General features: G+C 36.2%; 3 pseudogenes; 1 reads left to right on the top strand and 2 right to left on the bottom strand.

Annotated features, from left to right (window-relative positions):
- Nucleotides 1-20,608: 20,608 nt before the first annotated feature.
- On the bottom strand, nt 20,609-21,558 carry Cavporv1r-ps770 (vomeronasal 1 receptor cavPorV1R-ps770 pseudogene; annotated as a pseudogene).
- Nucleotides 21,559-30,501: 8,943 nt separating this feature from the next.
- Cavporv1r-ps771 (vomeronasal 1 receptor cavPorV1R-ps771 pseudogene) lies at nt 30,502-31,431 on the top strand (annotated as a pseudogene).
- Nucleotides 31,432-36,585: 5,154 nt separating this feature from the next.
- Nucleotides 36,586-37,509, bottom strand: Cavporv1r-ps772 (vomeronasal 1 receptor cavPorV1R-ps772 pseudogene; annotated as a pseudogene).
- Nucleotides 37,510-61,459: the final 23,950 nt, after the last annotated feature.

Genomic DNA, 61,459 nt, shown 5'->3' with positions numbered 1-61,459 from the left:
CTATTTCCTTTCTTGAAACATAACTCATAGGTGAGAAAATTCCAGGAGATAAGTAGTGAGACTGGTGAAATGTAAGCTGTGCCCTGTTTTCCTCAATGAAAAAGACAAATGCTTTTGCACTGAGAGCTCAGCACCACAGCCTGGGTCTCCACAGCAGTTCAGGGGATCTGGGGCTCCATGGCAACCGTGGTGTGCGGAGCCGAAAGCTGTGCAGTGTCAGTGCTTTCCACTCTCCGAGAACCATCCCTGGTATGCTGCTTTGGAGATAGCTGTTTTCCCACACAGGAGCCACTGCTTCTTCTGGAGCCCCGGAGTCCTGGGGTGAGGAGGGAGGGCTCACAGGGGAACTTAACAACCAGAATCCTCTCCCAGAGACATTCGTCCCATGCTGTGATGTCTCTGAAGCAACATGTCCACTTGTAGTTGCTGTAGAAAGATGTTCCTGTACCCCAGAGCAGGCCAGGGGGGAAGGCAGATTGTTCCCCTCCTTCCTCTCTCTCCAGGGGAGCTGCCATCCTTGGAAAGTGAACTTTACTGGGAGGAAAATCCTCTCTCCACCTTGAGGAACGTGCTCAGATCTGGGCTATATAAATATTTGGCTATTTAAGTTCATCTATCTTGGGCACTATAAGACAATTCTGGGAAATTAGCATTTGTTATTTTCATTACTGTTGTTACTAAAACCCTTTTTATTTAAAAAATGACTACATTAGAAATTTTATTTTTAACTGACATATAATATTTGCTGTGTTCTCCTAAATGAGGCCCATTTCCTGAATCCTAGGTCCTGCGTTCTGCTTCCTGACTTCTATTTCCTGAATCTTACTTCCTGTATTCTCTTTCCGGAGTTCTATTTCCAGAATCCTACTTCTTGAGTTCTACTTCCAGAAATTTATTTCCTGAGTTCTACTTCCTCTGTTCTACAATCAGAATTCAATTTCCTGAATCCTACTTCCTGTGTTCTTCCTGAGTTCTGTTTTCTGAATCCTATTTCTTGTGTTCTCCTTTCAGAGTTCTATTTCCTGAATCCTACTACCTGTGTTCTACTTTGGGAATACTATTTCCTGAATCCTACACCATGCGTTCTACTTCCGGAATTCTATTTCCTGAATCCTACGTACTGGGTTCTACTTCAGGAATTCTATTTCATGAATCTTACTTCTTGTGTTCTCCTTCCTAAGTTCTATTTCCTGAATCCTACTTCCTGTGTTCTACTTCCATAATTCTATTTCCTGAATCCTACTTCCTGTGTTCTACTTCCAGAATTCTATTTGCTGAGTCCTACTTCCTGTGTTCTACTTCTGGAATTCGATTTCCTGAATCCTGCTTCCTGTGTTCTACTTCCGGAAATCTATTTCCTGAATCCTACTTCATTTGTTATACTTCTGGAATTGTATTCCTTAAATCTTACTTCCTGTGTTCTCCTAATTCAGTTCTATTTCCTGAATCCTACTTCCTGTGTTCTCCTTTCTGAGTTCTATTTCCTGAATGCAACTTCCTGTGTTCTACTTCCGGAATTCAATTTCCTGAATCCTGCTTCCTGTGTTCTACTTCCAGAATTCTATTTCCTGAATTCTACTTAAACTATTCTATGTCCAGAATTCTATTTCCTGAATCGTACTTCCTGTGTTTTACATCCAGAATTCTATTTCCTGCATCCTACTTCTTGTGTTCTACTTCCGGAATTCTATTTCCTGAATTCTCCTTCCTGTGCTCTCCTTTCTAAGTTGTATTTCCTGTTTCTTAATTTCTTTGTTCTCCTTCTGGAATTCTATTTCCTGAAACCCAGTTCTAGTGTTCTAAGTCTGGAAATCTATTTAGGAAATATAACCCAGGAAGTAGAACACAGGAAGTAAGATTCAGAAAATGGAATTCCAGAAGGAGAACACAGGAAGTAGGATTTAGAAAATAGAATTTCAGAAATGGAACACAGGAAGTAGAATTGAGGAAATAGAAATCCATTAGTAGAATACAGGAAGTAGTATTCAGGAAACAGAACTCAGGAAGGAGAACACAGGAAATTATATTCAGGAAATAGAACAAAGGCAGTAGAACACAGGAAGTAGCATTCAGGAAATAGGCCTCATGAAGGAGAACACGGGGAGTAAGTTTCAGGAAATACAATTCAGGAAGTAGAACACAGGAAGTAACACTCATGGAATAGAATTCAGGAAGTAGAACACAGGAAGTAGGATTCAGGAAATAGAATTCCAGAAGTAGAGCACAGAAAGTGGGATTCAGGTAAAAGAATTCCCTAAGTAGGACACTGGAAGTAAGATTCAGGAAATAGAATTCCGGACATTGAACACAGGAAGTAGGTTCCCGGAAATAGAATTTAGGGAGTAGAACACAGGAAGTAGGATTCAGGAAGTAGAATTCCGGAAGGAGAACACTGGATGGAGGATTCAGGAAATAAAATTTGGGAAGTAGAACACAGGAAGTAGGATTCAGTAAACATAACTCAGGAAGGAGAACACAGGGTGTAAGATTGAGGAAATAGGCCTCATGTAGGAGACCACAGGACGTAAGATTCAGGAAATAGATTTCTGGAAGTAGAACTCAGCAAGCAGATATGAGGAAATCAAATACCAGAAGTAAGACACAGGAAGTACGATTCAGGAAATAGAATTCTAGAAGTAGAACACAGAAAGTGGGATTCAGGAAATAGAACTCAGGAAAGAGAACACTGGCAGTAGGATTCAGGAAATAAGCCTCATGTAGGAGACCACAGGACATAAGATTCAGGAAATAGATTTCTGGAAGTAGAACTCAGGAAGCAGGTATGAGAAAATCAAATACTGAAAGTAAGACACAGGAAGTAGGATTCAGGAAATAGAATTCTATAAGTATAACACAGAAAGTGGGATTCAGGAACCAGAATTCCAGAAGTAGAAAACAGGAAGTAGGATTTAGGAAATAGAATTCCGTAAGTAGAAAACAGGAAATAGGATTCAGGAAGTAGAACTCAGGAATGAGAACACACGAAGTATGATTCAGGAAACAGAACTCAGGACGTAGAACATAGGAAGTAGGATTCAGGGAATAGGCCGCTTGTAGCAGAACACAGGAAATAAGATTCAGGAAATACAATACCGGAAGTAGAACACAACATAGATTTCGGGAAATCGAATAACAACAGTAGAACACAGGAAGTAGGATTCAGGAAATAGAATTCCAAAAGTAGATCACAGGGAGTTGGAATCAGGAAATGGAAATCCATAAGTAGATCACAGGAAGAAGGATACAGGAAATAAAATTCAGGAAGGAGATCACACGAAGTACAATTCAGGAAACAGAATTCCAGAAGTATAACACACGAAGTAGGATTCAAGAAATAGAACTCAACATGGGGAACACAGGAAGTAAGGTTCAGGAAATGGAACTCAGGAAGTAGAAGACAGGAAGTAGGATTCAAGAAATCAAACTCTGGAAGGAGAAGATAGGAATTAGGATTCAGGAAACAGAATTCTGGTACTGGAACACAAGAAGTGGGATTCATTAAATAGAATTGCATCACTAGAACACAGGAAGCATGATTGAGGAAATAGAATTCCAAAAGTAGAAGACAGGATGTAGGATTCTGGAAATAGGACTCAGGAAGGACAACACAGGAAATAGCATTCAGGAAATAGAATTGCAGAAGTCAAGCACAGGAAATAGCATTCAGGAAATAAAATTCCAGAAGTAGAACACAGGAAGTAAGATTCAGGAAATAGAACTCAGCAAGGAGAACACAGCAAGTTGGATTCAGGAAATAGAATTCCAGAGGTACATAACAAGAAGTAGGACTCAGGAAATAAAATTCCGGAAGTAGAACACAGGAAGTAGGATTCAGGAAATAGAACTCAGGATGGAGAACACAGGATGTAGGATTCAGGAAAAAGAATTCTGGAAGTAGAACACAGGATGTAGAATTCAGGAAACAGAATTCTGGGAGTAGAACACAGAAAGTAGGATTCAGGAAATAGAACTCAGGAAGTAGAACACAGGAAGTATGATTCAGGAAGTAGAACTCAGGAAGCAGAACAGAGGAAGTAGGATTCAGGAAATAATTCTCATGTAGGTGAACACTGGAGGTAAGATACGGAAAATTGACGTGCGGAAGTAGCACACAGGAAGTACGATTCAGGAAATAGAATTCCGGAGGTAGAACACAGGAAGTAGGATTCAGGAAGTAGAATTAGAGAAGTAGAACACAGAAAGTAGGACTCAGGAAATAGAACTCAGGAGGAAGAACACAAGAAGTAGGTTTCGGGACATAGAATTCCAGAAGTAGAACACAGAAAGTAGGACTCAGGAAATAGAATTCCAGATGTAGAACACAGGAAGTAGGATTCAGAAAGTAAAATTTGGGAACTCAAACACAGGATGTAAAATTCAGGAAATAAAAGTCAGGAAGTAGAACACAGTAAGTAGGATGAAGGAAATAGACCTCATGCAGGAGAACACAGGCAGTAAGATACAGGAAATAGGTTTCCGAGAGTAGAACACAGGATGTAAGATACAGGATAGAATATTCAGCAAGTAGAACATAGGAAGTAGGATTCAGGAAATTCAATTCTGGAAGTAGAACACAGAAAGTGGGATTCAGAAAATAGAATTATGGAATTAGAACACAGGAAGTAGGATTCAGGAAATAGAACTCAGGAAGTGGAACACAGGAATGAGGATTCAGAAAATAGAATTCCGGAAGTGGAACACAGGAAAAAGGATTCTGGAAATAGTACTCAGGAAGGAGAACACAGGATGGAGGATTCTAGAAATAGAATTCTGGAAGAACACAGCAAGTAGAATTCAGGAAATACAATTCTGGTAGAAGAACACAGGAAGTAGGATCCAAGAAATAGAATTCCAGAAGGACATGAAAGGAAGGAGCATTTAGTAAATAGGACTCAGGCAGGATAACACAGGAAGTGCATTCAGAAAATAGAACTTAGGACGGAGAACACAGAAAGTAGGATTCTGGAAATAGAACTCAGGTAGGGGAACACAGGAAGTAAGATTCAGGAAATAGAACTCATGAAGTAGAACACAGGAAGTAGGATTCAGGATATAGGCCTCATGAATGAGAGCACAAGAAGTAAGATTCAGGAAGTAGAACTCAGAAAGGAGAACACAGGTATTAGGATTCACGAAATAGGGTTTCAGAAGTAGAACACAGGAAGTAGGATTCACGAATTAGAATTCAGGGATTAGAACACAGGATATAGGATTTAGGAAATAGAATTCAAGAAACAGAACACAGGATGTAGGATCCAGGAAGTAGAACTCAAGAAGGAGAACACACGAAGTATGATTCAGCAAATAGAACTCAGGACGTAGAACACAGGAAGTAGGATTCAGGGAATAGGCCTCTTGTAGCAGAACACAGGAAGTAACATTCAGGAAATACAATACCGGAAGTAGAACGTGAATTAGATTTCAGGAAATCGATTAACGACCGTAGAACACAGGAAGTAGGATGCAGGAAACAGAATTCGAAAGTAGTTCACAGGGAGTTGGATTCAGGAAAGAGAACTCCAGAAGTGGATCACAGGAAGAAGGATAAAGGAAATAAAATTCAGGAAGGAGATCACATGAAGTAGGATTCAGGAAATAGAATTCTGGAAGTAGAACACTGGAAGTAGGGTTCAGGAAATAGAAAACAGGAAGTAGGATTCAGAAAATAAAATTACGGAAGTAAAACACAAGAAATAGAATACAAGAAGTAGAATTCAGGAAACAGAACACAGGAAGTATGATTCAGGAAATAGCATCCCAGAAGTAGAACACAAGATGTAGTATCCAGGAAATAGAACTTCTGATGTAAAACACAGGAAGTAGCAGTCAGGAAATAGCACTAAAGAAGGGGAACTCAGGAAATCGGTTTCATGAAATAGGCCACATGAAGGAGAACACAAGAAGTATGATTCATGAAATAGAACTCAGGAAAAAGAATACAGAGTAAAATTCATTAAATAGAATTCCAGAAGGATAACACGGGAAGTAACATTAAGGAAATAGAATTCCGGAACTAGAACAACGGAAGTAAATTCAGGAAATAGAATTCTAGAAGTAGAACCCAGGAAGTAAGCTTAGGGAAATAGAACTCAGCAAGGAGAACACAGCAAGTAGGATTCCGGAAATAGAAATCAGGTAGTTGAACACATGAAGTAGGATTCAGGAAATAGGCCTCATGTAGTAGAACATAGGAAGTAAGATACAGGAAATAGAATTCCGGAAGTAGGACACAGGAAGTAGGATTCAGGAAATAGAATTCCGGAAGTAGAACTCAGGTACTAGGATTCAGGAAATAGGCCTCATGAAGGAGAACAGAGATAGTAAGAGATAGTAAGAAAACAGGAAGTAGGACTCAGGAAATAAAATTCTGTAAGTAGAACACAGGAATTAGGTTTAAGGAAATATTCCTCAGGTAGGAGAACACAGGAAATAGGATTCAGGAAATAGAATTCCGGAGGTACATAACAGGAAGTAGGACTCAGGAAATAAAATTCTGGAAGTAGAACACAGGAAGTAGGATTTGGGAAATAGAACTCATGAAGTAGAACTGAGGAAGTAGGATTCAGGAAATAATTCTCATGTAGGTGAACACTGGAAGTAAGATACAGGAAATTGAATTGCGGAAGTAGCACACATGAAGTACGATTCAGGAAATAGTATCCCGGAGGTAGAACACAGGAAGTAGGATTCAGGAAATTGAATTCCGGAAGTAGATCACAGGAATTAGGTTTAAGGAAATAGCCCTCAGGAAGGACAACACAGGAAATAGGGTTCAGGAAATAGAATTCCAGAGGTACATAACAGGAAGTAGGACTCAGGAAATAAAATTCCAGAAGTAGAACACAGGAAGTAGGATTTAGGAAATAGAATTCTGGAGGTAGAACACAGGAAGTAGGACTCAGGAAATAGAATTCCGGAAGTAGATCACAGGAAGTAGCATTACGGAAATAGTACACAGGAAGTAGGATTAAGGAAATAGAATTCCGGAAGTAGAAAACAGGATTTAGGACTCAGGAAATAAAATTCTGTAATTAGAACACAGGTATTAGGATTCTGGAAATAGGCGTCAGAATGGAGAACACAGGAAGTAGGATTTAGGAAATAGCATTCTGCAAGTAGAACACAGGAAGTAAGATTCACAATACACAATTCCAGAAGTAGGACCAGGAAGTAAGATTCCGGAAATAGAACTCTGGAAGCAGAACTCAGGAAGTAGGATTCAGGAAATAAAATTCCGTAAGTAGAACACAGGAAGTAGGATTCAGGAAATAGAACTTTGGAAGTAGAACACAGGAAGTAGGATTCAGGAAACAGTATTCCAGAAGTAGATCACTGGAAGTAGGATTCAGGAAATAGAACTCAGGAAGTATCACACAGGAATTAGGATTCAGCAAGTAGAATTCCAGAAGCAGAACACATGAAGTTGGATTCAGGAAATAGAACTCCATAAGTCAAAACAGCACGTGGGACTCACGAAATACAATTTCGGAAATAGAACAAAGGAAGTAAGATTCTGCACATGAAATTCCGGATGTAGAACTCAGAAAGTAGTATTCAGGAAATAGAATTCCGGAAGTAGATCACAGGAATTAGGCTTAACTAAATAGTCCTCAGGAAGGAGAAAACAGGAAGTAGGATTCAGGAGACATAATTCCAGATGAAGAACACAGCAATTAGGATTCAGGAAATAAAATTCCAGAAGTAGAACACAGGAAGTAGGATTGAAGAAATAGAATTCCAGAAGTAGAACACAGGAAGTAGGATTCAGGAAATAGAATTCCGGAAGTAGAACACTGGAATTAGAATTCAGGAAATAGAATACCAGAAATAGGACACAGGAAGTAGGAATAATGAAATACAATTCCGAAAGAAGAAAACAGGATGTAGCTTTCAGGAAACATAATTCTGGAAGTAGAAGACAGGAAGTAGGATTCAGGAAATACAATTCAGGAGGGAGAACACAGGAAGTATGTTTCAGGAAATAGAATTCCAGAAGTACAAAACAGGAAGTAGGACTCAAGAAATAAAATTCCAGAAGTCGAACACAGAAAGTAGGAATCAGGAAATAGAACTCATGATTTAGAACACAGGATGTAGGATTCACGAAATAGAATTCTGGTAGTAGAACACAGGTAGTAGAATTCAGGAAACAGAATTCTGGGAGTAGAACACAGAAAGTAGGATTCAGGAAGTAGAACTCAGGAAGTAGAACAGAGGAATTAGTATTCAGGAAATAATTCTCATGTAGGTGAACACTGGAAGTAAGATACGGAAAATTGAAGTGATGAAGTAGGATTCAGGAAATAGAATTCCGGAGGTAGAACACAGGAAGTAGGATTCAGGAAATAGGATTCTGGAAGTAGATCACAGGAATTAATTTTAAGGAAAGAGTACTCAAGAAGGAGAACACAGGAAGTAGGATTCAGGAAATAGAACTCAGGAAGGAGAACACAAGACATAGGTTTCGGGACATAGAATTCCAGAAGTAGAACACAGAAAGTAGGACTCAGGAAATAGAATTCCAGATGTAGAACACAGGAAGTAGGATTCAGAAAGTAAAAATTGGGAAGTTGAACACAGGAGGTAAAATTCAGGAAATAAAAGTCAGGAAGTAGAACACAGTAAGCAGGATGTAGGAAATAGAGCTCATGCAGGAGAACACAGGCACTAAGACACAGGAAATAGGATTCTGAGAGTAGAACACATGGTGTAAGATACAGGATAGAATATTCTGCAAGTAGAACATAGGAAGTAGGATTCAGGAAATTGAAGTCTGGAAGTAGAACACAGAAAGTGGGATTCAGAAAATAGAATTACGGAAGTAGAACACAGGAAGTAGGATTCAGGAAATAGAACTCAGGAAGTGGAACACAGGAATGAGGAGTCAGAAAATAGAATTCTGGAAGTGGAACACACGAAAAACGATTCCGGAAATAGTACTCAGGAAGGAGAACACAGGATGGAGGATTCTGGAAATAGAATTCCAGAAGAAGAACACATCAAGTACAATTCAGGAAATACAATTCTGGTAGTAGAACACAGGAAGTAGGATCCAAGAAATAGAATTCCAGAAAGAGATGACAGGAAGGAGCATTTGTAAATAGGACTCAGACAGGATAACACAGGAAGTGCATTCAGAAAATAGAACTTAGGAAGGAGAACACAGAAAGTAGGATTCAGGAAATAGAACTCAGGTAGGGCAACCCAGGAAGTAAGATTTGGGAAATAGATCTCATGAAGTAGAACACAGGAAGTACGATTCAGAATATAGGCCTCATGGATGAGAACACTTGAAGTAAGATTCAGGAAATAGAACTCAGAAAGGAGAACACAGGTATTAGGATTCACGAAATAGCATTTCAGAAGTAGAACACAGGAAGTAAGATTCATGAATTAGAATTCTGGGATTAGAACACATGTATAGGATTCAGGAAATAGCATTCAGGAAGTAGAACACAGGAAGTAGGATCCAGGAAGTAGAACTCAGGAAGGAGAACACACGAAGTATGATTCAGCAAATAGAACTCAGGACGTAGAACACAGGAAGTAGGATTCAGGGAATAGGCCTCTTGTAGCAGAACACAGGAAGTAACATTCAGGAAATACAATACCGGAAGTAGAATGCGAATTAGATTTCAGGAGATCGATTAACAAAGGTTGAACACAGGAAGTAGGATGCAGGAAACAGAATTCGAAAGTAGTTCACAAGGAGTTGGATTCAGGAAATAGAACTCCAGAAGTGGATCACAGGGAGAAGGATAAAGGAAATAAAATTCAGGAAGGAGATCACATGAAGTAGGATTCAGGAAATAGAATTCCGGAAGTAGAACACTGGAAGTAGGGTTCAGGAAATATAATTCAGGAAATAGAAAACAGGAAGTAGGATTCAGGAAATAAAATTAGCGAAGTAAAACACAAGAAGTACGATACAAGAAGTAGAATTCAGGAAATAGAACACAGGAAGTATAATTCAGGAAATAGCATTCCAGAAGGAGAACACAGGATTTAGAATCCAGGAAATAGAATTCCAGATGTAGAACACAGGAAGTAGCAATCAGGAAATAGCACTCAATATGGAGAACACAGGAAGTAGGATTCATGAAATAGGCACATGAAGGAGAACACAAGAAGAATGATTCATGAAATAGAACTCAGGAAAGAGAATACAGGTAGTAAGATTCAGGAAATAGAATTCCGGAAGTAGAATGTAGGAAGTAGGATTCAGGAAACTGAACTCAGCAAGCAGAACACAGCAAGTAGGATTCAGGAAATAGAAATCAGGTAATTGAACACAGGAAGTAGGATTCAGGAAATAGGCCTCATGTAGTAGAACATAGGAAGTAAGATACAGGAAATAGAATTCCAGAAGTAGGACACAGGATGTAGGATTCAGGAAATAGAATTCTGGAAGTAGAACTCAGGTCCTAGGATTCAGGAAATAGGCCTCATGTAGGAGAACAGAGACAGTAAGATTCAGGACATAGAATTCCTGAAGTAGAATACCCGAAGTAGGATTCAGGAAACAGTATTCTGCAAGTAGAACACAGGAAGTAGGATTCAGAAAATAGATTTCCGGAATCAGAACACAAGAGGTAGGATCCAGGAAATAGAATTCTAGAAATAGAACAAAGGATGTAGGAATAAGGAAATAGAGCTCAAGAAGAAGAACACAGGAAGTAGGATTCCAGAAATAGGTCACATGAAGGGGACACAAGAATTAGGATTCAGGAAATAGAGCTCAGGAAGGAGAACACAGGAAGAAAGATTCAGGAAATAGAATTATGGAAGGAGAACACAGGAAGCAACATTCAAGAAATAGAATTCTGGAAATAGAACACTGAAAGTAGGATTCAGGAAAGAAAAATGCGGAAGTAAAACACAGGAATTTGGATTAAGGTTATAGGCCTCATGTACGAGAACACAGGAAGTAAGATACCGGAAAGAGCATTCTGGAAGGAGAACACAGGAAGAAGGATTCAGGAAATAGAATTCCGGAAGTAGAACTCAGGAATTTGGATTCAGGAAATAGGCCTCATGAAGGAGAAAAGAGGAGGTAAGATTCAGGAAATAGCTTTCCGGAAGTAGAACACAGCAAGTAGGATTCAGCAAATAGAATTCCGGAATTAGAACACAGGAATAGGATTCACGTAATACATCTCAGGAAGTAGAACACAGAAAGTAAAATTCAGGAACTGGAATTCTGAAATAGAACCCAGGAAGTAGGATTCAGGAAATAGAATTCCAGAAGTAGAACACAGTAAGTAGGATTCAGGAAATAGAACTAAGGAAGTAGAACAGAGGAAGTAGGATTCAGCAAATAGGTCTCATGTAGGAGAACACTAGAATTAAGATACAGGAAATAGAATTCCGAAAATAGAACACAGGAAGTAAGATACAGGATACACTACTCCGGAAGTAGGACCAGGAAGTAAGATTCCGGAAATGGAACTCCGGAAGTAGAACTCAGGAAGTAGGATTCAGGAAACAGTATTCCAGAAGTAGATCACTGGAAGTAGGATTCAGGTAATAGAACTCACGAAGTATCACATAGGAATTAGGATTCAGCAAGTAGAATTCCGGAAGCAGAACACGTGAAGTCGGATTCAGGAAAGAGAACTCCATAAGTCATTACAGCACGTGGGACTCATGAAATACAATTTCGGAAATAGAACAATGGAAGTAGAATTCAGGACATGAAATTCCGAAAGTAGAACTCAGAAAGTAGGATTCAGGAAATAGAATTCCAGAAGAAGTACAAAGGAAGTAGAATTCAGGAAATAGAACTCAGGAAGGTGAACATAGGAAGTGATATTTAGGAAATAGAACTCAGGAAGTAGAACACAGAAAGTAGGATTCAGAAAATGGAATTCCAGAAGTAGAACACAGGAAGTAGGATTCAGGAAATAGAATTCCGAAAGCAGAACACAGGAAGTCGGTTTTGGGAAATAGAACTCTGTAAGTCGAAACAGCACGTGGGACTCAGGAAGTAGAATTACGGAAGTAGAACAGAGGAAGTAGGATTCAGTACAGAGAATTCAGCAAGTAGAACACAGGAAGTAGAAGTCAGGAAATAAAATTCCGCAAGTAGAACATAGGAAGAAGGATTCAGGTAATAGAATTACAGAAGAAGAACACAGGAAGTAGGATTCAGGAAATAGAACTCAGGACGGAGAACACAGGAGGTAGTATTCAGGAAATAGAACTCAGCAAGGAGAACACAGGAAGTAGGATTCAGGAAAAAGAATTCCAGAAGCAGAACACAGAACGTAGGATTCAGCAAACAGAATTCCGTAAGTTGAACACAGGATGTAGGATTCATGAAATACAACTCAGGAAGTAGAACACAGGAAGTAGGTTTCAGGAAATAGTATTCCCGAAGTAGAACATATGAAATAAGAATTAGATAATAGAACGGGTGAAGTAGAGCACAGGAAGTATGATTCTACACATAGTCCTATTGATGGAGAATACAGGAATTAAGATTCAGGAAATATAATTCCAGAAGTAGAACACAGCAATTAGGATTCAGGAAATAAAATTCCGGAAGTAGAAAACAGGAAGTAGGATTGAAGAAATAGAATTACAGAAGTAGGATTCAGAAAATAGAAATCCGGGAGTAGAACACACAAGTAGGATTCAGGAAATAGAATTCCAGAAGAAGAACACAGGAAGTAGGATTCAGGAATTAAACCTCAGGAAGGCTAAGACAGGAAGTAAGATTCAGGAAATACAAGTCAGGAAGTAGAACACAGGATGTAGGATTCAGGAAATAGCCTCATGAAGGGGAACACAGGCAGTAAGATTCAGAAAATTGATTTTGGAATTAGAACACAAGATGTAGGATTCAGGAAACAATATTCTACAATTACAATACAGGAAGTATGATTCAGTAAATAGAATTCCGGGAGTAGAACACAGGAAGTAGAATTCAGGAAATAGAACTCAGGAAGTAGAACAGAGGAAGTAGGATTCAGGAAATAATTCTCATGTAGGTGAACACTGGAAGTAAGATACAGGAAATTGAATTGCGGAAGTAGCACACATGAAGTACGATTCAGGAAATAGTATTCTGGATGTAGAACACAGGAAGTAGTATTCAGGATATAGAATTCCAGAAGTAGATCACAGGAATTAGTTTTAAGGAAACAGTACTCAAGAAGGAGAACACAGGAAGTAGGATTCAGGAAGTAGAACTCAGGAAGTAGAACAGAGGAAGTAGGATTCAGGAAATAAAATTCTGGAAGTAGAACACAGGAAGTAGGATTCAGGAAATAGAACGCAGAATGGAGAACACAGGATGTAGGATTCAGGAAATAGAATTCTGGAAGTAGAACACAGGAAGTAGGATTCAGGAAATAGAACGCAGAATGGAGAACACAGGATGTAGGATTCAGGAAATAGAATTCTGGAAGTAGAACACAGGAAGTAGAATTCAGAAAACAAAATTCCGGGAGTAGAACACAGAAAGTAGGATTCAGGAAATACAACTCAGGAAGTAGAACACAGGAAGTAGGATTCAGGAAGTAGAATTCCAGAAGTAGATCACAGGAATTAGTTTGAAGGAAACAGTACTCAAGAAGGAGAGCCCAGGAAGTAGGATTCAGGAAATAGAATTCCGGGAGTAGAAAACAGGAAGTAAGACTCAGGAAATAGAACTCAGGATGGAGAACACAGGATGTAGGATTCAGAAAATAGAATTCTGGAAGTAGAACACAGGAAGTAGAATTCAGGAAACAGAATTCCGGGAGTAGAACACAGAAAGTAGGTTCAGGAAAAAGAACTCAGGAAGTAGAACACAGAAAGTAGGATTCAGGAAGTACAACTCAGGAAGTAGAACAGAGGAAATAGGATTCAGGAAATAATTCTCGTGTAGGTGAACACTGGAAGTAAGATATGGAAAATTGAAGTGCGGAAGTAGCACACAGGAAGTAGGATTCAGGAAGTAGAATTCCGGAGGTAGAACACAGGAAGTAGGATTCAGGAAGTAGAATTCCAGAAGTAGATCACAGGAATTAGTTTTAAGGAAACAGTACTCAACAAGGACAACACAGGAAGTAGGATTCAGGAAATAGAATTCCGCAAGTAGAAAACAGGAAGTAGGACTCAGGAAATAGAACTCAGAAGGAAGAACACAAGAAGTAGGTTTCTGGACTTTGGATTCCAGAAGTAGAACACAGAAAGTAGGACTCAGGAAATAGAATTCCAGATGTAGAAAACAGGAAGTAGGATTCAGAATGTAAAATTCAGGACATCGAACACAGGAGGTAAAATTCAGGAAATAAAAGTCAGGAAGTAGAACACAGTAAGTAGGATGAAGGAAATAGACCTCATGCAGGAGAACACAGGCACTAAGACACAGGAAATAGGTTTCCAAGAGTAGAACATAGGATGTAAGATACAGGATAGAATATTCAGCAAGTAGAACATAGGAAGTAGGATTTAGGAAATTGAAGTCCGCAAGTAGAACACAGAAAGTGGGATTCAGAAAATAGAATTATGGAAGTAGAGCTCTGGAAGTAGGATTCAGGAAATAGAACTCAGGAAGTGGAACACAGGAATGAGGATTCAGAAAATAGAATTCTGGAAGTGGAACACAGGAAAAAGGATTCTGGAAATAGTACTCAGAAAGGAGAACACAGGATGGAGGATTCTGGAAATAGAATTCCGGAAGAAGAACACAGCAAGTAGAATTCAGGAAATACAATTCTGGTAGAAGAACACAGGAAGTAGGATCCAAGAAATAGAATTCCAGAAGGAGATGACAGGAAGGAGCATTTAGTAAATAGGACTCAGGCAGGATAACACAGGAAGTGCATTTAGAAAATAGAACTTAGGACGGAGAACACAGAAAGTAAGATTCAGGAAATAGAACTCAGGTAGAGGAACACAGGAAGTAAGATTCAGGAAATAGAACTCATGAAGTAGAACGCAGGAAGTAGGATTCAGGATATAGGCCTCATGAATAAGAACACAAGAGGTAAGATTCAGGAAATAGAACTCAGAAAGGAGAACACAGGTATTAGGATTCACGAAATAGGGTTTCAGAAGTAGAACACAGGAAGTAGGATTCACGAATTAGAATTCAGGGATTAGAACACAGGATATAGGATTTAGGAAATAGAATTCAGGAAATAGAACACAGGATGTAGGATCCAGGAAGTAGAACTCAGGAAGGAGAACACACGAAGTATAATTCAGCAAATAGAACTCAGGACGTAGAACACAGGAAGTAGGATTCAGGGAATAGGCCTCTTGTAGCAGAACACAGGAAGTAACATTCAGGAAATACAATACCGGAAGTAGAACGCGAATTAGATTTCAGGAAATCGATTAACAACGGTTGAACACAGGAAGTAGGATGCAGGAAACAGAATTCGAAAGTAGTTCACAGGGAGTTGGATTCAGGAAATAGAACTCCAGAAGTGGATCACAGGAAGAAGGATAAAGGAAATAAAATTCAGGAAGGAGATCACATGAAGTAGGATTCAGGAAATAGAATTCCGGAAGTAGAACACTGGAAGTAGGGTTCAGGAAATATAATTCAGGAAATAGAAAACAGGAAGTAGGATTCAGGAAATAAAATTAGTGAAGTAAAACACAAGAAGTACGATACAAGAAGTAGAATTCAGGAAATAGAACACAGGAAGTATGATTCAGGAAATAGCATTCCAGAAGTAGAACACAAGATGTAATATCCAGCAAATAGAACTCCAGATGTAAAACACAGGAAGTAGCAGTCAGGAAATAGCACTAAATAAGGAGAACTCAGGAAATAGGATTCATGAAATAGGCCACATGAAGGAGAACACAAGAAGTATGATACATGAAATAGAACTCTGGAAAGAGAACACAGGTTGTAAGATTCAGGAAATAGAATTCCGGAAGGATAACACGGGAAGTAACATTAAGGAAATAGAATTCTGGAACTCCAACAATGGAAGTAAATTCAGGAAATAGAATTCCAGAAGTAGAACCCAGGGAAGTAAGCTTCAGGAAATAGAACTCAGCAAGGAGAACACAGCAAGTAGGATTCAGGAAATAGAAATCAGGTAGTTGAACACATGAAGTAGGATTCAGGAAATAGGCCTCATGTAGTAGAACATAGGAAGTAAGATACAGGAAATAGAATTCTGGAAGTAGGACACAGGAAGTAGGATTCAGGAAATAGAATTCCGGAAGTAGAACTCAGGTACTAGGATTCAGGAAATAGGCCTCATGAAGGAGAACAGAGATAGTAAGAGATAGTAAGAAAACAGGAAGTAGAACTCAGGAAATAAAATTCTGTAAGTAGAACACAGGAATTAGGATTTAGGAAATAGGCGTCAGAATGGAGAACACAAGAAGTAGGATTTAGGAAATAGCATTCTGCAAATAGAACACAGGTAGTAAGCTTCAGGATACACAATTCCGGAAGTAGGAGCAGGAAGTAAGATTCCGGAAATGGAACTCCGGATGTAGAACTCAGGAAGTAGGATTCAGGAAATAAAATTCCGCAAGTAGAACACAGGAAATAGGATTCAGGAAATAGAACTTCGGAAGTAGAACACAGGAAGTAGTATTCAGGAAACAGTATTCCGGAATTAGATCACTGGAAGTAGGATTCAGGAAATAGAACTCAGGAAGTATCACATAGGAATTAGGAATCAGCAAGTAGAATTCCAGAAGCAGAACACGTGAAGTCAGATTCAGGAAATAGCACTCCGTAAGTCAAAACAGCACGTGGGACTCACAAAATACAATTTCAGAAATAGAACAGAGGAAGTAGGATTCAGGACATGAAATTCCGGAAGTAGAAATCAGAAAGTAGGATTCAGGAAATAGAATTCCAGAAGAAGTACAAAGGAAGTAGAATTCAGGAAATAGAACTCAGGAAGGTGAACATAGGAAGTGATATTTAGGAAATAGAACTCAGGAAGTAGAACACAGGAAGTAGCATTCAGAAAATGGAATTCCAGAAGTAGAACACAGGAAGTAGGATTCAGGAAATAGAATTCCGGAAGCAGAACACGGATGTCGGCTTTGGGAAATAGAACTCTGTAAGTCGAAACAGCACGTGGGACTCAGGAAGTAGAATTCCGGAAGTAGAACAGAGGAAGTAGGATTCAGTACAGAGAATTCAGCAAGTAGAACACAGGAAGTAGAAGTCAGGAAATAAAATTCTGCAAGTAGAACACAGGAAGAAGAATTCAGGCAATAGAATTCCAGAAGAAGAACACAGGATGTAGGATTCAGGAAATAGAACTCAGGAAGGAGAACACAGGAAGTAGGATTCAGGAAAAAGAATTCCGGAAGCAGAACACAGAAAGTAGGATTCAGCAAACAGAATTCCGTAAGTTGAACACAGGATGTAGGATTCATGAAATACAACTCAGGAAGTAGAACACAGGAAGTAGGTTTCAGGAAATAGCATTCCAGAAGTAGAACATATGAAATAGGAATCAGAAAATAGAACGGGGGAAGTAGAGCACAGGTAGTAGGATTCTACACATAGGCCTAATAAAGGAGAATACAGGAATTAAGATTTAGGAAATATAATTCCAGAAGTAGAACAAAGCAATTAGGACTCAGGAAATAAAATTCCGGAAGAAGAACACAGGAAGTAGGATTCAGGAAATAGAACTCAGGATGGAGAACACAGGATGTAGGATTCAGGAAATAGAATTCTGGAAGTAGAACACAGGAAGTAGAATTCTGGAAACAGAATTCCGGGAGTAGAACACAGAAAGTAAGATTCAGGAAATAGAACTCAGGAAGTAGAACACAGGAAGTAGGATTCAAGAAGTAGAACTCAGGAAGTAGAATAGAGGAAGTAGGATTCAGGAAATAATTCTTATGTAGGTGAACACTGGAAGTAAGATACAGAAAATTGAATTGCAGAAGTAGCACACAGGAAGTAGGATTCAGGAAGTAGAATTCCAGAGGTAGAACACAGGAAGTAGGATTCAGGAAGTAGAATTCCAGAAGTAGATCACAGGAATTAGTTGTAAGGAAACAGTACTCAAGAAGGAGAACATAGGAAGTAGGATTCAGGAAATAGAATTCCTTAAGTAGAAAACAGGAAGTAGGGCTCAGGAAATAGAACTCAGGAAGGAGAACACAAGAAGTAGGTTTTGGGACATAGAATTCCAGAAGTAGAACACGGAATGTAGGACTCAGGAAATAGAATTCCAGATGTAGAACACAGGAAGTAGGATTCAGAAAGTAAAATTTGGGAACTCAAACACAGGATGTAAAATTCAGGAAATAAAAGTCAGGAAGTAGAACACAGTAAGTAGGATGAAGGAAATAGACCTCATGCAGGAGAACACAGGCAGTAAGATACAGGAAATAGGTTTCTGAGAGTAGAACACAGGATGTAAGATACAGAATAGAATATTCTGCAAGTAGAACATAGGAAGTAGGACTCAGGAAATTGAATTCCGGAAGTAGAACACAGAAAGTGGAATTCAGAAAATAGAATTATGGAAGTAGAACACAGGAAGTATGAATCAGGAAATAGAACTCAGGAAGTGGAACACAGAATGAGGATTCAGAAAATAGAATTCCGGAAGTGGAACACAGGAAAAAGGATTCCGGAAATAGTTCTCAGGAAGGAGAACACAGGATTGAGGATTCTGGAAATAGAATTCCGGAAGAAGAACACAGCAAGTAGAATTCAGGAAATACAATTCTGGTAGTAGAACACAGGAAGTACGATCCAAGAAATAGAATTCCAGAATGCAGGTCAAGAAGGATCTCTTAGAGGTGATGTTTAATTTTGAAATAGATTTTGGTGTTTCAAAATGATTTGATAGCAATCATGTGAAGATTCACACTTCAATGACCTCCTCATATAAATCATGGAGAAGGGAGCACACATGGAAGGAGGAGAGGATTTGCAAGTTCTGAAGTGTCTGAATACAGCAATGATTTGTAAAATAAAACACTTCACAAAAAATGTGAGGTTTTAATGAATGGAAATATGAACTAAAATATAATACATGCACTCTTTGGGAAACATTTGTTACCAATGGAAGGATTTATTGCATTCCTTGTTTTCTGGAGTTTTAAATGGAGCTCCTATACTTACAATGTAAAATTACAGAATTTCCAACATGAGTAACACTGATATACAAAATGGGGTCATGGGTGAACTTACTTCAAAGTAATCCAGTGAGTCAAATTAAAACAGATTTTAAAGTTTGTCATGCTGTACTTAAGCAGCTCAAAGATTAATGATTGTGTTCCTGAGCTCTTGTATTTTTATCCTGGCTGCATTTTATTTTGCAGTACCGATGACTAAATCCGAGACCTTACAAGTAACAAGCAAAGGGGGATATAACCAAGCTGCATCTCAAACCTGTACATAAAATATCTACATTAAAACAAGATCCTTTTTACTTTAGAAAAACAGTGGTACAAAATTGCAAAACAAGATTGTAAGAGAGTAACGATTGTTAGTATATTGTTTATTCAAAGTAATTGCTCATTTTGCAAGTTATGGGAATGAAAAGTGATCCATTTGGATACAAATTTTCTTACAAAGATATTTTTTTAAAGACTGAGACACATAGATAACTGTAATAAACAATAAATTATTGGTCATTATCTTACAGTGAAAAAAGAACAAAAATAAAAAGCAGTTAAATAAACAAATTGACAGCAATATCAACCACAAAACCTAAAACCAGAGTGATACAGTGTTTTCAAACAAGACAATATGTATTTAACAATGGGTATTATAGTGCCTATTGTAAGCTTCAAAATAGATTTTTACCAGACACAGGCTTAAAAAATGATCAGAGATTATGATTTCTATTTGAACAGTTTCTTTTCCTTTCACCATATTGAATGTAAAGTTTGAACCTTATGTACTTCCATTTTCCTACACCAGTGAGATAATAGGATGTTTACACAGGTGAGTCTCATTTATTTCACTTAGGAGTACGGTCTCTAGTTGCATTGATTTACCTATAGAAGTCTCTAGTTTATCCATCTTTATAGCTGAGTGGTATTGCATTGTATAAAAATACTACACCTTTCGTTTCAGTTACCCAGTTGATATGTATTTGGGTTGTTTCCAAGATCTGCCTCTTACAAACTGTGAAGCTACAAATATGGGTGCACTTATATCAATGTCATGTGATGCTTTCAATTCTGGGTAACTAACTAAGAGGGGAATAACTGGATTGAATGGAATATCTAATGCTCATTTTTTGTGGAATCTCCACACTTATTTGCATAGTGGTTTAAATGGTAAATAAATATATGAAACAGTGTTCAACAGCATTGATTAATTGAGAAATGCAAATTAAAAAACACTGAGTTATCTCACTTCAGAAAGAATGGCTACCATAAAGAAATCAACATATGACAAAAGCTGGGGGCGGGGATTATGGGGATAAAGGAATATTTCTAGCTTGTTTCTGAGAGTTTACAATAGTGATGTCTTTTAAAACAATCATTTAAATAAAATAGTCATGAGATTTTACTTCTAAAATTAAAAATTTGGATCTAACATTCTAGTATCATTGACAAAAAATACAAGACTGTAAAATGAGGGAGTAATAAAAGAATATTAAAAGATTTAAAACTCCCTTAAATATATAGTAATTATATTACATATATTTCACTGACAAAATAAATTAAAATTTGAAATTAATTGAGACTGAAAGAAAAATATTGCACACAGATAACAAGGAATCAACAAAACAAAGAGAAAACAGAGAGAAAAACAGGCAGAAAGGAACTGAATAAAGAAATCAAACATCTTCAACTATAAAATAAAATTGTATGAGTTATAAACATTAAAAAAATAATTTCCTTTGAACAGCTAAAAACAAAGGTCCAGACCAGGATGAGGATGCATTGAGAGGCTCTGCTCTTGGGGGTAGGTCTGCAGGAGCTGTTGTGCCTGTGAATATGCTGTGTTTGCTGTTTGTGCCTGTATAGAATGAAAACCATGGAGCTTCTGCTTCAGATCATAACTTTCAAACACAGAACATCATGTGACAATGACAATGATGAAAAAAAAAACGAGTTTTCATCTTTGCTAGTAATTGTAGTTGAACAGTGTTTAAAATCTATAGTGGTTGTAATGTGTTCATTGTTTCTTATGTCACTCACAAGCATAGGAACTCTGATATTTGCCAGCCTGTCCAGGACCCAGCAAAGGATGGTACAGGGCCCAATATATTTTAGGGCTTTCACTTTCAGCTCTGCCCACCTGGAGCTTCTGGGGTTGATGGTGATGTCCTGTAGCAAACTGAGCATACAGTTAATATTTTTTAATCTTAAAGGCTCCTTTTCAATATATAGCATTTTAAATGTATAGATAACAGTAAGTCATGGCTTACCAATATCAACACTGTTAGGCTTCACAACTTTATGGATGTTCCCATAACTGTGTCTGTTTTAAGCAAAAGCATGCTTCGTAAAGGGAAGGTGTGTGACTGACTCAAGGAGACAGTTGAACCTGTGAGCCAGGCTTCAGTGATGTTTGCTTATTCATGCCCTGTTTTATCACAGTATCAGAGTGTTGCTGATTTTATAAGTAATATATATATATATATATATATATATATATATATAATTTGCCATATTTGAAACCTCCCTATAGAAATACTTGAATCTGCTAATTCCCATTCTATATCAATTTTTATTTTTATCACACATTCACTCCTAAGGGAAAAATCACAAGTCATTAAAAATTAATGTTTGATTATGTAATCTCTCAAAATCTGTTTGATTTATTATATATGGATCAATGTTATAATAAAAATACAATTTTACTAATATAATTTAACATAGAAATTATACATAATATTGATTTATTCTCTAAGATAATACAGTAGATATATTTAAGCCATAGAAACTGAATTAATCTTCATTGTACACCTTACTACATTTTCTTAATTTACACAAATAAACTAATAACATGCCTTTTGAGAATGATGCTGAAGCAATTATGTGTGACAAATAGAATCTCAAGTCTTCACACAACATGCATGGTAATGTACCATAGGACATGTAATCACAAAATGACACTAAATATTTTAAACCTGACAAATGTAAGAAGAAACACTTGAATCAGACTCAAGTTAGTCTGCTTAATAATTTCTCTCCAGTTTAGTAACTCAATAATTAATTAAATTTTTAATGAAAATCACTTTCCCAAATGACCAAAAAATGGTCTTAACATGGTCAATAAAAAACAAATAATTTCATAAATTTCTCAAAATGATCTGTATTCATTACAATCTAGTGAGAGAAAACTTGTGATTGATCAGAAATGACCATTTGAACACATTGATTATAAAGAAAAATGCTGACTCAACCGTCTCTACCACACTCATTATAACGAAACAGAGCATTCACTGAAGCAAGGATGCAAGTGATATAAGTTTCTCTGTGATTTCCATATAGCACAGTGAACATCACACTGATTTCATGATCACGAATATATGGATCTTCCAAACGAGGTACATTGCTGCTTGCAGCATTACTCACAACCATCTTTCAAGTGGCAAGCAGTTAGAGCTCGTGCGGGTCTTAGACCTCCAGTCTCTGTCCGCAGCTCAACCTGGGCCTCAGGAATTCTTCCACCCTGTGTGTCTGTGTCACTCCAGCTGAATCGCTTTTTGTGACATGGAGTCTCATTGAAAAACAGACCCTTTAAAACCTTTATTTTGCAGACTAGAGCAAAAAATATGCACCTAGCACCAACCAGCTTCTCAAGCAGCAGGTTGATAGTCATGAACCCTCTTGGTTGTGTAGAAGGGAGGTGACCAGACCCCAAGATATGGGTCATAGTTTTCTGATCTCAAATCCCCCTGAGATACAACTATCACTTCACCTGTAGTTTTCCTGACAGTACATGTTCAGACACTAGAGGCAACTGCAAGAAATAACTAATAAAACAAATAAGTTCTTTCCAGATCCCATTTCCCAGAAACAATTAGAAGTTTCTGTGGGTATCTCCACACAGATAGTTTGAGTGCTTTTCAGAAGCATTGCCCAGCAGCTAAAGGAGCACAGTCCCATATAGTTAAAGAAGAAAACTTGGATGTCTGAAAGATGAAAACTCAGTAAATCTTGTGTATTTTCCCTGAAAGTAACTGATGCAGAACGATATGTATATATGTGTGTTACCATAAACTTATTGTATTAAAGTACATAAACAGACATTACATATAATTATAGACACAGAATTACACAACTGGGAGATCTATATCATCTATACCTATATCTATATCTGTATATCTATATCTATTTCTCTATATCTCTATATCTATACATCTATATCTCTGTATGTCTACATATATATCTATGTCTCTGAGTTCAATTGAGAGAGTTTTAACATACCTGCATGGGAAAATTAGCAAGGACTTGTATCAAAAGAATTGAAAGAGTTGAGGATGTAGCTCAGTGTGCAGTTACTTCCAGTTTCAAAGACAAGTACTGCTTGGTAAATAGACATCCAAATTTATATTTCTACTCTTATTCATATTAAAAACAAAATGCTGAGTTAAAAAAACTAAAAAATGATGCTTAAAGAGCAAAATATTTAAAAGAAAAAAAATAAGTGTTGTACACTTTCAGTCCACTAAATTTTTTATGATGTCTGCAGTATTAATGGGAGAGAAAATTAGTACAGCCACTGTGGGAAAGAATGTTAGTCTCCTCAAAATTTAAAGTACTTTTAGCATAGAATCTAAAGCTGGAGATTCAGGGAAAGTGTGTCAATAAGATGATTTCCTTATTTATGAATTTTTATGTCCATGCCCATTATCACATTATGCATTATTTGCATTAGGCAAGATTCAGCAAACTCTTTCATATATCAATATGTCTCTGCATGATGAAAGTGATATATATATATATATATATATATATATACACATATACACTGTGATTATTAATTACATTGAGAGAAAAGATGTTTCCATTCATTTTTATATTGAATGCCTTTGGGCACAGAGGAAAAAAACAAATACTGAGAAACACCAAATAAATGTAGAATTTAATAAAGTTAAATATATAGAAGCAGAAAGAAAAACAAGTTACCAATGCTTGTGTTAGTGTAAAAAAGCCTGCATACATTTAAATTGACAATTGTCTAGGATGAATATTTCTAAATATCTAATAATATACAATGTGATAATTTTATATTTTGTGCTGAAATCTGGTGGCTATAGAGATATCACTTGCTGTCATGCCTTGAGTAGCATCTATGAGATGTGACATATACATGTAAGTTTAGTGGATTAAACAATAATTTTATTCTGAACATATTAATCAAAAAAGTATCTTTTCAATTTTGTATGACTTTTTGTTACAAATACATCCAAGAACAAAAACCTTCATTTTTTAATGTCATTTTGACTTTTCATCATAAATAATTAATTTGAAAATCTATTTCTCCTTAGTTCTTTTTAATGCAGACTTTTCACATTTTACCATATTTATTTCTATTCACTTCACAAAAAATTACCCACAATCTTTCTTCCATTGCAATTTGTAAATGACTGGAACAGGTAGGTGTACAAGTTAAGTAATGTGCTTTCATGTTGAATACCTTTGTACTATTTGTTTCATCCACCATTTTAGGTATTTTCCCCTATACATGTCACATTACCACATATCATCTGTGTCAGTTCATCACTGCTGCTCTCCAGCATAAATAGCCCTTATTAATTCCTCCAGTGAATGCCTACAGCTTTGAGAGATTGTAGGTCCCATTGTTCTTGCTGAATTTAACACTCATTTTAAGCTCACCATCCTGTGAGCTTACAGAATTGCATAAATGGACAAAACTTTGCACATGGGATCTTGATATGATGGCACTCATCTCCATTCTCCCTGGGCTCATCCTCCTCCCTTTCTACTTTGCTAACCAGGTTATCACTAATGGTGCAAATCTTGAGTGTGTGAGAAAGTAGGGAAGCAGTTTTGAAGGAAAAACAACATCTCACAGGGTACAGAAACCAGTGGGCCTATGTGATTGTCTGTCCCTCCCTCATGCTCAGATCTCAGCTTCCTGAACACAGCCTCTGCCCAGAGATGATGGAGAATGATAACCTCCATCACATGTTCCTCTGCTATTTGGAGATGTTCATTACAAACAAGAAACTTTTAGTTGTCTCAACGAATTGAAATTAAGAAAAAGTTTTCAAATACACAACTCTGGAGCCTGGAATCTTGCTGACATTGCAGGAGATTATATCCTTTCTGTCATGTGGGAATATGAGACAAACTGTCATCTGTGTTTATCTCTGTGTCTGGCTTCTTCCTCTGACACAGACAATGGCCCATGTTACCATCCTGTTAGTGGGAATGTTACAGGTGTGACTTTTCCTCTGAGAAGCAGAGTTTGCAGGGTAAGCAAGAACATCAGTGTTGAGAGAAAGAGCTGTTGTCTGGGGAAAACTTGCTTGAAGGATTAATCTTTTCTGCACCAAAGTAGCATATAAAGGTTAAGAAACTCCTTAGGTCTTTACAGAGTTTACATGATTCATGGTAACATTGCTGGTTAAGATTGGTGAAACTAGGTAATCAGGGTTTAAGATTGATTACTATCTGTTTTATTCTCTTATATGCAAATTAATTCATCTCTTAACATATCTTAGAAACATAGAAACATAACAGGCATTTTAAAATCATTAATACAAAATAATATAAAATGTATACCTGCACGGAATACAATGTATCCCACTGAGTTAAAAATATTTTTCATAAAAATTCAAGGAAGAGTAATTGCTGCACTGATATTTTTACTAACTGAAATGGGACAATATTTGCTGAATCACTATACTTTTACAAAGAGAATGTGAAACAGAAAAGTCTTCATAGTTTTTTGACATAGTGTGGAATTTTGATGTTTTGTATTGGGAAACAAATTGAGATCTTCCACAATAAGATATATTGTCAGGGTATTTTGATTTCTTTAATTTTGAAATTAGTCTCACAAATTTTCCAAGGCTGTTAATTTGTGTTACTCCATCACTCAACATATAACTTTTAAAGGAGAGCACCACTATATCCAGCTCAAATTTCCACAGCATATGATCATATAGTGCCTTATCTATTTACCTACTCATGTTGAATTTTCATCCCAACCAAATAATTTACTAAGTAGTATAACATTCAAAATGAGGCACATCTGAAAATATACTTCATGAAGAGAATTATTTAGTTACATTTGTCAAATTTTTATTTATTTGTATGTACACTGTTCTCACAAGCTACATCAAATAATAATGGAATCATATTTCCCCATAAGGTCAACATTAAATCTAACCACTGACTTTGAATTGGTTTTGTGGTCATCTAATTCAAGTTTGGCCAAAATTGTGAAACAAATTAGTTTACTTTGCTGAAGTACCCTCTATCAACTTCTAAAAAGAGGAGAGATTTCAACATTTTCTATAATTTATGCTATGTGTAGATTTTGAAACAATGTCTCTTTTCTTCTATTCCCCTCCTTCTATTTATTCCCCTCCTTCTATTTATCAGCAATCATAGAAACCACCTAGGATGAAGGAAATGACTCAGTGATCATTCACTTATTGTACTTCTCAATATTCTTAGTTAATATTTCTCATTGTCCAGAACAAATACCAGGTACCTAACATTAATGTAGGAAATATATTTTTAGCTTACAGTTTTAATTAGCAATTTCCAAAGCAGGGTGACACAAGCAGGAATGAAAAACATTCATAGGGGCAAAGCCAATTAAAACATCAGAAAGGAAATATAAGACATTTTCCCTCCCTTACACTGTGTGAAAGCTACCTACTAAAAGGTAGATGTGGTGATCACACACTTGAATGGAGCCAGAACTATGCCAAACCAAGCAGTAGTTTGATTACTAATCATGCTCTTCATTCCAGCATCATACATTCCAGATTTACCTACGTCTGAAAAACTACTGTCACATATTGAGGCTTTAGGGACATCTAAACGTGAAACAAAACATTCCAACACAGTTCCTAATGAATCATGTACATCCCATTATGCAAAAGCATTTTGTTTATCTCCAAGCGTTGCCAAAGTCCTTATAGTTTCAGCATTGCTGAAAGGTCCAAGTCTCAATTTCCTCTGAGACATAAGGCAAAGTTTTGCTGTGAGTCTGTAAAAAGTAAAAGAAATTCAAATACATTCAACATTCAATGGCACAAGATAGACATTTCCATTATAAAAGTTACTAAGAGGCCAGTACAAAGGAAGGGGACCAAAGCAAGTCTAAACTCCAGCAGGGCAAACACTAAGTCTTGTACTTCTCTGAGCAGCATCTGAGAAAAGACTAAGAATTATGTGAATTGCAGAGAGCTTTCACGGCATGACGCCTATGGAGCAACTTCTGTTTGTAATTCCCATGTCTCATCCCTTCACCTAGATTCACTTCTTACTTGTAATTTTTCTTCAGACCATCCAAGTTCCTGGCTTCCCCACAATTTTGGGGTGTGCAATGCATCTTCATAATCACACTCACAGCTTCGCACACTGCACTTTCATGAGCACACAGTATGTCCTCTCAGTCCTTCTGCTGAAACCTGAGTGGAAGCTCTCCTGACATGTCAAAACTTTCATTCTGCATGTACATAAATGCAGCACCACATGAATGACGACAAGGCGTGCCACCAGCTGAAACAGGATCCAGGGTTCCCTCTTTCTTGGCTGCAGAGGTTGAATGACAGACATTTGGAGCACTGTGACTCCAATTCTAAGGAACACATTGTCTCAACTGTGACCATTCTGGAACAAGGTGCCCTAGGACTTCCTTCTAAAAAAGTCACTTTTGCAGTTTTGAGCACAGAAAGAGTAGCATTTTGCTTCTTTTCATGCCCCCAGGCCATCTTTTTTACTTTTTCTGTTCTTTCTCAGCAATGAAGGTCACTTTACCTTGCAGTCCACAGCTTTACTGGTTTGCTTTCTGTTCAGACTCCCATGATTTTAATTCATTATGCCAGACACTTTTCTCTTGATTTTCAACATGAATCTTACAAAAGACTCCCACATGAGGCATGCCACAACCTCAATACTAGGCCACCTTGACATTTCTTCTACAAGATTAAATGGTCAACTCTTCTCCTTTTATCTCAGTCTCATGGAAAGTCCCTGGACACTTTAAAATGCTGAAGTTTCTGCCAAACCATAACACACATTATTTGTGTTCTATCAGCCAATACAGTCCTTCCATTCTGCAGAAACTTCCTGATCCTGGACTTTATTGCATTTCTATTTTTTGGAGTTCTGACCAGAATCTCCCATAAATGCAGACAACATGTTACAGCACTACTTTTTCACTAGGTGACTCCAAAATTTCAAAACTCCTTCCAGTGACAACTGCCAAAATCTCCTGAACCACAAGATCAGGTTTAGTAACCTTATTGTGAAAAAAAAATAACAGACAAAATGGACGATTCTTCACACCCAGGAATCAAGAAGGCAACTTTATTGTTGTGAACACCAGCAGAATGGCATGTAATTAACAGTGCCCAAATCACCAGGAGGCCTCAACTTGAATTCTGGTTTACATCCAGTTTTCCGGCAAGAAGTACAAGGCAGATGACACGTTTTGCATGTTTGGTTGCATGAATTGCATTAAGACACATATTGCCAGGAAAGTTAACTTTAAATAGATCTACATAAAGTGAATAGTTCACCATAATGTAGGAATATCCTCAGCATGAGGGGAGGGTGTTTAAGCAGAGAAAGCAAAACTAAAAGTTTTCTTTACTGGGTTACTGTCTCTACTGTGTTACAAGGTCCAAACATTGTCCTTGAACCAAACTTGAAGCAATATATAATTTTAACTATGGAAGGCACACTATATGAATAGTCAAATTGGCCCAGTGCATTATCAGAGAAAACCAGCAGGTCCCAGGTGATCAAGGCTGACTGAATTAACAAGGTGCTTATGTGGCAGGCAGCAGGAACATAGACAGATGTTGCTTCTTAACTTTTAATTGGTTATAATATTTCTATAAATTTGCTGTTTTATAACTGTGCTTTCAGGTGCAGAGATTTGACTAGATGGCATAAGTGCCTATTTGCAAGCACGAGGTCATGAGTTCAATTCCCAGTACCAAATATATATATATATATATATATATATATATATATATATAACTGTGTCTTCAATCTTTATATAGTTGTCCTTACATACATGTTTGTGTCCTTAAAATAGCAGCAATTGAATCACACACTGTAGATTCAGCCACATATAAAAATGCCCTATAACCAGTGAGGCTACACACAAATCATAACCCTGATCTTCATTTAGTGCAGTTCAAATTATGTTCAAATTATACTGATATATTGTAACAATGGAAAATGCCTAATCAAAGTAACAGATAAACCATTTAGAAGTGGACAAAGTATACTTACATTTGAATTTTTATTTATCAGCTTTATTTGTGTCTAGATACTACTCAAAGACTTTGGCACTTTTAGAGGGGGCTTTTTTAAAAGCACATGAAACTAAAGTATGTGATGGACTTGTAGGGAAACACTGGGATTAGGGGTGTCAGGAATAAGGTTGAATGATTGCTTCTTCAGTCCACCAAATGGATTGGAAACAGCCTAATCCGAGCAGCCTGGATAAAATGAGAATTGTAAAAAGCTCCTTGTTTCTCACTTTTCATGGTCTCTCATTGTGTTTTCTGTGATCTATTGCCATGAAATGTTGCCAATTTCCATGTGCAACCTTGTATTGCAGCCAGGTGGTTATGGATTGAATCTTTTACTTAGTGTGAGATAAATATCTCTTTTCTTCCATAAATATGGGGCCACATATTCTGTTTCAGCAGTGAAAAAAATAAGTAAGACAAGGACAAAGAAAATTGAATAAAATAATAAAACACAATAGATGTCTTGGTTCCTATCTCTCATTGCTAGGTCGCAACCACTAGACACACAAAATGAAAGAAAAAAAGGTATATCTAGCTCACTTTTGTGGAGATTTCATTCCATAATCAGCTGGCTCCAAGGTAGAGTGGTGTAGCACTGGGGTGACACTTTAAGGCAGAATCCAGAGTAAAAATGAGAAACAAGCCACTTCTGCTTCCTTAATATTTTATATAGATCACTCTACCCACCTCCAGTGGGGCTTTACCACTCACAAAACTCTGTGAGCTGTGTTGAAAAGGATGAGGATATTTACAAAGTAAAGATCCTTGATTCCTGCTGAGTCTCTTAGCTACATTTGTAAATTTTTCCCGTCGACACAATGTATCAACGATGAAAGTAGAAGCACTGCAATTATGCACATGTTATTATGATTCAAAATTTAAACCTACTAATTTTTAAGTTCTTCACAAACATTGATTGCTATTTTTAAATTCTCCTGGTGATGAAAATGATGAACAAAAAATACAATTTAAGAGATGATCATGGTAAGAGGAGATTTTTTAAATTTGATTCTAATTATAAAACAGAAACACAACTTACATTTCATTCAGGAAATGCTACATAGGAACATAAATATTAAGCAGTGTAAATGACAGAATGGCCTCCAAAATGTGCATGGGACTACACTTTCTTGTCCAGTTTGTCTCTCTGATATTGTAAACTGGCTCTGTCTCAAATCATCTCTTATGCTTTATTTCAGTGAATGCATGCCAAGATCCACATATTTGAAAACTGGGTATCATAATATTTTAAACATCTTTGTCATTAATTACAGAGAAGCCCCAAAGACTGTGACTGGTTTGGAAGACTCCTGTCCTCATATTTATACAAAATTCTTTACTCTATTCACAACAATGGTGTAATTCAGAAGCACCTGTCACTTGAGGATTTAAGGTATTTCCAGGTCATCACAATCAGGACAAAGACTTCAAGATGGACTTAGTTTAAAAGTAAATTTCCCAGGTACATAGGATCTCCATGGACCTTTCCTGGGTCTTACACCTGGGGCTGAGTCTTGGTCTTCCTGTGAATTGAACTAGCAAATTGAATGTTATAAACATCAAAGTGAAAGAATACTTACTGTACTGCTCTTCTCTATCTTAGAAGAATAATTTATATTCAGTAATCATACCATTTATCTCTTTCACTCATTTTAATACACAGAGCTCATGGTTTTGGTCAGTTTCACCTTGAATTTCATGTTTTCCAGCCATAAGCAGGGTCAGTTTATTCATCCTGCCAACATCTCCTGAGATTTACATAGAAACCAGAGAGCCCTACAGCATCTTCATCCTAGTTGATATTTATCCATGTTTCTATTTTCCTTTCTGCCATTATCAACTATCATTTGCCTTTGCATCAAAATCACAGCTTTTCTTCACTGATGCTGCATTAGTGAATTCATATCTCTAGCTTGTATGCCCTTTTGTACTCAAGAACTATAATCACATTGTTCTCAGAATCACCTATTTGTGCTACAATGGAACACAATTACCAATCTCAATACAAAAAATTACTTTCAGTGTGTTGATTCATTAGTAGATTTCATCCCCAGCTAAATTTCCATAAAATCAAGAGGATTCAAACTCAGGTGTACACCCTGTTCTCTGAGTCTTTTCTGGTTTCAGGAATTGGAAATTCACATTCAGCCTATGTTTTCCCTGAAACAGTTCAAGACTTGTCATCCATAATTCCAAGATCTTTCCTGTGGTCTACTCCCAGTCCATCAGGCTGATGGAAGTTTCATACTTCAGTACCTGAGTGTGAGCACCTTATAAATTTCATCTTTGAATCAGAACTGCACTTAAAAAATCTAAGTAAAATTACCCTGTATGTGTGACGTCTATCAACCTGGAGACTACTGAGAGAATTTTCCAGTAACAATAAAACAGAAAAACCTGAGGAAAGAAACAAACAAATCCTGAATATGAACTTCAAATTTTTGGAAATAAAACATCTGGTGGGAACTTGAGAGACAGTCTACATAAGGCAGTCTGCACCTCACATGCTCAATCTGAGGATCCTGACAGAGTTTGTGTATGGATCCCCTTACTATCCAAGCTTTATCCATTTTTAATTCATAATTCTGGATTAGACTTTTCAGAAGGTTTTGCCTAAGATGACCTGAATTCCATGGAAGCTGTTTCCATTTTTGGTTCATCTGAGGACACTCCAATATTTCTAATGTAGAACATAGCTTTTGCCTTTATTCTATGATGTGCTAGGGAATAATTGTGGTATGTTTTAGGGGAATTCCAGCAGCAAACACCTATGGGTGTCCATAAAACAGGTAAATAGAATGTGGCAGGTTCATATGGGTTGACAAGTACTACCCCATCAATGATCAACAAAGTCAGACCTGTCAAGATGTACCCACTTGTTAAACTTTCTCAATTCTGCTACAAATTCTCAGTGATTTTTATTTTTATGTTAAATGCATTTGTAACTCTACATTGCTGACTCATCTTAATGTTAAACTTTGCAATGTGTTCAGCATAACTTTAGATGACTCTGAGTTGATGTTATTAAAGCATAACTAAAATGTAATTTTATGGTCTGTGATTTAGATCAGTGCCTCAGGCCTCTGGCACTTATCTAAATCAGTGCACATGATATTATGTGTCTAATTTTCAATACAAAAAAATCAAGCTCAAAATGGTAGTACAGGTTTACAATAAGTGCACCAGAAGGCAGAAATGAGAGAATCAGAAGCTTGAATCCAGCTTGGGTATTGTAACATCTTAAATAAACTGAATCAAGTTTTTTGAAAATGTGACTTTTAATCTCTTGTCCCCCCAAAAGAGGTAAATGTGGTACAAATTCATGCAACATACAGCTTTATTTCATTTTACAAACTTTTATTGAAATGTTTCACAAATGTTAGTAGAATTACATATTATCTAAAATTGATTGAAAATGTATAAACTCTAAATTAGGCTATGCACACTTAAGGCAAGTAAACTGACATCCTTATTGAATCTTCTCATTATCCACTCTTAGGATTATGTCCAACAAATCAATGGAAAAAATTGGGAGTAACCACACTCAATTCCATTGTCAAACATTTAATCCATGCATCACACACTCAAGATCCACCAGCCTCTGATGAGCCCCACATATGACCACATGTAGATATCTACTCAAAAAATGGGATATTCTATTCCTTGTTTAGGCACTGCAGGTTCTCCAGTCTCCTCCACTGAGGGGAAAAAAGGCTGAGGAACCTGGAGCTTTCTTCTGGTGATACCCTTGGTCTCCAGAAGTGGGTGCCTATGAGACCCAAAAGACATGAAGAATGATTTGGAAGGTGGAAAGGACACCAAGCTGTGCAGGAGAGGAGACATCTTGTGGCTTTTAACTCAGGAGAAGATTTGGGGGTCAGATTGTTGCAATGGAAAATGATCTGCTCCTGTGTCAGTAAAATGTAAACACTTTAAAGTCAGTGGTCCAGATCATGAACAAAACATAGAACATCAAGAGTCAGTGGGGATGAGGATTTAGCTCAGCAGCATAAGCGCCTGCCTTGCGAGCAGGCAGTCGTAAGTTCGATCCCTGGTACCGATAAAAATGAAAAAGACAAAAAAAAAAAAAAAGAGTCAGAACAGCCATCTCAGCAGGGCCACGCCAGTCTTTACATGGTGAAGATCACAATATAATCCATAGTCTTTGTAAAGCCTTTCTTCATCTCTTCAACAGTCACCCACATAGTGAAAAGGACAATTCTGAGAGCATAAAGGGTCAGTCAGGAACTCAGCGGAACCAGCAGAATGGAACAGATAGCATTTGTGCAGTGTTTGTGGTTTTTAAATTAACCTTGCTGCTATGGAACACTACAAAGATTTTCTTACAAGTTAGAAAAAAAAAATGTTACTGGAGATGGATCCAAGCAATCAAGGCTTCTGGTATATATCTGAAGGAATGAAAATTTCGATTCCAGGGAGATACTTTTGTTGTAATGTCATTATAGGATAATTCTCAAAAATCAACACAAAGCAGCCATTTAAGTGTTTACTGAAGGAGAGGTGATAAGGAAAATGTATTGTAAGGTGTAAATGACCAAAATCCAGCCTGAGAAGACAAGTAGACCCTGTGACAGACAAAGACATAATATAATTCAAAGGTATTACACTAAGCAAAATGAACCAGGCACAGAATTTAAAAAGTCCTGAGTGACCTCACATGGAGGCAAAATACACAATAATGAAGCATAGAAGTAGAGAAAATGTTGGCTTCCTGAAGATGGAGAGTGAGAGCAAACAAGAGTCCTAATTAATGTTAAGAATGATAACTAATTAAACTTTCTGAAGAATTTTGAGTGGTAGATTATTAGAAACAGCAAATTGTGTAAGTAAAATTTTGTCGAGATGGAAATCATATATGCTATAACAACAAGATAAAGCAAAGCAAAATACATCGGTAAATACCAGTCAAGAAGGATCTACTGGAGGTGGTGCTCAGTTCTTGATACCAATTTTGGTGCTTCAAAGTATCTGTAACACCAATCATGTGAAGATTCACTCTTCAATGAGCTTTTCATATCAGCAATGGAGAAGGTAGCATACATTGAAGGAGCAGAGGATTTGCAAGAGCTGATGTGTCTGATTACAGCAATGATCTGTGGTAAAACACTTCACAAAAATGTGACATTTTCATTGAAAGGAAAAATGGACTTAAAGATAATTCTTACATTCTATTTGAAACATTTGTTACCAAAGGAATGAAGTATTGCATTTCTCTTATGTCTTCAGGTCTAAATGGAGCTCTCTACTTACACTGACAAAATTACGGATAGTTTCCTGTTTGAATGGCACTGATTTTCAAGATGGTGTCATGTGTGTACTTACTTTAAATTATATACAATTAGGTAAATTAAAACAGTCGGATTCTGAATGTTAGTCATACTGCATTAAAGTACCTTAAAAGTTAATGATTACATGTTCATGAGATCTTGCATTTTTCTCATGATTGCATTTTATTTTGCAGTACTAATGACTGAATCCAAGACCTTACACATGCAAAGCAAACAGGGATTTGACCAGGCTCAAAAGTGTGCACAAAATGTACATTTAAGAACATTATTTGAATTTTGAAACAATCAGGGTACAAAATTTCAAAACAAGATTGTAGGAGACAACAATGCTTAGTAAACCACTCATTGCTATCTTTAAAGTAATTGCTTATGTTGCAAGATATGGGCATGAGATATCGATGAACTTAGACACAAGTCCTTCTTTCCAAAGATCTTTTAAAAAAACTAACAAACACAAATAACTGCAATAAAATATAATGAATTTTTTCTTTTTATTTAAAATGGAAAAGCACAAAAATAAAAAGCAATTAAACAACAAATAAGAACAATTTACAGCAATATCAACAACAATAAGAACAAATACAATGAAAACAAGAGTGACATAAAGATTTCCAAACAAAACAATAGGAATTTAACAATGGATGGTAAAGTGCCTAATATTAGCTTCAAAATAGTTGTTCAAATTATCGAACACAGGCATGCAAAATTTTTCAAACAATATGAGTTCACTTTGAACACTTTCTATCACTTTCAAAGTATCTATTTTAACTTTTGAACCATATTTGCTTTCAGTTTCTTACACCAACAAGATAATAGGATATTTACACATGTGAGTCTAATTTATTTCACTGAGTATGGTCTTTAGGTGCACCCATTGACCTATAAAATCCTCCAGTTTGTTCTTAATTATAGCTGAGTGGCAATTCATTGTATAAAAATACTCCATTTTTGTTTCCCTTAACAAGTTGATGGGCATTGAGGTTTTTTCCAAGATTCAGCTATCACAAATTGTGCAGCTACCAATATGGGTGCACATAAAACACTTTCATACAATGCTTTCTATTTCTCTAGGTAAATATACAGGAGGGGAATATCTGGATTGAGTGGAACCTTTAAATGCTAATTTTTTGAGGATTCTCCACATTGATGTCCATAGTGATTTTAAATGGTAAAGAAATATATCAAAAAGTGTTCAACATGAGTCATCATTGAAGAAATGCAAATTAAAACAACACAGAGATATCATCTTACTCCAGAAAGAAGGCCTTACATCAACAAATCAACATATAAAAAATACAGATGGAGCAATGAGGGAAAAGGAATATTCCTGGATTTTTGGTACATGTGTACAATGATATTTTTGAATTTTTAAAATTATTGTCTAAATAAAATAATAATATGATTGTACTTGTAATATAAATTGAAAACCTAAATCTAACATACAAGTGTAAACGATCAAAATTCAAGACTGTAAAATGAGGAAGTAACAAAAGAACATAAAGAATTAAAGTTCACTTAAATATATAGTAATTTAATAAAATCATTTCCCTGATGAAAGTAAATTAAAGTTTGTAATTAATTTAGATGGGTGGAGAAAAATGTTTCAACAGAAAACTAGGAATTGACAAATACAAAGAGAAAACATAGAAAGAAAAACTGGCAGAAAAACAGAACTGAAAACAGAAATCAAACACCTTCAAGTGTAAAATAAAATTATATAAGTAATAAATATTAAAAATACATTTCCTCTGAATGGTTAAAATCTTCTCTAGCTATCATTGCACTGACATCAATAATAAAATGAGCTTATATTTGTCCATTAGCCTTTGCAATGGATGAGTGCATGCAGTATCAAAAACATGAAAAACATGCTGACTCCAGGGTTAGATGAAGTGAGATGTGTGCTCACTGCTTCCAAACAGAACTGCACACACAGTGCTCATGAGTCATGAGAATGAATGGACTAGAAGTAGTGAAACAAGCGCTGGCTAAGGCAGAAGTTGTAACCAGCCACCAAGCAAATCTTTCATAAAGAGCAAACAAAATGTACATGCTGGAAGACAGGGCATAGAAGGATACAAAGGCACAGACCAGGATGAGGATGCTTTGAGAGGCTCTGATCTCAGGGGAAGATCTTGAGGATAGGTTGTGTCTGTGCATGTGTTGTGTTCACATCTTGTGCCTGTACAGAATGGAAACCATGGAGCCACTGCTCCACATCATTAGTTTCAAACACAAAATGTCATGTGATAATGACAATGATGAAAAAATGGAATTTTTGTCCTTGTTAAAAAGTGTAGCTGAATAGTATTGGTAATCTATAATGTTTGTCATGTTTTTGTTATTCTTTTGTCACTCACAAACATAGAAACTCTGATGATTGCCAGCATATGTAGGACCCAACAAAGGATGGTACTGTGCCCAATGTACTTTAGGGCTTTCACTTTCAGTTCTGCCCACCTGGTACTCCTGGGGTTGATGGTGACGGCATGGAAGACACTCAGAAGGCAGATGGAGCTGAAAGACACACCATTGCCCACCATTAATACATAGAAAATGAGTTTGCACTCAAAATTATTAAGGAAGTGTTTCATTCCAACAGCTGCCATGGTGTCTGGGAATCCTCAGGAGAGAATGACCAAGAGGTTGGCTGCTGTCAGATGCCTGAGAATAAAATGTGTTGACCTGGACCTGTGACCACTGAAGTAAATAAAGACAGAATGGCATAAAAGTGATTGATTTCCTAGGCTTCCAATGACAATGGGGATAAGGAGGAGGGTGAAAAATTTTAGATCAATAGATGTCATTCTTCTATTTTGCACGATTCCTAGCAACATTGTAAAATGTTGAGTTTTTTCTAGAGACATATGTCTTGGAGAAAGATTTCATATAAAATAAATTGATAAGTGAATATTTTTATTCCTTAAAATTTAATTTCAACTATATAATCTATGTTTTTAAATCTTAAATGCTCCTTTTCATGATGTGACTTTTTAAGTGTATGGATCACTGTGGAGCATAGTTTACAAATACCAACATAGTTAGGCCTCACACCAGGATGATTAGGATCTAATAATATGTGCTATCAAGGAAAAGCATATTTAGTAAATAGGAGGTATGTGACTCATGTCATTGTCAAGGAAACACTTGACCTTGTGAGCCAGACTTCAGTGACATTGTGCTTGCTCATGTCCTGTTTTATCACAGTGTCAGAGGTGCTGGTGATTTCAGAAATCATATATATATATATATATAGATAGATAGATAGATAGATAGATAGATAGTTTGTCATATCTGAAACCTTCCTAAAGAAATATTTTACTGTGCTGATGCCCATTTTGTATCAATGTTCTTTATACCACATAGTCACTCCTAATTGAATAGTCACAAGTCTTTAAAATTAATGATGGATAACATCATCTCTCAAAATCAACTTGGATTTCTTAAACATGGATCAATGTTATAATAACAATACAATACTTGCTAGTATCATTTAACGTGGAAATTTATATTATAATGATTTTATTTTCTAAGATCCTATAATAGATATGAAATTTAAGTCATAGTAACTGAATTACTCTGCTTTAGATACCTTAGTGCTTATTCTAAATTTAGAAAAAATAAAGTAGTAACATGTCATTTGAGACTGATGCTAAAGCACATCATGTGTGACAAATAGAATTTCATGTCTTCATACCACATGCATGGTAATTTCCCATAGAACTTGTAGTCACAAAATGACCTTAAAGGTGTAAATATGACAAATGTAAGAACACACATTTGAATAAGAAACAAGTTGGCCTCCTTAATTTTGCTGAAGTTTAATAACTCAATTATTATTTCAAAATTTTATGAAAATCACTTTCCCCAGTGAAAAGAGAATTTGTCTCTCTATGGTCAATAGACTAAAAATATTTTGATAGAGATATAAAAATCATCTGTCCTCATTACCTCAGCTAAGTGAGAAAAAACTCATTAGCAAACAGACATTGCCCTTTGAACATATTTATTATACAGGAAAATTGAGGCTTGATTTTCTCTAGCTCACTCATTATAAAAAGCAAGAGCTTTCATTGAAGTAAGAAAGCAAGTGATATAATTTTATTTATGGTTTCTACACAGAACACTGAACAGCACACTGATTTCGCGACTGCAAACATATGGATCTTCCAAATAATGTGACATCACTGCTTGTAGCAGTAGCCATGACCATCTTTCCCATAGTGAAAAGTTAGAGGCTGGTGAGGGTCTCAGACTTCTAGTCTCTGTGTGCAGCTCAGCATTGGCCTCAGGAATCATCCTTTCTCCCTGTGTGTCTCTGTCAACCCAGGTGAACTTTTTCCAGACATGGAGACTCACCCAAACTTAGGCCCTGAATCACTTAATTCCCTTACAGTCTTTATTGTACAGACTAAAACCAGTAATATGCACCCAGCATCTACCAGATTCTGGAACAGGTGGCTAAGGTGATAGTCTTAAATTCTCCTGCTTATGTGCGAGAGAGGTGGCTACAAAATATAGGTCATGGTTTTGTGATCCAACTCCCCCTGAAACACAGTTAACACTTCTGCACTTTACATGTCAGGGCATGCTCAGGCACTACAGATGACTGCAATAAATAAATAAGAAACAAATAAGTTCTTTGTGGATACTGTTGTACTCTAGGAAAAAATAGCTTCATTATATGTGTATTATAGCAAAACCTGTAACACAGCCTACTGTGTATGTTTTCCTTTCCCCTCTGGATGACCTAATTGATATGTTAATCAATGCTCTTCTCTGTAAAGAATTGTAAAACCTTACCTAATTGATATGTTAACCATTGTTGCCCTCTACAATTAACAGATGCGGTGCTAAAATAAGCTAACAGGAGTTGTTAATGACTGCTAGGCTTCCCCATTTTCTGCTAAGGAAAACCAGGATGTTTCCCTGATTTAAACTTCTTTGAAGTAACTTCTTTGTGTGCAGGGAGACATGCTTGTTAGCATAACCCTTACCTGAACTTGTTCCCTCTCCCCAAAAAGAAGGAGAAAATAATGACACCGCTTGCCTGTTCTGTAATGCATCTCCCCTTTCCCCTACCTATCTATCTAGGCTAAGTTTCAATTTTCTGAAAGGCTTTGAGTTTCTGGTTACCCCTTCCCGACCTAGTGGTGGTCTGTCATAAAATGTGCCTTAGCTTCAAAAAAATTTCAGGAAAATGTTATGGCTTAACCCCAACCAATGCTCTCCTTTTGTTCTGTATGCATCAAAAGGGTTAAGTTTCAAATCCTTATAAAATCTTAAGTTTCAGCTTCTTGTAACTTTGGACTCCTTCACACGTGTTAGTGATAACAAGCTGTCCTGAGATAATTAACTTTCTACTTTCTTCTCTGAATGTTACTGCAGGTGTGCTATTCCAAGACAGTGTTTATCCTTTCTACTTTCTTCTCTGAATGTTATTGCAAATGTGCTATTCTAAGATAATGTTTATCTGCAGAATGGGAGTAATTTGAAAAGCACCAAAGGCTCCCGACGTTGTCAGAACTAAGTGGACAGCTTTACAGTTTCCAGACTTGAGTCAACAGCTTGATGGCTCTGTGGGTTTCTTTGTTTTTCCTCCTCACTCTCTCCTGCTTTTTAAATCCCCTTCCTTCAGTCTCTGGCACGCAATCTCCAAATTGGCTCCCGGAGACTCATCACCAGGCCTGGCCTAAATAAAGTCTTTGTTCCCCAAATTTCAGTCTCTTGCTTCCTTGGATTTTATACTGGGGTCTGAGTTATCACAGATACCAATTCCCAGACACAACTAGAAGTTTCTGTGGACATCTCTATACAGAAAGAGTTGGAGTGATTTGCAGAATCCTTCCTCACCAGCTACAGGAACACAGTACCTTAAGGTGGAAGAAGAAAACTTGGATGTCTAAAAGAAGAGAACTCAGGTAAACCTGTGTATGTTCCCTAATCATTACTGATACACAAGTACATGTACATATGTGTGTTTCCATAAACATATTGGTTTAAAATACATAAACATGGAATTTATATATCAATATACACATATAATTATACAATTTGGATACATATGTGTATTTGTTGAGCAGTTAAATATTATTTTAGTCATTTTCAAAACTGCAACACCCTGATGGACTCTAGTTACTACATATAACTTCCTACCACCATACAGGAGATCGACCCAGTGCACACCAGTCTCTAGTCACTAGCGCCAAAATTATGCTTTTCTGAGGGCATGTGAATTATGTCCTGTGTACACATGAGATCCTGTAGTAGTTCATCTTTGCACCTGGATAATATCTTGTATTATGAACTTGTTTCTGCTTATGTATTTTTTCACAATTGTAGGCTGTCACTTTTTAGGACAGAGTAAGTTTCTTTCTTTTTTTTTTTAATTGAGTGTTTGTTTTTGAGACAGGCTTTCAGTATGTATTTATTGCTCACATTGAATTGTTTGTGTAGCACAGTCTCACCTTGAATTCATGGCAATCCTCCTGCATCAACCTTTTAAGTGCTGGAATTGCAGGCATGCTCCACTAAAACAGGACAGTGGAATAATTTGTCAATACACCATCATATTACATTTTCTATATTCATTCATCCAACAAAGGCCACTTAATTAGATTATGAATCTTAAGCTTTGTGAACAATGCTGCAACAATCAGAGAAATTTATATATACTTGCTTGAATATACTGCTTTAGTATCCTCTGGATATATACTCAACAGACTTGATAGTCCAGATGGTAGTTTTATTTTTAATTTCTTCAGGAATCTCCCTCCTATTTTTCATAGTGGCAATACCAATTTAAATTCCCACCAATAGTCTCTGATTGGTCACATGTTGCCATATCCCAATCACCTCAAGAACCATTCAAACAGGTGTGATGTGATATCACACTGAGGGTTGAATTTACACTTCCTAATGATTTAGCACACTGAACACGTTTGCATGTACCAGTTGACCATTGTTTTCTTCTCACAAATGCATGTTCATCACTATGTCAATTCTGGTGGGCAGTTAAATAATAGAATAATTATTTAATCTTTGATTTATGACGCTGATATTTTCTTTTTATTTATATGCGTTTGGAAGACATAATTACATTCATCCTGGAGAACAGTGTACATGTGAATTTCTTTCAATGTTCAGCTTAAAAAAAAGAAGACAAACTGTAATGGAATAATTCTACAATTTATAAATAAACTGAGGATTTAGCTCACTGGCATAAGCACCTGACTTGCAAGTGTAAGCTTGTGAGTTCAACCCCTGTAACCTAAAAAACAAACAAACAAACAAATATATATATATATATATATATATATATAAATACAACAACACAAAGTACTAATAAATTTACTAAATATAAATTTGGGATTCAGCAAAAAAGAAAAAAAAAACTGTCTTGCAGGGCAGATAGAGTGCCATACTGAAAGAATTGGAGGACAAAACTCCCACTTAAAAACATTTTAAACAGGAAAACTGTTATTAATTAATGAAAGAGAAATTCCCAAATAATAAATGATAAATGGATATAGAAATTTGTATAACCCAATTATGAAAAAGAAGACTATTTTTGAATAGTTCCATAAAATGGCTATATGAATTACATCTTAAATAGAATAAGAATGTAAAATATTACACTGGAGAAAAATACTATAGGTCAGAATTTTTAACAAATTTTATAACAGTAACAATTATATCCACTATCTTTATCTCTCTAAAATTTGAGCCTACTTGCTTATTTATACATATACTGATCAATTAAAAACCAATGTGAGGGGGCTGGGGATTTAGCTCAGTGGCATAAGTGCCTGCCTTGCAAGCAGGCAGTCGTGAGTGAGTTCAATCCCTGGTACCGATAAAAAGGAAAAAGACCAAAAAAAAAAAAAAAAAAATCAATGTGAGGACAAAAGAAAACGAACCAAGATTTGAGAAGGATGGCAAATGAAGAGGTTGTATAATGGGTTTTTCTGTCCTGAGGATGCTCTTTGGAATTGAAAATCAGAATAAATGACAGAATGATACACTCTTGTTTTCTACACATGTATCTTTTATTTAATAATTCAAATAAATCCTAAAACCCATGAGGTACAATTGATTGGTGAAAGCTCATATCCATTTTCAGAAATGATTTAGGTGTAAATATTTTGAGTTAAAAAGAAAAATAATGCACATGTGCATTTTAAAAGTCACACTTCATAAGATACACAGAAAAATTGGTATATTTAAGAAAATATGGGTAGTATCAAAGGTATATTTTTCAAATGCAGCTGTATTTAATTGATGATTTTTTTTGTCAGTACAAAAATTTAAAAGACCTGTGTGCAATGAACTTGCCTGAAGCCCCACTGATAAATGGGTCCAGGAGGATCAGAGCTTCAGACCAGCCTGGATAACTTCCAGACTTTGTGAGAAGCTGCCCAAAATAAAAATGGACAGGAGATAAATGAAGCTCAGTGTGGAAGACTAGAATTTAATGTGTTTATGCCCAATATTAAAATAGTTATTTTTAGAGAAGAAAATCTATCCATGCTGCTTATCCTTCCTTTCATGACAAGAAAAGCAAGTAAACACTAAAAACAGACAATAATGCTTATTTTGGCCTTATGATATTATTTCATGGAATGTAGAGGAGAATTTGAGGGAAGTAATTTATTGACTAATACAACAAGCTGCTAATTGAAAAGACATGAAGTTTTCCAATGTTTAAGTTATCTTACATACCTTATGCAATTCTCTGTATTTATGGTAGGTTTTAAAACATGGAAGTACACTCTATTGGGGTTAATATAAAACAGCAATTTGAAATTAAAATAATTTTTAAGAAATCAAATCATAAATACTAATGCAGAAGCAGGACTAGTATATGGTTATGGAAAAGAAGAAAGATATGGTCTGTATGTATATCAAATACAAAGAAATATCTAGAAATATGAAAATGAAAATATTGACATGGGGCTTTAGTATAGTGGCACCAAGGTCATGAGAATGAGTCCCAGTACCAAAAAAAAAAGAAAAAGAAAGAAAGAAAGAGAAAGAAAGAAAAAAGAAAAAAAGAAAGAGAAAGAAAGAAAGAGAAAGAAAGAAAGAAAGAAAGAAAGAAAGAAAGAAAGAAAGAAAGAGAAAAAATATTATAATGACATCCTAATTTTTAGGATGTTTGAAACAGAATCTTCAAACACACGTTCCCTCTTTGAGAAACACTTACAATTTGATTAGAAGTTTCTCAAAGTATATAAACATTCACTTTTAAATAAAACCTTTTTGAATTCTAGATTATCTCATTAGTCCTTCAGAACACAAAATCATGAACAGATGCAAAATCAATACATAACTATATTCATCTCAAAGGTATAGAGAAAAGATATAGAGAAAGGACAGTTTGACTAACTTAAAATACATTCTAAAATAGTAAAGAAAAGCTTAAAGAATTGTAAGTATAAATTTTTGTCTCTTGTGCACAAAAAGTGTGTCATGAGCTTTAATAGTAAATTAATCAGGCAAAATCAATATTGTGAATGTAAATGGCATTTGTGATACAACATTAAATAAAAATGCTCCCAGTGTCTGGAATATAAAATATCAATAAAAATTCAAATATAGGCTTCCAAAATTAATCTACAATGGAAAAAAATAAATTTGCTTACTGACTTGGGAAGAATAACCATATAGATTAGTTGTAGCAGCCTTTCTCATTGGTGATATTTCTTTAGTACTGTCAGCAGTGCTACACTTAAAGATGAGGACATCTTAAAATCTGTTGATCTCTTTTCCAGTTTCAATGCTCATATTTTAGATTTTAATCCATTGTAAATTGGTTTCTGTTACTAGTTAGAGGTAATTGTCCAGTATCTTTCTTCTACCTGTGACTGTGTAACTCTGACTAATATACACATTAAAAACTGTCCCAAATTTTTATTATTGTCAGCTTTTTACAAAATCAACAGTAACTGGATGTGTGCTTTGTTTTCTCAATTCTCATTTTGATCAACTGGTCTATTTGCTTTTGTTACATTACCAATCTAAATTGGTTATTATAGTTTAATAATTTATTTTAAAGTAAGCAAATGTGATACATCTGGTGTTGTTGCATTTGGTTAATATTGTTTTATTTGTAGTTGTGATTGTTGCTCTTGAAAATATTCTTGGGTATTTGGTTCATGTGAAGTTCAATTCAAATATTAAGATTGTTATTCATAGCACCTTGAAGACCATCCCAGGTATTTTAAAATTTTATTTAAAAGGAAAAATAGAGAAAACAAAACAAAACAAAGTGGTGTAAAAGTACAAGTAATACAGACTACAAAAAAAAAAAACAGTAAGAAATCACCAGTTAGGGGCTGGAGGTTTAGCTCAGCGGCATAAGCACCTGCATTGGAAGCAGGCAGTCTTGAGTTCGATCCCCGGTACCGATAAAAAGGAAAAAGACCAAAAAAAAAGAAAAAAAAAAGAAATCACTAGTTAATAGATTACACATTATCATCTTAGAGATAGTTGCTCAAGTCACAGTATCAAAGCATACAAAGTGGACATTCAAACAGTGAGACTGAAAACAATTGTGTTCAGTGATCCAACCAAAAACATTAATGTGGTCATTTATTTAACACCCCTAAACACACTTTCAGTTGTATCCTTTAGAGTACTTTTTTTCCCTCTCTTTTTTACAACAAAATTTACCCATTTTGGGTTTTATTACTCCTTAGTTCTTATTACTTTTTTTGGAAGAGAATAAAGTCAAATATGATAAAACAAAGCTGTCAGTCAAAACCAAGGATAGACATAGCACATGATGTAAAAACAGAGTACATGGTTATCAAAACTGGTTACCATAATGCCTCTTGCTTCCTTAAAAAGAATTATCTATCTCATTAGGTATTATAAAGTTGAACTAAACAGTAGAGAACATGAACAATAAAAACTAATCATTGTAAACATTACAGGAATTCCAAAGGAGATAATAGTCAAACCAGAATGGGCATCTTAGTGAATCTTATTGCCTTCTAAGTAGTTGCCTATACTCTCAAACTTGATACTATCATAGAGAATGGAACAGAGTCTAATCAGTCAAAACAAGATAGTGGGAGTATTACAGGACTTCAAATCAAGTTAATAGGAAATCAAAAAATTTACTATAATATATCCTGCTAATTTAAAAAAAATTTCCCCTTAATTAAAAAAATCATAAATATAATGAAATAATTTTTTAATGAATAAGGGAGAGATTGAGATAAAAGAGGACATAACAACATAACAATACAGGTCAAAGCATGACAGTTTCAGCAACCTAGTGTTTCACCACCAAATAACCCGACTTAATAGTAGTTACCATAGTGTCTGTCTTTCCCCTTGAAATATTTGAATACAACTTCATATACTATAGCTTCAAATATTTCTCTATCAAGCAGCCCAGAATAAAGCTATTCCAATTAATAAGTGAAAACTTTACAAGGGTTCAAGGCCATATAATGGGGAATTATGATTACCACTGACTTTTATATATTTGAGTCGTTACTTACATTAGGGAAACTATTTGGTATTCACACATCTCAGATTGATTTATTTCACTTATGAGTATGGTCTCAACTGCGCCCATTTATTGTTAAATATCTCAATGTGATCCTTTTTTATAGCTGAGTAATACTCCATTGTATAGAAATACGACAACCTTTTTATCCAGTCCTCAGTTGATGGACACTTGGGTTCTTTTCAAGATTGGGCGATTACAAATTGTGCTGCTATAAACATAAGTGCACATATATCACTGTGGTATGATGCTTTCAGTTCTTCTGGGAATATGCCTAGAAGTGGAATAGCTGGAACAAATGGGACTTCCAATCCCAGCTTTTTGAGAAATCTCCAGACTGACCTCCACAAAGGTTGTACCTGTCTACACTCCCAGCAACAGTGTAGGAGAGTTCCTTTTTCCCCACAGCCACTCCAGCATTTGTTGTCATTGGTGTTCTTGATCCTGGCCATTCTTTCAGGAGTGAGATGGAATCTCAGCATGGTTTTAATTTGCATTTCTCTAATGACCAATGATGATGAACATTGTTTCATGTATTTATTTGCCATTTGTATTCCTTCATCTGAGAAGTGTGTATTCATCTCAGAAGCCCATTTTTTGATTGGATCTTTGAATTTTGGGGGTCTGAGTTTTTTTTAATTCTTTATATGTTTTAGACAAAATTCCCTTGTCTGAGGGGGAGTTCACTAAAATCTTTTCCCAGTTTGTGGGTATTCTTTTGACATGCAGAAACTTTTTAATAAGAGGTGGTCCCAGTTATTGATTCTGGGAAGTATTTCCTATGCGGTTTGAGTCTTGTTCACGAATTCTCTACCTACCCCTATGTCTTCAAGGTTTCTACCCAATTTGTCTTCCAATAGATTTAGTGTTTCTTTTTTAATATTTATATCTTTGATCCATTTAGATTTTAATTTACTACATTGTAATAGGCATGGTCTAGCTTTAGTTTTCGGCAAATGGAGAGCCAGTTTTTCCTACACCAGTTATTAAAGAGACTATCATTCTTCCAGTGAACCTGCTTGGCTCCTTTATCAAAGACAAGGTGGTTGAGTGTGTTTGTAGTTGTGGTTGTATCGTCTAATCTATTCCGTTGATCTTCGGCTCTGTTTTGATTCCAGTACCATGTTGATTTTACTACTGTTGCTTTGTAGTATAACTACAAGTCAGGAATTGTGATGCCTCCTGCCTTGCCTTTGCTGCTTAGAATTGCCTTTGGTATTCTAGGTTTCTTCTAGTTCCAGATGAATTTTAGGAGTAATTTCTCTAGCTTTATAAGGTATGTTGGTGGTATTTTTATTGGGATTGCATTGGATCTGCATAACAGCTTTGGGAGAATGGCCATTTTCACAATGTTTGTTCTTCCTATCCATGAGCAAGGGATGACATTCCATTTTCTGAGATCATCTTCAATTTCTTTTTTTCAGTGTATTATAATTTTCCCTGTATACATCTTTCACATCTTTCATAAGAGTAATTCCTAAATATTTCATTTTTTTGCTTACTAGTGTGAAGAGTGTGGGTTCTCTTATTTCCCTCTCTGTGGTTTTGTTGTTGGTGTATAGGAATGCTATTGATTTCTGAGTATTGATTTTGTATCCAGCTACATTACTGAATTTATTTGTTATATGTAAGAGTCTTTCAATGAAGTTTAGAGGGTCTTCTATGTAGAGTATCATGTCATCTGCAAACAGTAATACTTTAACTTCTTCTTTTCCTATCTTTACCCCTTTTATTTCTCTCTCTTATCTAATTGCTCTGGCTAGTACTTCTAGTACTATATTAAATAGGAGTGGTGATAAAGGACATCCTTGTCTTGTGCCTGATTTTAAAGTAAAGGCTTTCAAATTTTGGCCATTTAGTATGATGCTGGCTGTTGGTTTGTCATAAATGGCCTTTATTATATTGAGGTAAAGACCATCTATTCCAATTTTCTGTCAAGTTCTTATCATGAATGAATGTTGGACCTTATCAAAGGCTTTTTCTGCATCTATAGAAATGATCATGTGCTTCTTACTTTTGGCTTTATTGATATGCTGCATTACATTTATTGATTTATGTATGTTGAACCATCCCTGCATTCCTGGGATGAATCCCACTTGGTCATGGTGTATAATCTTCTTGATGATTTGCTGCATCCTGTTTGCCAATATTTTGTTGAGGATGTTTGTGACTGTGTTCATTAGAGATATTGGTCTATAGTTCTCTTTTTTAGTTGGGTCTTTTCAGGTTTTGGTACTAGAGTAATATTTGCTTCCAGGAATGACTTAGGAAGGATTGCTTCCCTTTCAATTTCATTGAATAGTTTGAGGAGTGTCGGCATTAGGTCTTCTTTGTATTTCTTGTAGAATTCTGCAGTGAATCCATCTGGGCCTGGGCTCTTCTTTGTAGGTAAGGACTTAATTATATTTTCAATTTCATTAATAGAGATTGGGTTATTCAGCAGTTTTACATCCTCTTGATCTAGCTTTGGTACTTCATATGTTTCTAGGAATCTCTCTATTTCTTCTGTGCCATCAAACCTTTGAGAGAAGAGTATTTCAAAATAGGTGTTGATGATCTTCTGTATTTCTGTAGAATCTGTAGTGATTTCACCTTTTTCACTTCTTATTGCATGAATTTGAGCTTTTTCTTCCCCTTTTTTTAATAAGGTTGACTAGGGGCTTATCGATTTTATTTATTCTTTCAAAGAACCAACTCTACTCTTTGATTCGTTGATTCTTTGGATTGTTTTCTTGGTCTCTATTGCGTTGATTTCTGCTCTAATTTTTATAATTTCCTCCCTTCTTTTGGCTTTGGGCTTGACTTGCTCTACTTTTTCTAGCTGTTTGAGGTGTAGCATCAGGTTATTTGTTTGTATTCGTTTTGTTTTCCTGATGTGGGAACTCAGTGCAATAAATTTTCCTCTGAGGACGGCTTTCATTGCATCCCAAAGATTCCGGTAAGTTGTGTCTGTATTTTCATTTTCTTGTAGGTATTGTTTACTTTCTTCTTTAATTTCCTCTGTGACCCACTGATTACTCAAGAGTGTGTTATTCAGTTTCCATGTGTTCGTGGGATTTTTGCAGTATCTTTTATCATTAATTTCTAATTTCAAAGCACTATTATCTGATAACATGCAAGGGATGATTTCAACTCCTTTGCATTTGTTTAAATATGTTCTGTGAGCTAATACATGGTCTCTTTTAGAGAACGACCCATGTACTGCTGAGAAGAATGTGTATTCTGATGTTGTTGGGTGAAACATTCTGTGTATGTCTATCAAGTCCATTTGTTTTTAAGTGTGATTCAGTTCTGTTATTTCTTTGCTCATTTTCTGTCTGTTTGATCTGTTCCTTGGTGTCAAAGGTGTGTTAAGGTCTCCTGTTACAATTGTGTTACTGATAATTTGAGTTTTCATTTCTGTTAGTAGTTGTTTTATATAACTGGGTGCTCTGGAGTTTGGTGCATATATATTTAAGATAGTTACTGTTCTTCTTGGATTTTTCCCCTAATGAGTATATAGTGACCTTCTTTGTCATTTATGATCATTGTTGGTTTAAAGTTCACCTTGTCTGCAAACAGAATGGCTACTCCTGCTTTTTTTTTTTTTTTTTTTTTTTTTTTGGATTCCTGTTGTGTGAAGTATTGTTTTCCATCTTTTGACTTTCAGTCTGTTAGTATCCTTCTGGGTTAGATGGGTTTCCTGTAAACATAATATGGTTGGATTTTCTTTCTTGATCCATTCTGCTAATCTGTTTCTTTTGATTGGTGCATTGAGACCATTTACATTAATGGTTATAACTGTTACATGCACATGTTATCTCTCTGCTGTTGCATCTTTATCTTTCTGTTCTGTTTAATTCTCTGCTTTGCTTAGTGGTTTTTTTCCTTTGTTTATCTAAACTGTCTCTCAATATTTTTAGCAGCGTTGGCTTGGTATTCATGAAGTTCTTCAACCATTCTTTGTCATGGAAGTATCGTATTTCACCATTGATTTTGAATTATAGTTTTGCACGGTACATCAGTCTAGGTTGGAAATCATTTTGCTTTAGGATCTGGAATACTTCACTCCATGCTCTTCTTGACTTTATTGTTTGTGATGAGAAGTCTGCTGTGATTCTGATAGGTTTTCCTTTATAAGTGATCTGTCTTTTCTCTCTGACAGCTTTTAATGATCTATTCTTGTGTTGGATTTCTGGGATGGTGATTATTATATGTCTGGGTGTAGTTTTATTTTGGTTATGACTATTTGGAGTTCTATCGGCTTCACTGAACCTGATGTCGGTTTCTGATCTCATGCTTGGGAAATTTTCAGCTATTAGTTCTCTAAATATCCTCTTGACATCCTTTATGTTGTCCCCTTCTTTTTCATTAATCCCTATCAATCTTATGTTGTTTTCCTTTGCATCATCTTGCAGTTGTTGAATTGTTATTTCCTGGTTCCTTGTTATTTTTAAAAGATCTTTCCTTTCCTGTTCACTAGCTGCAATCCTGTCTTCAAGGTCTGAAATTCTATCTTCACTTTCATTGAGACGGTTTTTACAGCTTTCAGTGGAGTTTTTTTTTTTATTTCCTGTATATCTCTGTGCATCTGCTTTATGTATTCTCTTTGTTTCTTATATTGCTCATCCAGGCATTCTATCTTTTTTATTTCCTCCAGCTTTTTAACTGTGTTTTCTTTAGATATATTCAGAATCTCTTTCATTTCTTTTATCATTTCTGCTTTTACCTGGGAGATTATTTCGAGTTTCAATTCCTGTAAAGCTTCCTAGAGTTGCTTGTTTATTTCAGTAGCTATTATGTCCGAGATTTGAGGTGTATGGCATACATTTTCTTCTATATGCATCGTTCCTCGGGTTTCTTGAGATGGGCTGGAGGTTTGAGGTTGTAATTTGATCTTTTGTTGTGTCATTTTCCTATATTTCTGTGTTTCAAGTGTTATTTGAAAACTTCCTCAGGGTCTGTTGGAAATCCATTTCTATGTTCACAGCTCCTGGGACTCTGGCACCCAGTTCCCCCAGGCCACTGGGCCTCCGGAACCAGTGGCCCTCTTCTGCCTGTTTAGAACTCCATAGTTCCACATAAGCTGGGCTCCAAGGACACTGTGCGCCGGCCTGCTTGCTCGAAACTCCACAGTTCTCCAAGCACAGCTGGAATGGGGAGGCGGATGTAGGTGCCTGGGGCCCACTTAGCCACTTCACTGCATCCAGGAAGATTGAGGGTCCTGAACAGTCTGGGCTTAAGGCGGAATGCACTGGGCACTTACCGCAGGCTGCAGGGCCTCTGGAACTGGTGATGCTCACCTGCTTACTGAGAAATCCACAGTCATCTAGACACACGGGGGGGGGGGGGAGTGGATCCAGGCATGCCAGACCAGCCCAGCCCTTACTCTGCACCCAGAAGATGCAAGAGTCCCAAATTGGCTGAGCTCCAGGGATAGTGTGTACCTGCCTGCTTGCTGGAAACCCCACAGCTCTCCAAGTGCAGCTGGAATGGGGAGGTGGATGTTGGTGCCTCAGAACCACTTAGCCACTTCACTGCACCTGGAAGCCTGAAGGGTCCCAAACAGTCTGGGCTTTGGGCAGAGTGCCCTGGGCACTTACCACAGGCCGTGGGCCTCAACATAATTCTTTATAGGAAAAGAGATAATATAGAAACCATTGTTCATTTTCTATGAGCAGGTTCTAAATACCCTGTAATTCTTGCATTCTCTTGAAAGGCTTCACACTATCTAGATATGCTTGATATTATAGCATGCGAAGTTACACTCAAATAATTTAAGTAAAGAGGCACTATGGTGACTACTATTATGTTAGATTATCTGGTGGTGAAACACAGTGATGCTTGAATTGCTTGGTTCTGCCTTGCGTTGTTCTATTACAATGTCCACTTTTATCTCAATCTCCACCTTTTTAAAAATTAATCTAATTTCTCTCATATTTTTAATTAAGGGAAAACTAAATTAAAAATAATGGGACATATTATAGTAACTTTTTTGTTGTCTTATTAACCTGACTTGAACCCCAGTATTGCTCTCCCCACTGTGTTCTGTCTGATTATTATATATTCTGTTTTGTTTGAGAGCATCAATTTTGAAGGTATAGGCAATCACTTTGAAGGCAATAGGATATACTATGATGCCCAGTATGGATTGATTTTTATCTTGTTTTTGAAGTTCTGTAAGGTCCTCAGTGTAGGTTTTATTGGTTTTGTTCTGTATTGTTTTGATCAATTCTATTATACCTGATGATATAGACAACTCAATTTGAAAATAGCAAGAGGCACATTGGTAACCACTTTTGATCACCTGGTATTCTGTTTTTGCATCATGTGCTATGCCCACCCTTCTGTTCTAACTGACTCTGTTTTGCTTAGTCACATTTGGTTTTATTCTCTTCAAAGAAGTAATAAGAACTGTGAGAGTAATAAACCCTAAAAGTCTAATTATTACTGTAAAAAAAGAGAGGAAAGTAAAGTGGACTAATGGATATAACCACAGGTATGTTCAAGTGTGTAGGATGGAAAGCCATATAACTGAGCTTTTGTTGGATCATTGAATGGAACTGTCTCCAATTCCACTGCATGGATGTCCACATTATATGCTTTAATTTAGTGATATTGAAAACTGTTTCTGGGAAGGTAATATGTAACCTATTAACTGGTGATTTTGAACTGTATATATTTTTTTTCTTAAAATACTGTATTATTTGTACCTTTTTACTGCATTGTTTTTTATGTGCTTTTTTTCTTTTTCTTCTCTCTTTAAATAAAAAAGCATAACTTTTTTGTACGTAAACTGTCTCTCTGAGCTTCCCAGCTATTCCATAGTGTTAACTTGCTATTTCACTAGCTTTCTATCTCTCTCTCACTTTTTTCTAATGCTTCCTGGAATCATACCTGGCATAATACTGTGTTCTCAGATCTTTGTGTCAGGATCTTATTCATGGGAACTTTACTCAAAACAGTTCTAAAAATGTCTGACTTTGATCCCATAATTTGAAATAAGATACTTTTTCTGGAGAGGGATACTGTCTGTCATTTTCACATCTCTGAAATCTGGATTTCCAAATGGTTTGACCATGATTGTATGTGATGTGACCTAGGCAATCAAAGTATAGTACATCCTATTGGCAATTCCTTAACAAATCCTGAGTGAGGAACTTCTGACTCCAGGATATGAAAGTTATACTATTTTCATTTTAACAAACCTTTTATTCTAAAATAATTGGAGACTACAAGGAAGTTCAAAAATAGCATGGATAATTTATATACAATACTCACATTGCTTCTCATAATGATAAAATTTTATGTAATTTATAGTATATTAAAAGCAATAGATACACATTGGAACAGTCTACAGACATAATTTGGATTATACTAGTTTTCACATGTACTCATTTGTACACAAATGTCTGCATGCAAGTACATAGTTTTGTATCAAATGTGCCAGAGTGGTCTTCATTGTCCCTTCCCATTGTAATCCTGTAAACTGACTATCTTGTCTTTTAGAATAGCAATGACTTGTCCCTAACCCACACCAATTTCTATGGCCTCAAGCTTTGCCCATTCCTTGAGTTGACTGGACATTTTAATACTTATTATCTTGGCAATATTCAACTATAGTTTGAAAATATTTTCTAAAGGTGATACTTTTCTTATAACTAAAACCATGCTTTCTATCAAAAGTAAACAAAATTTCTAACATCTATCACTAAAATCAACTCAAGGACTTAATTGTATAATTTTTACTATTGATAGATATAATCCCAATGAATAATTTTAATTACTAATCATTTATTCAAAGAAATATATTTATTCTGAAAAATTACATACTTGGAGATCAAAGGCTAATGCACCAATTATAAGGCATAGTGAACTCTATTGTGTATCTCTCTTTTCTAACTTTGCCTCCATAAAAAATAAGATAGATAGGAAGACCACACTGCAAAATGATGATAGACAATGAAACCATAATTTCACAAATGATGAGAGTGAAAAAAAAAAAGATATTATGAGATAGGTAAGTAAGAGAAGGAATTTCTTCAACCCAGAAAGCAGCTATGAAGGATCCAGTGGCAGAGAATATCTGCTTCACTAGGGCAGGGATTTTTATATGTTGCATTCACATGAATGAAAAAAGTACTCAACACATGTAAAAAATTGTGAATTTCATTAATAAAGGTTCAAGCAGAGGGAACAGCAAATGCAAAGGTCTTGAGATAGTTAAGTCAGTGTAGCTGGAAAAGAAGGAAAAGAAAGTGCTTTGAGAAGTATGTAAGTATTCATCTTTGCAGAAAGCACAGGTCATTAGAAAAAAAACTTGCATTTTATTCTCTTTATAATGAAAACTAACTGGGAATTGTTGAGTAGTGGAATGATTCAATCAGACTTTCATTTGAGTTTATCTATCCAGGTGTCAAGAGATAGGATGGGATAATGTAATCAAGAGAAACAGAAAAACAGCACTAATATGATCTCTGTCTCTGTCTTTGTCTCTCTCTCTCTCTCATCTATAATTATTTAATAAGATTTAGCTCATGGTTTTATAGAGACTGAGAATTCCCAAGAATTCCTGAGATCTGCATTTACAAACTGGAGGCTCAAGAGAGCTGATAGTGGAATTCTAATCTGATTCTAAAGGCTTAAGAGCCAGCAAAGTCGATAATGTGAGCTCCAGATCAATACCCAGCCAACCTATGCAGCAAGAAGGGCTACTGTTTCAGTTTGAGTCTGAAGTCATAAGAAGCCAATGTTTCAGCTCAAGTAGGTAGGCAAAGAGAGTAACCCATTACTCAAGGGAGGGTCAGGCTTTTTATTATATTTAGCTCTTCACTGATCGATGAAGGTCACATATGTTATGGAGGGCAATTTATTTTACTTAATCTATCAAATTAAACACTAACCTCATAGAAAACATCATCACATCTACTTATAATAGCATTTGATATTATTAGATATATAGGCATCCCATAGCCCAATTAAGTTAACATATAAACTTAACTATCACAGATGATTTAGGATGGAAAAATAGATGGAAAACTAGATGGGGGCTCACTGGTTGCTTTGGTTGAGCTTTGCTATCCAAGATTCCCCATGGTGAAGCAGCTTGTCCTAACTCTAGGGTTTGGGTTAGAGTTGCACTTTTCCCAGAACCAGAAGAACTGGAAGATCATCAAGTCGTGAATGGCTTGGAACTAGGAATGCAATTGAAGTGTGTAGGTGGTACTCAGTAATGAATGCAGTAGAGACATGACAAATATAGAAATAAGAAGGAGTTGAGAAAGATGTATTATAAAGTGATCAACTGAAAGGATAGCCAAAATAATGAACTGCATTGGAAAACTGATCAAACAGTTGCAAGGTGTTTCTCTGGATTTCCTCATTATGGTTAAATCATTAAATGTGTTTTCAAACATATGTTTTCAAACTGCACACTCATAAAAATTAAGATCAAATAATGAAGAGGTAAATAAATTTGAAATAGAGAAAAAATACATCCACTTTCAGTTTAATCTCTGCTGTTACTGATTGACAATGGGTAGAGACAGAGTCCAGATCCATGCTGATTGATGGCTGCAACCCAGCAGTAGCTTTATGGACAGGTAGGGGATAATCTCAGTAAGCCTGCACCTTTATTTCACCTGAAGCCTGGCTGGTTTCTGGTTGTGAGGCTGGAACCAAAACCATTCGGCTGTCAGCAATCAGCACAGCTTCAGTGGTCTACAACTCAACTGAGAGCCACTAGATGGACCCGGTAGGTGTTCTGAGTCCTGAGGTCATTTGGACTCCTCTAAGATGACTCAGGAATGATGACCCTCTGCCGCAGGATGCCCAGGTCCATCAACTCAGCAGCCAGTGAAGTTCATCACTTCCACTACACAATTGCTGCAGCTCTCTGTGGAGGTCTCCAGAATTGCCAGCAGTCACCATGTGTCCACAGGATTTAATCACTCCTCCTGCACAGTGAGTCCTGACTCAGGGGCCTGAGTTACCCACTAACACTTTATGATTTGTAGAGGTTCTCATTGCACTTCCAGTGGGCTTCAGCTCTTGCTTAGATCCTTCCTGGGTCCAATGGACATGCTTGCTTCCATCTACTGATTGTTATTACTTCCTCTTTAAGTTTTCCCCTAAGAAGTACATAATGACCTTCTTTATCTCTTTTCATCATTTTTGGTTTGACATTCACATTTTCTGCAAACAGAATAGCTAGCCCTGTTTTTCTCTGGGTTCCTGTTGCACGGCAGATTGTTTCATATCTTTTGACTTTCAGCCTATGAATTTTCTCTTCAACTAAATGTATTTTTATATGTAGCATATTGTTGGATCTTCTTTGTTGATCCATTCTGCCAGTCTATTTCTTTGACTGATGAATTGAGGCCGTTTACATTGACAGTTATAAATGACATGTATTGGTTTATCTCTGAAATGATGTTTTCATGATGCTGGTTTCCTGATTTATCCCTCTGTTTAATTACTTGCCATATTATGTGGTTTCTTTCTGTTGTTGTTCATGGAACTAGTCATCTTTGTCTCTTTCTAGAATAAATTTTAGTACTGTTTAGAGGATTGGTTCTTACAGTTGTTCTTTGTCATATATGTATCTTCTTCCTCCATTGATTTTCAAAGAGAGTTTTTCAGGGTACTTCAATCTGGGTAGGATGTTGTTTCCTTTCAGGACTTGAAATACTGTACTTTAATCACTTCTTAATTTGAAGGTTTGTGTTGAGAAGTCTTCTGTGATTCTGGTGAGCTTTCTCATTTAGGTGACCTCTCCTTTCCATATTTCAATGTTGATGTTTGTCTATTTCTTATGATATATATCCTTATCACTAATATTAAAGCTTCCCTAGGAGAAATTTTTCTTCTGAGGTTTCCTCTAGATATACGTGGTTTTTTATAACTATTGTAAGAACATCTCTTCCTAATATCTAAAGTATAAAAAATTAATAACTGTCTTAGCTCTCAATCCTTTGGTTCTGGGTCATTGTGGTGCTTTTGACCGCATACAATAATCGTGCCATCATGGAGGGGAAAAACTATTTATAACAGATATGACATCCTGGATAAAGCATTATAGTTACTATTAACAATAATTTCAATATGTTTTAACTGCTGACAAACTGTGGTAACCATTAATCTGCTACCTTCATCAAGGGGAGCAAATTCTAATATTATAAAACAAATTAAATGCATACCACACACTTGTATGCAGAGACTTCCCCCTCAGTAAAATGATTTTACCCTCTTGTGGGTTAGCAGGACATTAAAATGGGTAAAGAATATCCTAAAAAGTTTAATGAGTTCAGATATAAAATATTCAAGGCTGGAGGTTAAAGGATGATCATCTGAGTTTTGGGAAATTTGAGGCTACAGGAAGAAAAGAATGAAATAGAATGTGGAGTAGTTTATTTCTCCAGAGAAACAATGATTACTCACTTTAAAATTTATCTTCAAGAAGTAAGAGGCTCAAAAGTAGATAACAAGAAAATGTCAAGAAACTTAAATGGTGAGAATAAAGTACAAAGTGAGATAGAATAAAAACTAAAACAAAAAAAAAAAAGAAATAAATAAATGAAAAGGAGACCAGAGAAAGAGAAGAGTGAGAAAAAAATCCCAACTACAAAAATAAACATAGAATACAAGACAACATCCAGCAGGACAGGAAAACAAAAGTCAACCAGACAAACAAGGGAGAATTAAAGTAGTAAAATACCTGGGGTGTTTATGGTGTCCATGTTGATCCCAGAAATGTGCTGGGTGTGGAGATGATCTTAGCCTTTGGATGTGGGGGATGGGATTGGTCTTCTCTGGGTGGAGTTCTCCACAATCCAGTGCTGAATTCTAACTGTTGTTTAAGATGCTTTCACATTCCTGGTTTCACAGACTACTCCACCCTCCAGAGGCATGTGTGTGTCTGTGCACCTGGGACCTGAATATTTTCCTTGGTCTTGGGGATCTTGTCGGCCCACCCAACAGAGGCATGTGCCCTTATACTCTCCCCAGGCACCACTGTCCCAGGAGCTACGGGAGACCCAAAGAATGAAATCAGACTCTTTGGCAGGCCTTGCTACCCCAGGGAAAATGGAGAAAGTGCAAAGCACAGATTCACAGTCTTCTTGCATGACCCACTGTCCCAGCATGTGACACTAACTCAGACCATATAAATGAATTTACAAAGGTGTGAAATCGTTGAGCAAGACATTGTCTAGCATTTTCATGCAAATATTCATATAATTTTACAGTCATTATCACACATATTTTTATTTCACTAAAGTAAATGAAGAAAAGAATGATGAAGTAAAGGTTAAATCAACAAAACTGTAGAAACTCAAACTACTAAATAGTTGTATATATGAAGAATGTCAAACAGATAAACACTGAAAGATTTATGTATCAAAACTAAGCAAAGTGATAGTACACAAATAGCAGATAACCTGATTTTATCATGAAAATCCTGCAGCACCATGAACTATGAGGCCGCTGACCCAGAGCAGAATCTTAAATCAATGATAAAGTGAAATTATGGGTAATTGTGCTTTCTTTTTACTTTTTTGATGCTCAAAATTTTATTTTCAGAACATGTATTTACCTTTAATGAAGAAACGTTAAACATAATGTGTTTTTCGTTATGTAATGAAAACATTTGTAGTTCCATTCACATTAACTGATTTTCTTTCACCTGACCACAAGCCAGGGGCAAAACCACCTAACATTAATAAGGAAAAATATGGTTTTTACATTCAATGTATTCTTCAATTTTGCCATGAGATGGCAGCAGGATGGCATAACTAAGCACATAACTAGTAACAACGTGTTTATATTCAAAAGCATACTTATATGTAGCTACCAGATGGTAGCAGAATCACATAACTACAGTAGTAAGGAAAAGCATTATCAATTTACGTTCAAATGCTTTCTTCAATTTAGCTACGTGGCGGCAAAGTTACATAAAATACAGTAGTAACTAAAAAAATTTACATTCAAATGCATTCTTCCATTTCTCCACATGATGGCAGCAAAAGCACATAACCACAGCACTAAGGAAAAGCATTATCAGTTAACATTCAACTACATTCATCCATTTAGCCAAAAAATGGCCACAAAGGCACCTAAAATACAGTAGTAGGGAAAAGCATTGTTCACATTCAAAGGCATTCAACTTTGCCACAAGATGCAACTGAAAGCACATGATTACATACAAATGCGTTCTTCAATTCAGCCACACAATTGCAGTAAAGGCATATCAAATACAGTAGCAGCAAAAAGAGGTCATAGTTGCAATTCACCAGTCCACATCCAAAAGTATTCTTACATTTGTCTACAATATGGCAGCAAAGCACATCACACACAAGGTCAGAAAAATCATTTAAGGACTGGTCTCAAACTGAACTCCACTGGGAATGGTTCACTTCACTTTTGACATGGTACATGCACAAATTATTCATGAAATGATTATTGGTTCTGATAAAATAAATATATAGTTATTGTAAACTGTGTGAAATAAACCCAAGTCACTTACTGTAGCAACAATCATATATGGACACTCTGAACAATCTGGCATTAATCTGCATGCTTGGAGGTATGTGTTGGAAAGGAGAAGCCACCATTTATTAATGAAATGGTGTACTGCTTACAATTATTTTCAAATCTACACATTGAACATGTGATCTTTCTCTATTCACTGTAATTTGGTGGATTTTCAAGGTTACAAGAGGTTTATGTTGAAATTCATTTAAATGTTTTCAGTTGATTTAAGTTAGTCATTTAGGATGTTTGCCTCAAATTAGCATAAGAGTTCCCATATGCAAAATGTTCTGAGCAAAGTAGTATCATCACCCAATAAATCACTTTCCAACATCAATACATATTAATGGTTTAACATCTATGCTTCCAATATTTTTTGGGGCATGGCACAGGGTACTTTACACAGGGTTTCATAATCCAAAACACCCCATATTTGTATTCTGATTTTGAGTAAGGTTCCCACTAAATCTCAAAGTTTTATTGGCTGCATTGGAATTTGGGATCCTCCTGTCTTAATTTTTAAATACATAGCAAAAACATATTGAATCTGCAGCTACTGTGCATTCTTTTCATCTTGAAACTCAGACTTTAATTCCAAAACCATGTACCTAAAATGACATGGTATTGTTCTGCATTTAAAAACTCTACACCTAAATACAGTGACAGGGAAATTTCTTTTCTTCACTTAACTTTTTGACAGATCTATGCATATGAGCACACACATCAATAATTTTAAAATATAAAGCTTAATTTATCAATATAATATAATTTACAACACAATTTGTTCATCAACAAGCTACTTTCAATCATTGGGGATCAGAAGATGCTACTTAAATAACAGGCACAAAGGCTCTCTTACACAATGAGATCTGATACCCACATAACCCATTTTACCTTCCTCTTCAACTCACTAATTCCTTCCCTCTCCTTTTTCTTTGTCCATAACTCCTGGTTTCATTTCATGCTTTCCTTTGTTGGATTTTGAGATAAGATAACCCTATGTAGTTCAGGCTGCTCTTGAACTTGCTATGTAGTCCTGTTTGGCCTTGCAGTGATAGAAATCAACATGCCTTGGCCTCCTGACTGCTAGAATTCAAGGTTTATACCAACACACCTGACTCAGGTTATCTTTGTAAAGAAACAAAACTATATTATTGGTGTGCTTTTGTAACCTACTTTTAGAAAAAAATTCCACTACTGGCTCCCTTAGTTATATACTTCAATACAATTTTTGGTGCTGTATAATATCCCATTTTACAGATATACTATGGTTGACTGAATACACATTCTCAGTGTATGTTTAAGGTCATGTTTTGTCCCAGGAATAATGTCATTGGTATATTTTGCCCTAAAATCTCAGTACACATCTCTGTTCATTTGCTTGGAATAAATTCTTCATCTTGGACATATTACAAGCACTGGAATCCTTTGGGATTTTGGCTTCTGGGTGGCATTTATACCAAAGCAGCTCCCAGATATCACCCTGACTCCTTGGGACAGCTCTGCTTCTTACAGAAGCTTCCATTTGAAGCTCTCACCCCAAAATTTGCAGGCCAAATTCTCCCAGTGCAGAAACTTCCTCCACGTTTCACGTGTATTCCCCGAGTGCAGGAACAAGTGTGACTCAAAGCCTGGCCAGAAAGGATTATTTCTTCTGAGAAACACAGTAACTGCCCTAGCAAGCTCATGTATAGTCACTTTCACAACTCAGTCACATCCTGGTGATGACA

This window comes from Cavia porcellus, unplaced genomic scaffold (genome assembly GCF_034190915.1).
Source record: "Cavia porcellus strain 051 isolate PalLab524CR breed Dunkin Hartley unplaced genomic scaffold, mCavPor4.1 scaffold_33, whole genome shotgun sequence".
NCBI lineage: Eukaryota > Metazoa > Chordata > Mammalia > Rodentia > Caviidae > Cavia > Cavia porcellus.
This window is presented reverse-complemented; position numbering and strand designations above follow the sequence as displayed.